The sequence below is a fragment of the Rana temporaria genome, chromosome 3 (assembly GCF_905171775.1).
Source record: "Rana temporaria chromosome 3, aRanTem1.1, whole genome shotgun sequence".
NCBI lineage: Eukaryota > Metazoa > Chordata > Amphibia > Anura > Ranidae > Rana > Rana temporaria.
Window position 1 is genome coordinate 387,513,977 of NC_053491.1, and position 60,948 is coordinate 387,574,924.

General features: G+C 43.1%; 1 protein-coding gene across 1 annotated transcript; it reads left to right on the forward strand.

Moving 5' to 3' along the window:
* The first annotated feature begins 11,461 nt into the window (after positions 1-11,461).
* ETFBKMT (electron transfer flavoprotein subunit beta lysine methyltransferase) lies at positions 11,462-40,660 on the forward strand. The gene is made up of 3 exons (XM_040345752.1): positions 11,462-11,765; positions 34,298-34,428; positions 40,129-40,660. Exons 1-3 carry the CDS (start codon positions 11,509-11,511, stop codon positions 40,470-40,472), a joined length of 732 nt encoding a protein of 243 aa, XP_040201686.1. The 5' UTR covers positions 11,462-11,508; the 3' UTR covers positions 40,473-40,660.
* Positions 40,661-60,948: the final 20,288 nt, after the last annotated feature.

Sequence of the window (60,948 nt, forward strand, 5' to 3'; positions counted from 1 at the left end):
AAACTGTTTTTTTTAGGGGGGGGGGGGTTTACATAGAGAAATGTAAGCATCCCTACCAGTATTGAAAGGTTTGTCTCACTCCTGTAAACTGATACTTCTGGAAGAGAGCTTGTTCTTCTAAAAAAAAAAAGAAGACTGACTGGCTAAATCACCAAATAAAAAAAAAAAAGAAGAAAGCCTTAAAAAAAGAAAACGAATGCAGCTATTACATCTACTATAATGCCGCGTACAGACGGTCGTTTTTTGTGATAAAAAAAAAACGACGTTTTGAATCATGAAATAAAACGACGATTTTGAAACTCCATTTTCAAAAACGACGTTGCCTACACACCATCGTTTTTTAAAATGCTCTAGAAAAGCGCGGTTACGTTCAGCACGTACGACGGCACTCTTTTCCATTGAAGCTAGCTTCATAACTTGCTTCTGAGCATGCGCGGGTTTAAAAACGTCGTTTTGAAACGTCGTTTTGCCCACACACTATAATTTTCATTGACACAAAAAACGACGTTTTGAAAAACGACACAAAAAATTTGAGCATGTTCGAATTTTTTTTTTGTCGTTTTTCAGAAGACATAAAACAACGTTTTCCCCACACACGGTCATTTTAAATGACGTTTTCTAAAACTTCGTTTTTTTTCATCACAAAAAACGACCGTCTGTACGCAGCATAAGAATTGGTAAGCTGAAATAAAATAAATGTTTGTTTTTGGGTTTATTACCACTTTGAGCTTTTCTTGCACTTTAAATGATATAAAAACATGTCGCCTGAGCCTGGGATCTTTTATCTTACCAGCTTTCCCTATGTAATTATGATATCATTTTATGGAAATAGCGCTCCGTTCCCACTAGCTGTTCCAGACAGAAGATCTTCTTGTACCTTGATGCTATCCTGTGATTACACTGTAGGCTGTCTAGTCTGTGTGTATTGTTTGTATTCACGCTTTTTGTACACCTCGAATAAATGTCTCTTTACATCTTGCATTGTTCTCTCTATAAACCAAATAACCCCCCAGATCTTCCCAATCGAATTTACAGCGAGCTGGACAAAGAGTAATCTATTTAGTGATAGTTCTAAGGTCAGAGATTAATCATTGCTAGGGTATGTAAATAGGTTTGCTCACTGCTTGGATTGGGAATCTGGAAGCAATCTGACAAACAGGATTGTTAAAGCGGAGGTCCACCCTAAAATTTTTTTTGAGAAAATGGCTAAAAAAAAAAAGTATACTTACCAGAAATGGCTGTTGCTAGGCAGATCGTCCTAATCTGCCACTTCCTATTCTGCGGCAGTCTTCTTTCTTCTCCTCCTCGCGTTGTCTTCTGCGACATTTGTGGTGTGATGTCTTCTGGGATCTGTGTGTTTCCCAGAAGACAGCCAGCCATTCACAAAGCGTCGTGCGACTTGCGCATCCGCAGTAGGAAATGGGCAGTGAAGCCGCAAGGCTCCACTGCCTGTTTCCCTTACTTTAAATGGCGGTGCTGGGACCCGATCCGATTTACGGATCGGCCTTGGGCGGCCGACATCGCGGGCACCCTGGACAGGTAAGTGTGCTTTTAAAAAAAGTTTTAGCTGCTGACTTTTGAAAAAAAATGTTTACAGCTGGACCTCCACTTTAAAGTGATATTCTGGGAAAGACTCTTGCAGTGGTATGTTAATGGACTGTAATGTGTTTCTGCCAAAAGCCCCAAAACGGGGGCTATACTTATTATTATATAACAAATACTGTATGTATATATATATATATATATATATATATATATATATATATATATATATATATATGTATATATATATATATATATATATATATATGTATATATATATATATATATATATATAGATACTGTAGACAGTGTGTTGTCACTGTGTTGGGCAACACTGCCAAACGCAGCCCAACAGGACTGCTATGAATGATGGAAGAGGAATGTTTTTACGCCATCTGCTGGCAGCATGTACACCTTCACAGGCCAGCTACTAGATCCCTATATACTGTATATTGCCTTATACTGAATAACCACAGAAATCCTTTTTTGTTAGACGTACCAGTCTCCTGACCAGTTCCTTTGATCTAAACAAAGGGCTAATTTACTGTCCTTTCCGCCTCATGCACAATGGATGTTATAATAACGTTATAAAAACACCAGTAGCTTTGCAGTGAGTTTTTCAATGTTTTTTTAATGTTTTTGCAATGGGGTTTTTTTTTGCTGAAAAGCTCCTCTCAGAACACACTCGTTTTTTGTTTGTTTTTTACAGCCAAAAAACAGCCCGGCCAAAAACTGCTGATAACAGCCTATGTGTGCATGAACACATATAGCTAGATTCAGGTAGGGGCGCGCAACTTTAAGGCGGCGCAGCGTATCGTATTTACGCTACGTCGCCTTAAGTCAGAGAGGCAAGTACTGTATTCACAAAGTACTTGCCTTCTAACTTACGGCGGCGTAGCGTAAATGTGGGCGGCGTAAGCGCGCCTAATTCAAATTAGGATAAGGGGGCGTGTTTTATGTTAATGGGGGGTGACCTGACGTGATTGACGTTTTTTACGAACGGCGCATGCGCCGTCCATGTACATATCCCAGTGTGCATTGTGCCAAAGTACGCCGCAAGGATGTATTGGTTTTGGCGTGAACGTAAATTACGTCCAGCCCTATTCACGGACGACTTACGCAAACGACGTAAAATTTTGACGCGGGAACGACGGCCATACTTAACATTGACTAGTCCAGCTATTTGATGGAATAACTTTACACCTGAAAACGCCTTACGTAAACGGCGTATCTTTACTGCGACGGGCGCACGTACGTTCGTGAATAGGCGTATCTAGTCATTTACATATTCTAAGCCAAACTCAACGGAAGCGCCACCTAGCGGCCAGCCTAAATATTGCACCCTAAGATACGACGGCGCAGGCTGTCGTATCTTAGCTAGGTTTAAGTGTATCTCAGTTTGAGAATACACTTAAACTTACAACGGCGCAGATTCCGAGTTAGGTCGGCGTATCTACTGATACGCCGACCTAACTCTCTCTGAATCCACCTAATAGGATAACTTGCTGGAGAGTTCATTGACTGTAGAAAAAAACGTCTGTAGCCAAAAACCGCCTCTGTACACAAATTTCAAAAATGTCCAGTGTGCATGAGGACTTTAGGGGGACTTGAATGTGGTTGGTGGGACTGGAGAATGCATCAATGGGGGTAAAACAAATATGACATAGCTCCTGTGGTTAAAAGTGGTAATAATAGTACTCCATTGTTGGTGTCAGTGGAAGGAATGATGCCTCATTGTTGATGTCAGTGGAAGGAATGATGGCTCATTGTTGGTGTCAGTGGAAGGAATGATGCCTCATTGTTGGTGTCAGTGGAAGGAATGATGCCTCATTGTTGGTGTCAGTGGGAGGAATGATGCCTCATTGTTGGTGTCAGTGGAAGGAATGATGCCTCATTGTTGGTGTCAGTGGAAGGAATGATGCCTCATTGTTGATGTCAGTGGAAGGAATGATGCCTCATTGTTGATGTCAGTGGAAGGAATGATGCCTCATTGTTGATGTCAGTGGAAGGAATGATGCCTCATTGTTGGTGTCAATGGAAGGAATGATGGCTCATTGTTAATGTCAGTGGAAGGAATGATGGCTCATTGTTGGTGTCAGTGGAAGGAATGATGCCTCATTGTTGGTGTCAATGGAAGGAATGATGCCTCATTGTTGGTGTCAGTGGAAGGAATTATGCCTCATTGTTGGTGTCAGTGGAAGGAATGATGCCTCATTGTTGATGTCAGTGGAAGGAATGATGCCTCATTGTTGGTGTCAGTGGAAGGAATGATGCCTCATTGTTGGTGTCAGTGGAAGGAATGATGCCTCATTGTTGGTGTCAGTGGAAGGAATGATGCCTCATTGTTGGTGTCAGTGGAAGGAATGATGCCTCATTGTTGATGTCAGTGGAAGGAATGATGCCTCATTGTTGGTGTCAGTGGAAGGAATGATGCCTCATTGTTGATGTCAGTGGAAGGAATGATGCCTCATTGTTGATGTCAGTGGAAGGAATGATACCTCATTGTTGGTGTCAATGGAGGGAATGATGGCTCATTGTTAATGTCAGTGGAAGGAATGATGGCTCATTGTTGGTGTCAGTGGAAGGAATGATGCCTCATTGTTGGTGTCAATGGAAGGAATGATGCCTCATTGTTGGTGTCAGTGGAAGGAATGATGCCTCATTGTTGGTGTCAGTGGAAGGAATGATGCCTCATTGTTGATGTCAGTGGAAGGAATGATGCCTCATTGTTGATGTCAGTGGAAGGAATGATGCCTCATTGTTGATGTCAGTGGAAGGAATGATGCCTCATTGTTGGTGTCAATGGAGGGAATTATGGCTCATTGTTAATGTCAGTGGAAGGAATGATGGCTCATTGTTGATGTCAGTGGAAGGAATGATGCCTCATTGTTGATGTCAGTGGAAGGAATGATGCCTCATTGTTGGTGTCAATGGAGGGAATGATGGCTCATTGTTAATGTCAGTGGAAGGAATGATGGCTCATTGTTGGTGTCAGTGGAAGGAATGATGCCTCATTGTTGGTGTCAATGGAAGGAATGATGCCTCATTGTTGGTGTCAGTGGAAGGAATGGTGCCTCATTGTTGGTATCAGTAGGAGCAATAGTCCTCCAAGGGACGGGTAAAGACAAGCAATAGCCGGCAGGGTGGAGACCACTGCTTTACATTATTTATCTATAAAAGACCAGATTACAATTTTGATGATATGACAACATTATTTCTTGTTGTGTACTTTCACATCCATAAACAAATATATAAGTGCAAGGAAACAAACCCAAATGGAAAAGGTGGACTCTGAAATTCAAGGTGAATTATATATTTTTCATACAGTATGAAAGCAGAACTCACTTGAGATCGCTCTGATGATGGGAAACATGAAGGAAAATGAGAGGGATACAGAGGTGGAAAATGTTAGCAGGAACACCAAAGCAAAGCCTGTTTAGCTGGCGACACATCATACAATCTGATTGTACAATCTCTGTTTAATCTAATTTATTTTTATCAGCAGCTTGTGTCCCCACCTTTTGAAAAGCAGCTCACCACATATTTTTAAGGTTTAATCTTGTTTTTATGTCTAAAATGCGATCAAATGTATCCACATAGAGATCCAAGATATGCGACTTCACCCCCGGTAAGATGGTAGAAGTTCATATACACTGCTCCTAAAAACAAACATCCACTTTACATACCCAGAAAGAACAAAAGAAGTCCCACAATGGTGAAAGATGCCAATAATCATTTATTCAGTGTTAAAAACAATAGGAACTCAAATGTGTACAGTACAAGATTACACTATTATTCACAGTCCATTTGGTATTAATTCCTAGCATGCAGCTGAAAATGAGTGGCTCCATATACCAGCAAACCACCAAGAACGTAGTAACAACGCGATGATGTCATCACGTTCCATCAAAATCCCTAATGAACATTTTCTTCTTTCCTTTGCAGGAAGCAATTTTTAAAAGTTGTTACGTCTAACGACAGAGTCACTTTAACGTTCTTAATACATTTGCATTAATTTGCTCCATCCTAAAATGCAGAGTAAAATGTGCGACTTCACCTCTATTTTTATCTTTGTGCTAAAACTTTAATGACCCCGATTTACACAATGCTAACAAACATGCTGAGACAGACAGACTCATCCCTAATTACTGGTTAACTTCCTAAGCCCAAAAAAAACTTGAACTGCTCTGCAAACTGTGACTTGTAGATTTGAATATTGCAGCAAGGTCAGAGATCGGATACAAAGCAGTAACAAAGGTACAGACTTTCTAAACTTGTGATAAATGCTGAAAGCATCAATGGGGGAGATTTAGACCCCTTTCCCTTAATGGGAAGGGGGCCGTATTCAATGCTCCTAAAGCCCTGCAAAGAAGCTGCTTGCAGGACTTTTTTTTTGACGCCCTGCCAGCGCAGCACCTCAGTGTGAAAGAACTCTGGCTTTCACATTGGGATTGCACATGCAGCTTCTTTCAGGCGCTTTTTTTTTTAATGCCAAGACCCCTTTCACACTGTGGTGTTTTTCAGGCGCTTTAGTGTGAAAGCACTCTGGCCTTTAAATTGGGATTGTAGATGCAGCTTCTTTCAGGCTCTTTACATGCGCTTTTTTTAACGCTGAAGCGCCTGAAAAACGCCCCAGTGTGAAAGGGATCTTACTAAAACCAGAGCACTCAGAATCTGGTGCAGCTCTGCATAGAAACCAATCAGCTTCCAGGTTTTAGCCCTGGTTCACACTGGGCTGCGGGAGTGAAGCCGTGCGAGTTCAGCTGAACTCGCACGATTTCACTCCCGCTGGCTGTCCCGATTTCGGCCGCGATTTAAGAGACATCTGTGCAGGTTTCTGCACAGATGTCAATGTAAATCGCGGGCCGAAATCGCAAAAAGTAGTAGAGGAACTACTTTTTGAAATCGGTGCAGCGCCGCACCGATTAGGACGGTGTCATTGCCGACAATTGCAGATTGGAGACAGGTGTAAACGGACACAAGTCTGTTTACATCTGCTGCTCCATAAAGGTGAATGCAGGGTCCGATTGGGTCAGACCGATCATGTGAAAGGGGCCCAAGGCTGCTTTTACAATGATGGTATGTGGTTTCCCCACGCCGCAGGTGCAGTGCAGTGCACCCGTGGCTTTTCTGTACGTGTGGTGCACTTTCTGAAAGCAGGCCAACCCACAGGTAAAACCAGAAGTCTATGGCTCAGTGCAAGTAACCCACAGGTGCACCTGCAGATCAGTTTGAAAGCAGCCCAGTGACCACTGCAGAACAGATATGCCCATATGTACACTGTGATTTTAGTAATAAACTTACCATTGATAACAGTTTTCCATTCAGGTATAGCCAGCTGTTGCTGTCTCAGGCAGAGCTCATGTAGTATCACTCCGCCTATTACAGGAGCTGGTGCTATAAAGGAAGCATTGGGTCTGCAGCCGCTTGCTACCTTTACGGTCGGCTTCATTCACAACACCGAGTCGGCAACGTGCATTCTGGGCTTACCAACCCGCCATACCAGGGCAGGAGGTCGCGGGCCACATCAGAGGGCTCCGCGGGCCACATGTGCCCCCCGGGCCCCTGGTTGGGCACCCCTGCACTAGAGGTTGGGTGGGAGGTAAAAATGTACTGCCTACCCAACCACTCCCCCTTTAGCTGCAAAAACAGCGGAGGGGTGTGTACATGTGCCACTGCTGCAATGCTTTGCATTGCGATGCGCCAAACAATTACCCCTGCTGAGCTAGTGCAGGGTTCAAAGGGTTTAAGCAGGCAGTGATAAGGTTATCAACATCCTCTAACTACCTGTCGACTGATCTCTGAAGTGTGATCCGAGAGTGGATCACCCTTCAGAGAGAAACACAAAAGTAAACTAGCCCTAATGCCGAGTACACATGGTCGGAATTTCCGATGGAAAAAGTCAGCTGGCTAAAAAGAGGTACTGCGTTTCCCCGAAAATAAGCCGGGGTCTTATATTAATTTTGACAACAAAAGACACAGTAGGGCTTATTTTCAGGGTAGGTCTTATGATGCCATGTGCTATGTCTCTCCCTACCTGCCTGTCACGAATCCCCTATGTAAAAGTGCTTGTAGAATGTTGGTATCACACAATGCAAAACTGCTGCATGCTAAGATGTAGTGCCACATACCTTCTTATATCGCCTGTGACACGCCGGAGGTCTGCAGAGGAAGGGGGGCCTGAGATCCCCAGCTCATCACTTGCTTTGCCTGCCAGAGCTCTGCACGGGGAGGGGGGCCGAGATCCCCCGCTGACATCTTGGAGAGGGGAAGATCAACTGAGTGCAGTTTGCCACTTCCTTAGCCTGCCGAACCTCTCCTCCCTGCTCCAAGCACTGTGGGGGGGGGGGGGGGGGGTGAAATCCCCCGCTGACAGTGGGGAGGAGAGGAGGAAAGAAGCAGGAGATCAGCTGATCGCAGAGCGGCTGTATTCTGAAGGTACTTGGCACAATTGACACACACAGTCTACACTATACACTACTGCAACGGAGTGGTGTATACACTATACACACAAGCACTCTACACTAGGGCTTATTTTCAGGGTAGGGCTTATATTTTAGCCCTTCCCAAAAATCGGGGTAGGTCTTATTTTTGGGGTAGGTCTTACTTACGGGGAAACATGGTAAGTATACAGATCTTTCTTATACAGGTTACTCAGCATAGGTGTGGGGTGGGAGGGGCATTTTTAGGATGAAGTGGGTATAGCCTGAAATTCTTTTTTAAAGTAGGACTAAAGGAGAAACTTTTTTTTTCCATTTTGTTTAGAGCAGGGGTCAGCAAACTGTAGATCGCGGACAGGTGACTGGTAGATCACGGTCTGGGCTTGCTAACCCGCCATCCCAGAGCATCAGACAGCAGCATGCAATGCAAAGGGGCTGCTTGTAAAGTTGTAGCTGTAGTAGGGAGCAAGAGCTTTCCTGCATGTTTGCTGTGCTTAGCCATAGGCTTCTAACATATCCTTCAGGTTTGGTGCACTTTCTTAAAGCACACCAAAAATCGCTTTCAGTAAGTGCACCACACCAAATGGGCTCTGAGGAAGAGGGTTCTCCTTCGAAACGTGCCATACAAGCTAACACGGACGCCACCAGGTCTCCTGGCATCATTGGTGCAGTCTTGGAGGCGATTTGTTCCACTTTTTTTTGATATGCGTGTATACATCATGTATTTGTGAGTATAATGTATGCTGTTCTTTCATATTTCAATAAATAATTTTAGTGGTAATGCACTAAGTTGGTGTGCCCTTCTCTTGTTGTTTTTTGTTTTGTTTGGATGTCCACGTTCCTGAGGAGGCAGCAAGACCATAGGTTGTGATATCAAGGATCTCACACACCACTCACCTTTATGCATACCACTTAAGCGCAGGAGAATTACTGTTCTGGATGATATAAAAGAAATCTATGACAGAGCACAGGCAACCCAGGAAAGTAGCAGACGCACTGCATCTGCAAGTGCCCTGCAACCTTGTGTAATACAGCAAATAAGGTGTTAAAGTAGACAGTGTTGTAATGCTTTCTCCCCACCTGCTTTAACCCCTTGGATCCCGCAGAAGCATGCAGTTGCAGTGGCACCATTTACTTGAATGAGTCACAATTAGCAGGCAGTAGCATACAACATTGGCAACAGAAGGCTTAATTCCTGCTGCGGCATGTATACACCTTTGGGCTGCTGGGGGTAGGGGTTCGGGGCGGTATATCTGCAACTCTATTGCATGGTTTTACAACCCCCTACATTACATGAGAACGAGCCCTAGTGGTGCCGCTGCCGAATGCAACTAAGGGCTCATTTACAAGTGCAGCAGGCACTGCCGCTCCTCTGAGAAGTGATTAAAATGTGTGTTGACAGGTTCCGAGGTGGTGATTTGTTGCCTCTTAACCACCTGATTTAAACCCATGATTGTTGTGAAATGCACACGATTGTGATACGGTAGTACAGCAATTAGAGGTTTAACTGCTTGCCGACCAGCCGCCGTCATTCTACGGCGGCAGGTCGGCTCTCCTGCGCGAGAGCCCGCCAATCTACGTCGGCTCTCTCGCAGGCTACCAGGGGTGCGCGCGTGCGCCCCCTGCTTGCCCCCGACTCCCGTGCCCAGCGGGCGCGATCGCCGCCGGGCACACGCGATCGCTCGTTACAGAGCAGGGACCGGGAGCTGTGTGTGTAAACACACAGCTCCCGGTCCTGTCAGGGGGAGAGTATAAACAGCGTATAAACAATGTATAAACCCAGGGACATACTTAACCCCTTCCCCGCCCCCTAGTGTTAACCCCTTCACTGCCAGTTGCATTTTTATAGTAATCCAATGCATTTTTATAGCACTGATCGCTATAAAAATGCCAATGGTCCCAAAAATGTGTCAAAAGTGTCCGCCATAATGTCGCAGTACCGAAAAAAATTGCTGATCGCTGCCATTACTAGTAAAAAATAAATATTAATAAAAATGCCATAAAAATACCCCCTATTTTGTAAACGCTATAACTTTTGCGCAAACCAATCAATAAACGCTTATTGCGATATTTTTTTACGAAAAATATGTAGAAGAATACGTATCGGCCTAAACTGAGGAAAACATTTTTTTTTATATATTTTTGGGGGATATTTATTACAGCAAAAAGTAAAAAAATATTCATTTTTTTCAAAATTGTCACTCTATTTTTGTTTATAGCGCAAAAACTAAAAACCGCAGAAGGTGATCAAATACCACCAAAAGAAAGCTCTATTTGTGGGAAAAAAAGGACGCCAATTTTGTTTGGGAGCCACGTCGTACAACCGTGCAATTGTCAGTGCCGAATCGCAAAAAGTACTCTTTGACCAGCAATATGGTCCGGGGGTTAAGTGGTTAAAGGGGTTGTAAAGGTAAAAAAAAAAAAATCCTAAATAGCTTCCTTTACCTTAGTGCAGTCCTCCGTCACTTACCTCATCCTTCGATTTTGCTTTTAAATGTCCTTATATCTTCTGAGAAATCCTCACTTCCTGTTCTTCTGTCTGTATCTACACACAGTAATGTGAGGCTTTCTCCCTGGTGTGGAGAAAGCCTCTTGAGGGGGGAGGGGGCGAGCAGGAGTGTCAGGACGCCCACTAACACACAGCTCCTTTCTCTATCTGCAAAGTAGAGAGCGTCCTGACCCTCCTGCTCACCCCCTCAAGAGGCTTTTTCCACACCAGGGAGAGAGCGTTGCATTACTGTGTGCAGAAGAACAGGAAGTGAGGATTTCTCAGAAGAAATAAGGACATTTAAAAGCAAAATGGAAGGATGAGGTAAGTGAAGGAGGACTGCACTAAGGTAAAGGAGGCTGTTTAGGGGGAAAAAAATACCTTTACACAGAGCTTTTTTTCTCAGAAAATAGGTGCAGGAACTCAACCACGACCTGTTCAGATTTCACAAACAGTAGAAGGGTCTTAAAGGGGCATTAAATACCAGAATTGCATTACATACAGAGTGCAGAGTTCAGGGGGTTAAAAAGCTGTCACTTGTAAACACAGAAACCAGACTTCTGTGTTTACAAGTGATTGTGGTAAGAAGGCACCAAAGGGTCTGAGCCAAAGGTGGTGGAACTGAGTTCCACCAAGTTCCCCCTGAAAAAAAGCCCTGCCTTTACAACCCCTTTAGGTGTGAATAGGCAACACTGTGCAAACTGTCAGCCCAGTCCGCCCCTGCTCCACACTCGCCCTGCGCTTATTTCCACTGGCCAAATGCGAGCAGGCGAATTGAGGACTGCTTACTCCTCCATGCGGATGCCCACAGATGCACGATCGCAGAGTAATGGACAACCCCACAGTTCTTTTTTTTTTTATATAATTTTTAGTTGGCTAGAACTTTTTTTTTTTTATAATCGTAGTTGGACTCTAAGTTAAAACATTTTTATGCAGTCAGCCCCGGACTAGATTTCAAGCATCCGGAAGAAAGATTTATAACTGCACAGCGGAGGGATATAGCACAGCGGCGGAGGGATATGAGAACCCAGTCACATCATGCAGACAGCATGTCGGTCTATGCTGCGCTCTCTCACTGCGCGAATTACACCCTCTGCCAGGCGGCAGACCAGCGCCACCTATCTGCACAGCTTCATACTGCAGCACACAGAGGTGGTCACTGATCACCTCACTCCGGAGCTTAGACTTCTCCTGCTCACCCCGCACTGCAAGTACTGGCACCTCCGCCCCGAGCACTGGCCCTACGGCGACCCCTACTGGGCGATCTACTGGCCTGGAGGACAAGCGCTAGCCCGGTGAGTGAAGGAACAATATAGAACTCTTGATTAGTGGGAGCAGAGCACCATCTAATGGCTGCAGATTGGTATTACAGCAATTGTGTTTTCCTATGGGAAATTGTAATAGTTTTGTTTCGTTTTGTATCATAGTGTGGAATAGAAAATGGGAATTTTCATGTACTTTATTGAATTGAAAATTCTCTTTGCAAAGCACACACCCGTTCCATTCTATTTTTTTTCTAAGGTTAGGGGTTAACTATTATTTATTTATGTATTATTACATGTTATTATTTTATTTATTTGTGTATTTAGTTTACATTTATTTATTCATATATTATTACTATTTTATAAAAAAAAATCTAAATCATTTGGACAGAAAATTGTGCAAAAAACGCTAAAATCTGCCCGATTCAAGCTTCTGGTGTTTGAATAATCATTTTTTCCTCCTGCAGCATTTTGGATCTTCGAGCTGCAAAACTCAGATGTCAGCGGACATGTCACCACTGACATCCGTGGCTCCATAGACCTGCATGGAGCGTCCGTTCAGGTCCGCCTAAAAAACTGACAGGCGGACCTGAACAGTCCGCCGTGTGAAAGGGGCCTTACAGTTTTATTCCTTTTGGGATAAACGTTTAACACAAATAAATAAAAACTGAACGTTGTAAACAGCCCTGTCAGTGTTTATGGTTTGTCTCAGCCCTCGAACTCAGGGGCCAGGAACCTTTTTGGCTGAGAGAGCCATGAACGCCACATATTTTAAAATGCAATTCCGTGAGAGCCATACATTGGCCCAGATTCACATACAAACGCCTATCTTTAGGCGGGCGTAGCGCATCTCAGATACACTACGCTGCCGTAACTTAGTGAGGCAGGTCCCGTATTCACAAAGAACTTGCGCCCAAAGTTACGGCGGCGTAGTGTAACTTTGCCAGCGTAAGCCCGCGTAATTCAAAGTAGGCTGGTGTGGGCGTGTTTTATGGTAATGAATAGTGACCCGACGTGATTGGCATGCGCCGTCCGTTAATGTATCCCAGTGCACATGCTCAAAATTACGCCGCAAATAGTCAATGCTTTTGACGTGAGCGTAAATTACGTCCAGCCCCATTCACGGACGACTTACGCAAACGACGTAAAATACGATGCTGTTCGTACGTTTCCGACGTCCATACCTAACATGACTTACACCTGCTTTATGAGGGGTAACTCCACCTAGGGGCCAGCGTAAATATGCAAATAAGATACGCCGCTCGTATCTAAGCCGAATTTATGCGTAACTGATTCTAAGAATCAGACGCATAGATACGACGGCTCTTATTCGGACTTACGACGGCGTACGTATATGCCATTGTAAGTCCTTTGAGAATCTGGGCCAATATGTTTAAAATGAAGTAAATGTGTGCATTTTATGTATGACCAACACTTTTAAAGTACAATAAGTCTCTGAATTATTTTTAATAACGCTGTTATGCTGTTGCTAACAAATGATGAATAAAGTACTTCTTACCATTAATGCGACTTCTGGTGCTGCATGGTTTTGCTGATGGCTGTGTAGTCTGGTTGATACGTGGTGAGGTTAAGCTTCATGCAGGCGTTATACTGTAATATCCACATCTCTCCCCCACTGTAATATCCACATCTCCCCCCCCACTGTAATATCCACATCTCTCCCCCACTGTAATATCCACATCTCTCCCCCACTGTAATATCCACATCTCCCCCACTGTAATATCCACAATCATCCCCACTGTAATATCTACATCTCCCCCCACTGTAATATATCCACAGACATCTCCCCCACTGTAATATCCACATCTCTCCCACTGTAATATCTACATCTCCCCCCACTGTAATATATCCAAAGACATCACCCCCACTGTAATATATCCACAGACATCACCCCCACTGTAATATCCACATCTCCCCCACTGTAATATCCACAATATTCCCCACTGTAATATCCACATCTCTCCCCCACTGTAATTTTCCACATCTCTCCCCCACTGTAATATCCACAATCACCCCCACTGTAATATCCACATCTCCCCCCACTGTAATATATCCACAGACATCTCCCCCCACTGTAATATCCACATCCCCCCCCCCACTGTAATATCCACAATCACCCCCACTGTAATATCCACATCTCCCCCCGCTGTAATATCCACAATCACCCCCACTGTAATATCCACATCTCCCCCCACTGTAATATCCACATCTCCCCCACTGTAATATCCACACTCATCCCCACTGTAATATCTACATCTCCCCCCACTGTAATATATCCACAGACATCTCCCCCACTGTAATATCCACATCTCTCCCACTGTAATATCTACATCTCCCCCCACTGTAATATATCCACAGACATCTCCCCCACTGTAATATCCACATCTCCCCCACTGTAATATCCACATCTCTCCCACTGTAATATCTACATCTCCCCCCACTGTAATATATCCACAGACATCTCCCCCACTGTAATATCCACATCTCCCCCACTGTAATATACACATCTCCCCCACTGTAATATCCACAATCTTCCCCACTGTAATATCCACATCTCTCCCCCACTGTAATTTTCCACATCTCTCCCCCACTGTAATATCCACAATCACCCCCACTGTAATATCCACATCTCCCCCCACTGTAATATATCCACAGACATCTCCCCCCACTGTAATATCCACATCTCCCCCCCCCCACTGTAATATCCACAATCACCCCCACTGTAATATCCACATCTCCCCCCGCTGTAATATCCACAATCACCCCCACTGTAATATCCACATCTCCCCCCACTGTAATATCCACATCTCCCCCACTGTAATATCCACAATCATCCCCACTGTAATATCTACATCTCCCCCCACTGTAATATATCCACAGACATCTCCCCCACTGTAATATCCACATCTCTCCCACTGTAATATCTACATCTCCCCCCACTGTAATATATCCACAGACATCTCCCCCACTGTAATATCCACATCTCCCCCACTGTAATATACACATCTCCCCCACTGTAATATCCACAATCTTCCCCACTGTAATATCCACATCTCTCCCCCACTGTAATTTTCCACATCTCTCCCCCACTGTAATTTTCCACATCTCTCCCCCACTGTAATATCCACAATCACCCCCACTGTAATATCCACATCTCCCCCCACTGTAATATATCCACAGACATCTCCCCCCACTGTAATATCCACATCTCCCCCCCACTGTAATATCCACATCTCCCCCCACTGTAATATCCACAATCACCCCCACTGTAATATCCACATCTCCCCCCGCTGTAATATCCACAATCACCCCCACTGTAATATCCACATCTCCCCCCCCCCACTGTAATATCCACAATCACCCCCACTGTAATATCCACATCTCCCCCACTGTAATATCCACAATCATCCCCACTGTAATATCTACATCTCCCCCCACTGTAATATATCCACAGACATCTCCCCCACTGTAATATCCACATCTCTCCCACTGTAATATCTACATCTCCCCCCACTGTAATATATCCACAGACATCTCCCCCACTGTAATATCCACATCTCCCCCACTGTAATATCCACATCTCTCCCACTGTAATATCTACATCTCCCCCCACTGTAATATATCCACAGACATCTCCCCCACTGTAATATCCACATCTCCCCCACTGTAATATCCACATCTCTCCCCCACTGTAATATCCACATCTCTCCCCCACTGTAATTTTCCACATCTCTCCCCCACTGTAATTTTCCACATCTCTCCCCCACTGTAATTTTCCACATCTCTCCCCCACTGTAATATCCACAATCACCCCCACTGTAATATCCACATCTCCCCCCACTGTAATATATCCACAGACATCTCCCCCCACTGTAATATCCACATCTCCCCCCCACTGTAATATCCACATCTCCCCCCCACTGTAATATCCACAATCACCCCCACTGTAATATCCACATCTCCCCCCGCTGTAATATCCACAATCACCCCCACTGTAATATCCACATCTCCCCCCGCTGTAATATCCACATCTCCCCCCCCCCCCCCACTGTAATATCCACAATCACCCCCACTGTAATATCCACATCTCCCCCCACTGTAATATCCACATCTCCCCCCGCTGTAATATCCACATCTCCCCCCGCTGTAATATCCACATCTCCCCCCCACTGTAATATCCACATCCCCCCCCACTGTAATATCCACATCTCCCCCCACTGTAATATCCACATCTCCCCCCACTGTAATATCCACGTCATCTCCCCCACTATAATGTCCACATCTCCCCACTGTAATGTGCACATCTCCAGCAACTGTAATATCCACATCACCCCTAACGTTGGCTGCTTGTAGTTGAGGCGGGTGATGATGACGTCAGCGCGCTGCTCCCCTAGGCCGCGGCCGGGTGTACCAAGATGGCCGCTGCTCCGGAGCTAGGCCGAAGCCGCGGCCTTTCCTATGGGCTCAATCCACGGATCGGCACACCACGCGATCCGCGGATTGAGAGGCGAGCCAGATGCAGCCATCAAAAGAGCCACATCTGGCTCGCAAGCCATAGATTCCCGACCCCTGCTCTAACTGCTGCATCACCAGGACAGTTTTTTCTGTTGAAAAACAGACTTACTGGCCAGATCACTAGGTGAAAACAAGGGAAGGAAAGCCAAAAAAAAAAAAAAAAATAATACAGCCATCACATCTACAAATTGGTAAGCTGCAAAATAATAAATGTTTGCTTTTGGAATTAATGCTGCTTTAATGCATAGCATAAAGCATGCAAGCATACGCGCATGAACGTAGTGCACAAATATTCGAGTAAAAGAAGCAGCAACTCCATTACATCAAGTGTATTTATTTTGAAGCCTTTACAGTGAGTATAGGCAGCAGCAGATTAGTTTTGGCGATAAGCCTTGTTCACTGCACAAATATTAATGGAACCTCACTGTTAATGTGTTTAAATATGAACTTTTTGGAATCCCCCCCCCCCCCTCTGGTGTCACATTTGGCACCTTTCAGGGGGGAGGAGGGAGCAGATACCTGTCTAATACAGGTATTTGCTCCCACTTCCTGGCATAGATCACCCGGGTGCCTACTCTGTCCCCGTCCCCCCCTCGCTGTCTTCTGGGAAACACACAGGTCGCAGAAGACAGCAGGGACCAGTGAGGACACGCAGTAATTCTCTAGCAAAAATACTAATTTAACCAAAGTTTCAGAAAGGGTCTGGTTAAGTGATTGTAAACCTCTGACATGAAAAATAAATAATGCACAGGCATACCTCCCAACTTTCTGAGATGGGAATGAGGGACACCTATTAGCAAAAGTATGCAGACATAGAACACACCCCCTGCCACGCCCCCTGAAAGGAGACTTAAAAAATAATTAGTTAACCCTGCAATTCCTTTTTTATACCACTACTATTCCTTTATACTGACAATTTGCAAATGCAGCAATTTATAAATTGAATGAAAGGTTTAGCACTGGGAAACACTTTTTAAAAGATAAATAGTGCATCTTATATAGAAGTATATAGATCAGACCAAAATGAGGGACAAATGAGGAGGGACAGAGGGACACTGCTATCTGCATGAGTCACTTCAGACAGGCTGTGCCTACTTCAAGGGACTGAAGGGAATGATAGAGAGGAACTCCAGCACACAGCCTGTGATTGACAGCCTGGGCTGTGCATGTTTCCCTTTGAGAGTGTGTACAGGGGGCATGTCCCTCATATCCACTGAGGTCTCAGACTACTCCAGCTCTCATCTCTGAGCTGTGCAGTGTGTGACATTGGACCCCACCCCCTGCTTTGTGGAACTGAGTAATAACCTTTGATCTGTGTGTTTTAGAAGGCTGTGGAGAAGAGAAGGCTGTAGATTAATGGGTACAAGTTATGTAGGAGGCTTTTCTTCATCTCTGTGTACCACCCAAGGTTTGTCACTTCAGTTGGTATACAGTATCTCACAAAAAGTGAGTACACCCCTCACATTTTTGTAAATATTTTATTATATCTTTTTATGTGACAACACCAAAGAAATTATACTTTGCTACAATGTGAAGTAGTGAGTGTACAGCTTGTATAACAGTGTAAATTTACCATCCCCTCAAAATAACTCAACACACAGCCATTAATGTCTAAACTGCTGGCAACAAAAGTGAGTACACCTCTAAGTGAAAATGTCCAAATTGGGCCCAAAGTGTTAATACTCTGTGTGGCCACCCTTATTTTCCAGCACTGCCTTAACTATCTTGGGCATGAGCTCACCAGAGCTTCACAGGTTGCCACTGGAGTCCTCTTCCACTCCTCCATGATGACATTACAGAGTTGGTGGATGTTAGAGGCCTTGCGCCCCTCCACCTTCCGTTTGAGGATGCCCCACAGATGCTCAATAGGGTTTAGGTCTGGAGACATGCTTGGCCAGTCCATCACCTTTACCCTCAACTTCTTTGGCAAGGCAGTGGTCGTCTTGGAGGTGTGTTTGGGGTCGTTATCATGTTGGAATACTGCCCTGCGGCCCAGTCTCCAAAGGGAGAGGATCATGCTCTTCTTTAGTATGTCACAGTACATGTTGGCATTCATGGTTCCCCCAATGAACTGTAGGCCCCCAGTGCCAGCAGCACTCATGCAGCCCCAGACCATGACACTCCCACCACCATGCATGACTGTAGGCAAGACACACTTGTCTTTGTACTCACATTTAATGTGAAGGATGTGCCTGCTTTTGAGGGCAAATCGGACTGAAGCGAGGCTCCAAAGTCGACAAACAAGCGTGCATTTCATCGTCAATATAATTCATTACGCGAGCAAGGTCTCGCGTTACGAAAGGAACCAATGAATGACAGACTGACAGAGATTGGGTTTTTTATATGTTACTTTTTAGCTATTGCGACATTGATTTGCCATTTCATTTTTCGATATGCTCAAGGTTTCAAAGCGCTAGCAATTTTAAATATTTAAAAAAATTCCCACGGAACACATTTTGAGAATTACTGGTCCAGACAGAGGGTCAGGGGTCCTGCAGCCTCATAGGACAGTCAGAGTAGAATTAAAACTCATCCTACAAGCTTTAACCAGACACCGATAGAAGTCATAAGACTGCTATATACCGCTGATGAGAAAAGATAATTGGCAGTTTATATTTACTAAAATAATTGCATTTCCATGTTCTGTGTACTGTGGGAGACCAGATATAGTGACTGCAGGTTCTGGGTTTAGTAACACTTTAATGCAAAGTACATTAATGAACAACATTTATTTATTTATTATGCACTGCAACAGTCTGAATTGGCCCTACGTTATGAATTGATTAGCGAAAAAAAAAAAAAAATCCTTGTGTGTCCCTCCTAGGGTAATCCAAAAGGTGATATTTTGTTTTTGCCACTGGAAAAGGATTTGGAGGGAAATCTTTCACAGGGAATTCATGTCCAAGGAATTTTGGAAAGATGTTCTCTGAAATGTTGTCGATCCTGAACAAAAGTAAAAGGAAGTCTTGACAGGGACTTCAGCAGCTGTACTACTGCAATTTCATCTTTGGCCACTAGATGTCACTGCAAGACCACAATCATAACAACAATTTCCACTATTTTGTGAGCTTTTTTACTACAAGTCTTTACTTTGTATTGGCCCACAAGTTGGAGTCACCAATGTTAAGTAGAGTTTAAAGATGATCCACTCCAATAATATCTTTTTGTTTGTGTATGGTTTACCGAGTATGAGATCACAAAGCTGGATAATGGCAGTGTGACATCATATATCAGAAGCAGTGGGTTTATACAGAATCTTCAGCAATAAAGTGATATAAACCGCTTAAAGTGGAGGTTCACCCGAAAACTTAATTTTTACATTAGATTGATGCTCATTTTGTCAAGGGGAATCGGGTAGTTTTTTTTTAATCGAAGCAGTACTTACCAGCGGCCGCGATTTTCACCAGCCATCCGCGATCGCTCCATAGAGAGCCAGAACAGGGATCTGTCAATGTAAACAGAGAGATTCCTGTTCTGACAGGGGAGGAGAGACAGATCTGCTGTTCCTAGTGATTAGGAACAGCGTTCTATATCCTCCTCCAGTCAGTCCCATCCCCCCCACAGTTAGAAACACCTCCTAGGGAACACATTTAACCCCTTGATCGACCCCTAGTGTTAACCTGTTCCCTGCCAGTGACATTTACCCAGTAATCAGTGCATTTTTATAGCACTGATCACCGTGTAAATGTCAATGGCCCCAAAAATGTGTTAAAAGTGTCCAATCTGTCCGCTGCAATGTCGATGCCCCGCTAAAAATCACAGATCGCCACCATTACTTGTAAAAAATGTAATAAATAAAAATGTCATAAATCTATCCCCTATTTTGTAGACTTTTGCGCAAACCAATAAATATAAGCTTATTGCGATTTTGTTTAAAAAAAAAATATGTAGAAGAATACATATTGGCCTAAACTGACAATTTTTTGGGGGGGGGATATATATTACAGCAAAAAAGTTTGTGTATGTGTAATTAATATATATATATATATATATATATATATATATATATAATTTTTTTTTCAAAATGTTTTCACATTTTTTTGGTTTCTAGCGCAAAAAATAAAAACCACAGAGGTGATCAAATACCACCAAAAGAAGGCTATATTGCCTTTGCTAGCAACAGGCCAAAGACGTCAGAAAAGATGAAAGGTGTGTACCAGTGGAGGATTTCGAAGAAACACCTCTTATTATTGTCCCCAGTGTCCTTCCCAACCTGGCCTCTGCATAAGTGACTGATTCCGCCATTACCATACTTCAGTAAATGATTAGTGAAGTATGGTGAACGTAATTCTCTGTTCCTTCCATTCACCTTCACACCCCTTAAGGCACTGCTTGCTCTTGAAATGACCCTGGCTTGTTATTTGACCACGCTTCTGTCTGCAGATTCTGTATATACCTCTGCCTGATCTGGAACTGACCCTGGACTGTTTGACCATGTTTTTTGCCTGCCTCTAGGACTGATCTTGTTTCCTGCTACTGGACTAGTGGGATTCATAACACAGGGGTCTCACATATGTGAGGGGCTCCAGAGTTATTTTTTGTTCTCTCATTCCTAGATCAGGGTCTGGAGACGTCAAAGAGATTTGGGTGGGAAAAGCCTCTACCCCGTCCCCATTCTGTCCTTATTGAGGCCCTACTTCTGCCTGCTGCCTGTAAGGCCCTGTACACACGGTCGATCCTTTCGATGAGAATGGTCCGACGGACCGTTTTCATCGGTTCACCGCTGAAGCAGACTGATGGTCTGATGTGCGTACACACCATCTTTCCAAAAACCGATCGGGTCGGAACGCGGTGACGTAAAACACACGACGTGCTGAAAAAAACGAAGTTCAATGCTTCCAAGCATGCGTCCACTTGAGTCTGAGCATGCGCGGGTTTTGAACCAATGCTTTTGTGTACTAACCATCGGTTTTGACCGACAGTCAGGAGGAGTCCATCAGTCCGATTTTAAAGCAAGTTCTAAAACTTTGATCTGAAGGACAAAAGTCCCATGGGCCGTACACACGGTCGGTTTGGACAGATAAAACTGAACCTCAGTCCGTTTTCATCGGTTTGGTCCTACCGTGTGTACGCGGCCTAAGACTTAAGCCTCGTACACACGACTCGATTTGACCGTACACTTGTTCTGCATACAGACGGCAGAACTTTTTCAGCCAACATACACGAAACTATGTGGTTTTTCAGCTCTTTAGCGCCACTCTTTGGGCAACTTCTGCTAATATTGTGCTATAGATAGCATTGGTTCGGAGCATACGTGTTTGCACTTTGGATTTTTTTCCGACTGACTTGTGTACACATGATCGGATAATCCGACAAGACACATTTGTTGTTGGGAAAATTTGAAAGCATGCTATAAAACATTTGTTGTCGGAAGTTCTGACAACAATTGTCCGATGAAGCGTACAAAGGGCCGGATTATCCGAAACCCTGCCATCACACATTTGTTGTCGGAAAATCCGATCTTGTGTACAAGGCTTTACTGCCATCATGCCTCTGTCTATTGCATGAACTAACCACACCACATGGACCATGTTCTTGCCTACTACCAGGTCCAATATTTTGGCACTGCTGAAAATCCCTGCCTGCACTGACCCTGGGCTGTATATAGACAGTATCCCTGTCTTCTGCCTGTACGGACTATGGACTGCCTGTTGCCTGGACAATTGCGTTCACTGTTGCTGACCAAGTCCCTGCCTGCTGCCTGGACCAGTGGTGTCCTCCTGTGGACAACTTCGCTACTAAAACCACAGGTAAACTTTTGTTTACCCTTTGCTCAGCAGAATTTATTTTGTGATGTAATTCTTGGTATGTGCATGCTATGTGTCCCTAGAACACCTCACGGTGTTCCTTGCATGTTGGGCCTCTGTATGTGGCCAGGCTGGGTAAAAGTCTCACACATGTGGTATCGCCATGCTCAGGAGGAGTAGCAGAATGTATTTTGGGGTGTATTTTTTGCTATGTACATGCTATGTGTTGGAAATATCTTATAAATGGACAACTTTGTGTTAAAAAAAAAGTTTTCCTTTTTTTACACAAAGGGAGACTTTTTTTTTTTTTTTTACACAACGTTTTCCTTTTTTTTCCCACATTTTCAAAAAACTGAACCGTTCAAAAGACTCATTATGCCTCATAGATTAGACGTTGGGGTGTTAGCTTTCCAAAATATACACATACTGTATAGTGTGTTTTACCGATGGAATCATTAAAGAACAACTTGACATTGGTGAATGTTTATAGGTTAATTCTCCCTTCTGATGAGTCAGTACAGGGCACAGATAACACAAGTATGACCATTCGTCATCCACTTGACAAAACAACAGTTAATCTTTGCAAGGGGAGGGAGACTGCTGCAAGAATAAATCTTTTTGTGTGGATTTTAACTGTCTGTTGCTCATCGCCTCTGAGTTAATTAGTTGCAAAGGATGGATGTTCCCCGTTTTCTGTCCGGACAAAGTTGGAGGAACAGGAGAGCCGAAGAACCACCCGAAGCAGCAGTAAAGCACTTCCTCATTCACCTTCTCAATACCCCAAATGTGATCTGTAGGGCCATTGGATCAATTTTACTGAAAAGTCAGGAGTCCCCTAAAGAGAACCATACAAAGTTTATGACTGATCTGAGTTTGTTTTAGGCCCCATGCACACAAGACGCTGGTAAACGCGTGTTCAGAGGCAGTTGGACAGCTTTTTCAACTGCCCCTGAACACATTCAATGTTATCCTATGTGTCCATGCACACAGCCTCGTTTATTGCCGTTTTTAGGCAGTTGCGTTTAACCTTGTTTTTCCAGAAGTAAAAAAATGGGTTCAGACGCAAACGTTTTCCACGTTTCAGACGCAAAACGCGGCAAAGCGCCGGTATCACGTTTTTGTGGCAGGTGGCGTGGCCAGGTGACAAGGCAAGGGGACAATCTGCAGCTTGTGGCAGGTGATGTGGCAAATACAAGTACACTGCTGCTCTCTCAGCTGCTACTCACTCAGGTCTCACAAAATGGCTTAAATGGTTAAATAATACTGTTTTTTGAGCTTAGGGAGGGTCCGCTGACATCCGATCCGCTAAAAACAGACGTAAGGGGACACGTCCCCATCCGACAATGGTGGATCGGATCGGGTAAGATCTCATGAAAAACAGACATGCTGTCTGTTTTCATCAGATCGCTTCATAGAAGACAGCGGCGCCCGACAAGCCCCTCCCCGCTAAGTGAGCAGAGAGGAGCTTGTCATCCGTCGGCTCAGCGGAGATCTGTGGACAGATCTCCTGCTGAGCTGGTGGGAGCAGGCGGACTCCGTAGTAACTGAGTCCGCCTGTGTGAAAGGAGCCTTAGTCAGGATCTGTTTACATTCCAGAAGTGCTATCTGTCCCTATTCTTTGGGTGTGAGAGTGGTCTGATTCTTACCTAAACCCAAAAACAAAAATGTATTATAATGCACCTTAAAAGAGATGTAATGGCTGCATTTTTTTTCTTTTTACCCCTATTTTCACCTGGTGATCCTGCTAGTAGAACTCTTTCTGTTCTAGGGTGACAACGATTACTCACTGTACTGTATCTATGGAGGAGCAGCGTAGTCATCTTAGGTCAGAATGTGTTGGAACACAGAACAAATCCTCTCGCTCCTCTCCATCTCCATAACATTATGAAAGGGGGAATTGGGACTTTAAATGAAGCCATGACTGGGTAGGGTCATGTGCCTCCATCCCTGTCATTAGAAAAAAGGGGAGCAAAAATGCAGCAAAATAGCAGCAGAGATGCAAAAGAAGAAGTGGGACTTTGAATGAGGCTCATGATGGCAAATTGAATAGAATGGTGGAAAATAAAATTATTAATAATGAATAAATACATGTGTACATACATTGAAATACATATACAAATACAAAGAAATGCACCCATATAAAGGTGCCCGTTTCTGAGCTGGTAGTAACAGGTAAAAACATGTTTGTAAACATAGATCACATGATAAATTGTCCACTAATATTCATAATTCGATATATACAGTAAAAGAATAGCATCTGCACGGTCTACAGTATTTGTGATCCCTGACAGGGTAAAGATAGTATAACGGCACATATTTTGGTAGGCGTGTGATTGGAATACACAACTAGTAGCTTGACGCGTTTCGCAGCTTAGAGCCGCCCATCAGGAGCAGACATGTGAAGTATCTGCATATGTCTGCACATTTTGATGGTGTAGTAGGATTTCATATAAACCCATGTATTTCATATTATTCATATTCATTTGCATGTGTTATTACCCATTTGGCGCCAGCCTAAAATGCTGGGAGGGCGTACATGGACATCCTCCCGTTCTCAAGCTGCCCGCGCTTTGTGATTGCAGAGTGCTTGGGACTCGGATGATCACTGATTGGGGTAAAGGGCCAATCACAGCAGGCCCTTTACTACGTGGTTAGCTGTCAGACAATAACAGCTGATCGCGGAAGTAAACAGAAGCTTTTTTTTCCCCCTCATGCGGTCAGCGTGATGAAAATAAGAAAGCCGTTAACCTGCTTCTGTTAGAGTGATATCGGTCCCCTTAGTGCCCATTATTTACAACAATGTGAGGGGTGTGCTCACGTTTATGAGAGTGTGTGTGTGTATATATATATATATATATATTATTATTATTATTATTATTATTATTATTATTATTTTTTTTTTTTAAATAAGAAAACAAAACAGTTAACTTTGCATAAATATGTACAATATACATTATATTGTCAAAAGTATTGAGACACATATGAACTTTAATGGCATCCCAGTCTTAGTCCGTAGGGTTCCATATTGAGTTGGCCCACCCTTTGCAGCTATGACAGCTTCAACTCTTCTGGGAAGGCTGTGCACAAGGTTTAGGAGTGTGTCTATGGGAATGTTTGACCATTCTTCCAGAAGGGCGATTGTAAGGTCGGGCACTGATGTTGGACATGAAGGCCTGGCTCGCAGTCTCCGCTCTAATTCATCCCAAAGGGATCTATCAGATTGAGGTCAGGACCAATCAAGTTTCACCACCCCAAACTCGCTCATCCATGTGTTTTATGGACCTTGCTTTGTGCACTTTCCAGATCATTTGGTGGGGTGGGGGATTATGGTGTGGCGTTGTTTCTCAGGGGTTGGACTTGGCCCCTTAGTTCCAGTGAAGGGAACTCTTAAGGCGTCAGCATACCAAGACATTTTGGAGAATTTCATGCTCCCAACTATGTGGGAATAGTTTACGGATGGCCCCAACATGACTGTGCACCAGTGCATAAAGCAAGATCCATAAAGGCATGGATGAACGAGTTTGAGATGGAGGAACTTGACTTGCCTGCACAGAGTCCTGGCCTCAACCTGATAGAACACCTTTGGGATGAATTAGAACGGAGACTGCGAGCCAGGCCTTCCCATCCACATCAGTGCCTGACCTCACAAATGCAATTCTGGAAGATTAGTCAAACATTCCCATAGGCACACTCCTAAACCTTGTGCACAGCCTTCCCAGAAGAGTTGAAGCTGTTATAGCTGGAAAGGGTGGACCAACTCAATATTGAACCCTACGGACTAAGACTGGGATGCCATTAAAGTTCATGCGCATGTAAAGGCAGGTGTCCCAATATATATATATATATATATATATATATATATATATATATATATATATTTTAAATAAAACATATAACCAATATATGAACTGATACATATATACACCTATTAGACATTTAACACAGTTGGCTGAACTACATTTAATTTTCTCGAAGTTGTAAATATGTTATTGTCCTTGGTATGGAGAAGTCTTTTCAAGACACGAAGAGTTTGATTTATTATCAAACACGTTGGGAGTCATACTGTCTGTAGATAAGGATTTTAATTGGGTGAAAGTATAAACAATGCAAAGCATGGAAAAGAAACAAATCAGTCTGTAGTTAAAAGCAGCACGTATTACACACATTACACATTGTTAAGCCCACAATTAACCCCTTGATTGTCTCTAGATGGTAACACCTTCCCAGCCAGTGTCATTAGTACAATGACAGTATTATTAGCACTGATATTGGTATTCGTGTCACTGGAGATGGTAGTGGCAGTTAGTCAGTTCCCACAAAGTTAGTGTCAGATTATCCGCTGCACTAGCACAGTCCCACTATAAGTTGCTGATCAGTGATTAGTAGTAAAACAATAAAAATGTCAGTAAGTGAGGAAAGTTGTTTGATCCTCTACTAATTTTATAGATTTGCCCACTTACAAAGAAATTAAGGGTCTATAATTTTTTATCATAGGTGTATTTTAAATGATAGAGACAGAATATCAACCAAAAATCCAGAAAAAACACATGATACAAATGTTATAAATTGCGTTGCAGTTCAGTGACTAAAATAAATATTTGATCCCCAAGCAAAACATGATTTAGTACTTGGTGGAGAAACCCTTGTTGGCAAGCACAGAGGTGAGAAGTTTCCTGTAGTTGGTTACCAGCTTTGCACACATCTCAGAAGGGATTTTGGTCCACTCTTCTTTACAGATCTTCTCTAAATCCTTAAAGTGGAGGTCCACCCTAAAAAAACAAAAACAAAAAAAAAAAACACTCAAATCCTGTAAAAAAAAAAAAAAAAATGTGATTTTTTTTTTTTTTACTTACCAGAAATGGTGGTTGCTATGCAGAACTTCCTAATCTGCATCTTCCCATACCGCGGCAGGTGTTCTTCCTCGTCCTCCCTGCGTTGTCTTCTAGGGAATGGGGCGTGCTGCCTTCTGGGAACTGTGTGTATCCCAGAAAGCAGCCGCCCATTCACAAAGCGCCGCGAGATTCGCGCATGCGCAGTAGGAAACGGGCAGTGAAGCCGCAAGGCTCCACTGCCTGTATCCCTTAGTGAGGATGGCGGCAACGGGAGCTGCCAGGATCGAGGGATCGACCTCGGGGGGGGGCCTCGACATCGGGTTTCCCCGCTGAAAGCTGAATGTAAAAAATTTATAAAATTTGCCAACAAAAAAATCGCATTAATGTAAAAAACGTTTTTAGGTTTAGTAACACTTTAATGTGCTTCTTCTTGATCCACTCCTTTGTTGCCTTGACAGTATGTTTTGGGTCATTGTCATGCTGGAAGACCCCCCATCTTCAGTATTCTGGCTGAGGGAAGAAAATTATCATCCAAGATTTTATAATTCATGGCCCTGTCCATTGGCCCCTCAATGTGGTAAAGTCAGCCAGTACCTTTAGCAGAGAAACAGTCCCAAAGCATAATGTTTCTACCTCCGTGCTTACAGTTCATCTGGAAAGTATTCACAGCACTTCACTTTCTTCACATATTGTTTTGTTACAGCCATGGGCGTCTGCTGAAATTTTTGCGATTCGGCAGCGGCAATACACAGTCGCATTTTACACTTTCTTCGACCGCTAGCGGGGGTTAAAAGCGACCCCCCCACGTTAAAATGTAAAAACACCCCACTGTGCCCCCTGCATCTTTCAATATCTCTTTGTCACTACTGTGTACCCCCTCTCCACAACTGCACCCTTTACATTACACAGCACCCCACAGCTCTATTACCTAGAGATACAAGAGATGGCTAGAGACTGAGAACATGATACAAGAGATGGTCAGAGGCTCAGGCTGCAGACATGATACAAGAGATGGTCAGAGGCTGCAGGCATGATACAGTAGATGTCAGAGGCTGCAGGCATGATACAGGAGGTGTCAGAGGCTGCGGGCATGGTACAGAAGATGGTTAGACTGAGGACATTATTAGGGTTTTTTTACCAAACACATTGGCTTAAAATTAGGAAGAAATTTTTGTTCTTTTATTTTTTTCATAATAATAATAATAAGCGCATGTACAAGGGACACAGCATCGGACTCCTCTCTCCCTGACAGGATGTGTAGCTCTGTGTTTACACACAGAGCTCAACGTCCCTGCTGTCACCGACGATCGCGGGTACCTGGCGGAGATCGCGGCCGCCAGGCAACGCATCGCTCGGGCACCGCCGGGCACGTTGTTTCCTCGCTGCGCGCCCCCAGCGGCGCGCACGGGGAATGACAACAGCAGGACGTCCACTTGGCACTTCAGAGCCGCGCTGTGGACGTCTTTCGTCCATAGCGCGGATCCCAAGTGGTTAAAGTAGCACAGTGCTTACTGTTAAAAAAAGTAGCACAGTGCTGAATAGCAAAAAATGGGCTGGTCATGAAGGGGGTAAAATCTTCTGAAGCTGAAGTGGTTAATAAACCTGCATCATTGAAGGTCCTGCATGATTCAATACATCATTATTCTAGTTCAATGGACTCTATTCTGATTGACTGAAATTCCCTCAGGCTACTTTCTTTAGCTTGCTTCTTAAGTGCCAAGGTAATGAACACACATGGAGCCAATTAGCCTTTCAGAAGCCCCAGTTTTACCTTTAACCCCTTAATGCCTGAACATATTTTTGCATGCACTAGTTAAACTGAACATATGAACTACTTAGTGTATTCAGGTAAACCTTGTTTTGGACAAATTGGGCCACCATTTGATGGTAAATCTTAATGTTATCCTCTAATTTTCAGTTTATTATCAAAGGTAAACTGGGCCAAAATGGTAAAATATGTATAAATTCAAAGATTTAGACCAAATATTTTTCTTTGAATAGTAATGAAATATTCTTCAGCCTTTCACCCATGAGGTGGCAGATAACATGTATGTTTCACGAACAAGATGTCTGCATTACAAGAATTTAATCTGCACAATCTGTTTTTTTCCTTTGAATGCAGACCTGGCTTTCTGGACTTTAATGATTTACTGAAACTCATGATTTATGTTTGGAGAACCTGCGGCAAGAAGTTCCTGAAAAATGGTCTTTGGACGTTATTTTTAATAGGCAGCATAAAGTCGCAGGAATAAACATCCTCTTTTTTTAAATTGTGATAAACTTATGATCACAATATGTTTTAACGCAGTAATTTTGGTAGCTATATTACCTTCTATTAGGTAAATTTTACAACTCAAATTCCAAAAAATTTGGGATGCTTTGTAAAATCTACATAAAAACAGAATGTAATGCAAAACACATATTTTATTCACAATAGAAAACATATTCAATGTTTAAATTAAGAAAATGTACTATTTTAAGAAAACAAAAAGGTTTGAAATTGAATGGCGGCAACATGTCTCAAAGACGTTGGGACAGAGAAACAAAAAGCTTGAAAATTAAGTGGTACTAACAAGGAAAACAAATAATTTAATTGGCAACAGGTTAGTATCATTGGATATTAAGGCTGCATTCACACCTTCGCATATTTACGCCTGACGCCCGACGCTCGTGCCGCTGGAGGGGTGATTTTACATTCTTGTCTATGGAGATGGTTCACATCTCACGCCGAACGCCGAAACGCCGTACGCCTGCTGCCTGAAAACAAGTCCCGGACCCTTTTTTTCAGGCGGCTTTCGGCGTTCGGCATAGACATCAATGTAAAACGTTTTGTAAAAAAAAAAAAAAAAGGTTAAAACGTCTCGTTTTGTCACGGCAAATCACGGTACAATACGCCGCTATTTGTCGCGGCAAAATACGCCGCGTTATAGTGTGAATGCAGCCTAAAAGAACATCTTAAAAAGTCAGAGTGTATCAGAAAATGGGAAAATGGGTGAAAAATTTCATCCAAAAATGTTGAACAATTTCAGAATAATATTCCTTAACATAAAATTGCGAAGACTTTAAAGTGGTTGTAAACAATTTAACACCTGCAAGACAAAGGCATAATGAGCTAATAAGCATAGCCAGCAACAGCACGTACATGCCATTGCTTCAGTGCGATTACATCGGCACATGCAAATACAGGGGATATCTCCTAAACCGTTCATCTACATCTACAGTTCAAAAAATCAAAAGATTCCAAGAATTTGGAGAAATCTTGGATGCCTGTGGTCTTTGGACCCTCAGAAGGCACTGCATTAAAATCAGGCATGATTCTGTGATGGACATCGCTGCATGGGATCAGGAATACTTCCAGAAATCACTGTCTGTGAACACAGTTCATCAAACCATCCAACAATGCTAGTTAAAGTTCTATCATGCAAAGAAGATACCATATATGAACATGATCCAAAAACCATCTTCTCTGGGCCAAAGCACATTCAAATTCAAATGATCGTGTGTGGGCTCCAGAGCATTTTTCACGATGTAAAAAATGGGCATTAAAAATTTCGAACATGCTCTAATTTTTCACAACGTTTTTAATGTTGTCGGTTTTAACGTCGTAAAAAATGGTCATGTGTGGGCTTTAACGACGTGAAAAAAATGCGCATGCTCAGAAGCAAGTTATGAGATGGGAGCGCTCATTCTGGTAAAACGAGCGTTCGTAATGGAGTAAGCACATTCATCAACCTGTAACAGACTGAAAAGCACAAATCGTCTTTTTCTAACACGAAATCGGCAAAAACAGCCCTAAGGGTGGCGCCATCCGAATGGAACTTCTGATTTATAGTGCCGTCGTACGTGTTGTACGTCACCGCGTTTTGCTAGTGCATTTTTTTTCACGATCGTGTGTAGGCAAGGCCGTTTTAACGATCGGGTTGAAAAAAACTTCATTTTTTCTAGACCATTAAAAATGTCATTTTTTACAACCCGAAAAACGGTCGTGTGTACGCGGCATTAATTTAACATTCTTTTTGGCAACTGTGGGTGTCGCGCCCTAAGGACTAAAGAGGGGAGGGACCTCCTGGCTTCTTATCAGTGCTCAGTTCAAAAGCCTGCATCTCTGATGGTATGGGGGTACATTACTGCGTATGATATGGGCAGCTTGCACATCTGGAAAGGCATCATCAATGCTGTAAGCTATATCCAGGTTTTAGCCTAGCACACTGATGGTGAACCTTGGCACCCCAGATGTTTTGGAACTACATTTCCCATGATGCTCAACTACACTGCAGAGTGCATGAGCATCATGGGAAATGTAGTTCCAAAACATCTGGGGTGCCAAGGTTCAACATCACTGGCCTAGCATATGCTCCCATCCAGATGCCGTTTTTTCAACTAATGTCACACGCACAAAAATACATCATCATCGTACATAGGGCATGTGTAGCACGTCTAGTCTGTCTGTCCTGCTACAAAAGCCCCCCGGGCCCCTCTTCCAGTCCCCTAGCAGTTCACAGCTTTGATTTATCAAAGTCAGGACTGCTCTGTACACAGGGCAGCTTTCAGCAGCTGAACTGTCAAAAAGAAAAGGAGTCTGACGGTGTTTATCAAAACACTTCCCAGACAGGAACAGAAAAGATACAAAGTAACATAATGCCATATTTGTATGTACTCTGTTCATTCATCTGCAGATCAAAGTGAACCTCGATCTGCAGATAATGTCAGTTAAAGCAACCAAACAAGTAAAAAAATCGTTTTTTTCGTTTATCATTACATTCTGTTTTTATATAGATTTTACACAACATCCCAACTTTTTTGGAATCGGGGTTGTATACCCTGACATATCCTACACAACATACTTCAGTCTTTATACTTAATCTGAGGGTGAGCTAAAATACATTGAATGGCTAATTTTTAAGTCTGTCTGGTCTCTATGTAGCTACATAATATACTGTGAATTGAGTATCTCTGGTTAACTGAAGTCAGGTATCTATACCTCCGTTAAAAAATCCCACACGCTATTACTTATGAGGCTTCAAGTTACAAAAAGCAAAACCTTTTTCAAAAACAAAAAAAAATTATTTAAGCCAAGTTAAAGAGTAAGTTCACTCTGGGAAAAAAAACACATCCTGTAGCTGCTGACTTTTAATAAAAGGACACTTACCTGTCCAGGCATCCTGCACAGTCCTCACCCTGGCTAAATCTTCACTAGCCTTTGGGTTCCCAGTGCCGGAATCCTAACTGTTGGCAGACAGCTATGCTACTTTCAACTTCACAGCCGGCTGCCCACTGTGCATGCACAAGGTGCACTACGCTTTGTAAATGGTCCCCCCCCCAGTCTTTTGGGACCTGTGACATGTTCCAGAAGGCTGTGGGGGGGGGGTAGATCTGAGTTGGAATGGGTATCTGTCAAAACCAGGTACCAGCTCCCCCCCCCCCAAAAAAAATTACATTTCAAATGTGGCGGGGGAGGAGGACTTAAAGCACAACTTCCTCTTTTGAGTGGAGTTCTACTTTAAGTTGTTTTGTAGGACACAGCATTTTAATGATGTATAATGGTCTGTATCCCATTACCTGCAGGCTGCTTCTTTCCCTTAGTGCCTCCTTCATAGGTGCCAGAAATAGGCTTGAGCAGCTAGCTTCAGGGACTGCAAGGTTTTAAAAGCAGTCGCTGCTTGTCTGAAAAGTTGCACCGCTTGCCCGCTGCTTCTGCCCTCTTTGCAATGCAAAAAGATCATATTACTGTGAATGGGAATTGGAGGTCTTGTCATTAAACTGTTCCTCCTCCAGTCACAGAATGCAGTGCATTTTGTGATAATAGTAAATTGAGTTTTGTGAATGGCGATGGGGGCAGATGGGGGCAGGTGAGCAGCAAAACTTTTCATACTAGCAGCTATGGCTGTTAACTTTCAGAGTGACAGAAGATAGTCATTCAGAGAAATATCTAAAGGCAATGGAAGAAACACCAAGGACAAAATTACAGCCTACACACCATTACACAAAACTAACACCAACTAGTTTGGTGTTGTATAGTACATTTCAGCTTTACAAACCTTTCAACAACGTGTCGAATTTTCACACAAAAAATGATAACTACCCCACACATAATGGGTATCGCCATGCATGCTGGAGTGAGAGCAATAACTCTATTGCCACCCTACTCTAAATTGATGAGCTAAGCATTGCTCAAGGATCATCTTGGGTATCAACATTTTTTGCAGTTTCACAGGCGCATGCAATTTTTCGACTTGACGTATTTGCTATCTAGTTACTTGATGCAACATTATATTTTATATTTCACAAAAAAATGGGTATTACATTATATTCTGTTTGTGTGAACTTAAAATGAATTTCAGTTTATGTATAGTGCACTAAAACTATCGATTTGATAAACAGTATCGCAATTATTGTGACATTAAAAAAATGCAACTACCACCATTTTATTCTACAGGATCTCTGCTATCAGAAAATATATAGGCCCGGATTCACAGAGAGCGGGCGCACATTACGCCGCCATAGCGCATCTCAATGTACGCTACGCCGACGCAGCACAGAGAGGCAAGCATGGAATTCAGGAAGTCGGTGCTCCCATAGCTGCGTTGGCGTGGCGTAGATTTCGAAGGCGCAGGCCGGCGTAACTGGAAGTGGGCTTGCCCCATGCAAATGAGGCGTGACCCCATGCAAATGATGGTTGGAGAGCCAGAAAAGTACGTTGAACGAACTGCTCATGCATCGTGTCGTGGACGCATCCCCGTGCGCATGCTCATAACCACGTCGGAACAACTACCTAAGATACGCCGGATCACTGCCTACGCCATTAACGTAATCTACGTCCATCCAGACAAACGTCCAACGTAAACTACGTAAAATACGCCGGCTTGTGTTCCCTGATGCAGACCTTTACATGTCTGCTGCCGAGTTACACCTCCTTTATGGGGCTTAACTTTACACCGGACGTACAACTTACGCGCACCAGTCGTAGCCTGCGTCGGACGCACTTACGTTCGTGAATCGCTGTATTTTCCTCATTTGCATATTTGAATGCCTGATCAATGGGAGCGCCACCATGCGTCCAGCCTAAATATACGCCCGCGCTACGCCGGCGTAGGCAAGTTACGTTCAGCGGGATGAAGCCTATTTTTAGGCGTATCTTAGTTTGTGGGTCTGGCGCACAGATACGACGGCCCATATTTGCACTTACGCGGCGTATCTTGAGATACGTCAGCGCAAGTGCTTTGTGAATCCGGGCCTCAATGTTTTGGGGGCCTTAGGTAATCTTCAGGCCTAAAACATGCATATTAGCATGTGTAAAAAATGGATTGGGCAGCAAAAGGGCTAAGCACCTTATAAATGGATAAAAAACAGAAAATACTTGGCCATCTGGAGAGATGGCACCTGTGATAATAATATTTCTTCAACATGACACTTCCAGTTATTACATTTTTATTCCATTATTACTTTACAGATACCTGCTGGATAACCCAGAAGTTGTGCGACACAAACAGATTTTAGATCTTGGCAGTGGTTGCGGTGCAGTGGCCATTGCTGCAGAAATGGGAGGGGCTTCTTATGTACTAGCTAATGACATCGATCCAGGTGAGATGTGGCGAAAAACTGTGATAGGGCCAAATACCCATGTGAGAAACCCTAGGTGAAAACTGCCTTTAGTTTTAATGCTGACCATTGGTGTCAGTGCTTTCTTATATTCTGACTTGATACAGAGGTTTGGCTTCACTTGCTGAATGCTTGTTTCCGGTCTGTGACTCAGAATTTTATGAATTTTATGAATCCATAGAATCAAATTTCTCTCATATCAATATAGTTTATTTCAACATGGAAAGTACTGAATTCCATAATACGAGGGGAGACCAATAAGTTCTTACCCTCACCATGATCTAGATGTGCTTGGAATCTGAAATTTTGCAGGTTTATAGGTGGATATCTTAGTCATATGCATGCCAATTGTTTTCGTAGGTCATGGTGAATTATAGTTAGAGTCAAGAGAAATGGCATAGGTATCATGCCGGACAAAGTTGAATACCGAGCCACGATTCCAAAAACAGCAAGTGGAATGTACACAAAGCATTTTGGATCTGTACCACAAAGATGAGGAGGAATTTATAAACAGGTTAGTGACCATGGATGAAAATTGGGTATATCGATATGATCCCAAAACTAAATAAATGAGTAAAACATGCTTCATCACCCAACCCCAAAAAGACTAAGGTGCAACATTCATCCATTAATCACGGCTCGGTATTCAACTTTGTATGTACAACATGACACCTACTCCATTTTTCCCAAGCACACCTAGATCATGATGAGGGTAAGAACTTATTGGCCTCCCCTCGTATGTTGGTATTAATTTGGAAAAGCAAAAGAGACTGTTCAGTTTGCCCATTTGCAGTGGCGTATCATCCATGGGTGCAGGTGTTCACTGCACATAGCCCTTGATGGGAGGGGGGCCCACTGTGCCCTGACCCACCCTACATTCATGGATGATATGTACAGGGTTGTCCGGGATGATCTGTGCAGCGGTGGGGGCCCATCATTTCCTCCAGAGGGCCTGGGAGCCACATCGAAGGGGGAGTGCCGCCGCTGACAGGAGAAGTGACAGCGGTATTATTTTTCCTTTCGTCGGGCTGGCATGCCTTGAGCGATGCTGGGGATGCCCAAGCAGTGACTTCTTAGACCAGTAAACAGAAAGCGACAGCAAAGAAAGATTTCCATCACTGGCTCCCTCTGCCAGGCTCTGCAATAGATGAGTCATCAGTCAGAGCCCAGTGTTCCGTCAGAATTAGTAACGGAAGTGACGTTTCATCGCCGCCATCTTGCTACACCCCACACTCCTCCGTAGTAATGATACACAGAGAAGGGGCCAATCGAACATCTTGTTACACCCACCGGAGTTTTGCATTTCACAGTTATTTTTAACAGTAAACTGAGCTTATAAGGTCAAATACAGTATTTAGAAATCGGACAGACTGTTTAGATGTTGAATTTTAAAAGCAGTGGCACACCTGCTGATCTCACAGGTTTGCTAGTGTGACAGAACACCGCTGCTTTTATAATTCAACATGTAAACAGTCCGATGGATTTCCAAATCCTGTATGTCACCTTATATGCTCTGTTTCCTGTTAAAAATAACTGCAAAATGCAAAACTACAGTGGGTTTTACAAGATGTCCGCTTGCCCCCTTCTCGGTTTATCGTTACTATGGAGGAATGCAGGGTGTAGCAAGATGGCGGCGATGGAACGTCACTTCCGTTACCAATTCTGACGGGTTGCCATATCTGACGGAACACCGGCACAGAAGTGCGCTATCACTGCACTGGCACACCCGGCATCCCTTCATATGAGAGAAATCGGCCTAGAAGAAAAGTGAGAGGGGGATTATTCTTTTACACAGGATTCCATATGGATCAAACAGCCAGGTAAGAAGCACCAGTGCCCTCTACCCCATTGACTGGCAGTGCCCCCCCATCTCCCCCCACTAAGCACCAAGACCCCATCTCCCCCCTCTAAGCACTAAGACCCCCCCCCATATCCCCACCAAGCACCTGGACCCCCCACTAAGTACCAGGACCCCCAAGAAATTGAGCTGCACGTTTGAAAATGACTTGCTAAGCTATTGCTAGACTTGCCAGACTTCACAAGTTTGTTGCACATTTACAGCAAGGCCGCCTTGCATGACTCCAGATCAACTTCTTTGTAAACATCCTGCAAGTCTGCTGCTTGTCCTGGTTCAGTTATGTTGTGCAATATTCCTCCCACCACAGGGGTCACTGTGGCTGAATTTTCATACTGTAGACTTGCAGAACTCTTGCTGTAGACTCACCACTGCAACTTTGCTCTTGGTGGAGACTTGCCATGCAAGTTTGTAGAACTTGTGCTTCAAGTGCTCTGCGAATGTACAACTTGTAAGGGAAAATGTGCAGCAAGTTAATAGACTTACAATTCAACACGACCACAAATTTGTGGTAAGTTATCCTTGTCCTCTGGGGGGAGAGAAGAGTGAGAGAAAGATATTTTCATCAGCTTGTTCCCCTTATATTGTCCAGTAACAGGGTGAGGGTGGGAAGGGGACCAGTAAGTGAAAGTCACACTGCAGAATTCAAAGATCAAGTCTCCTGCCGGGTAGGACTGTGATGTTTAGCAGAGCTGTGTAAATGTCAGAACAGGGCTGACAGAAATGAAAGCAGATCCCTATGTATTTTATCAGTATATTTACCTGATTTTCTGAAGTCCAGCTTTAATTTTCCAAGTCTAGTTAGCTTGCAACAAGTGTCACCCAGGAAATTAATCGATCCAACATTTTTCTCACACAAGTATAAATGAAAAAATAAAGTCATAGTATAAATGCTGAATATAAAATTGTTTTTATTCCTAAATTTGTATCTAAAAGTATGTGGGGATTTGCATATAGTGTGTGCAGCTTGTGTGGCTAATGTGCATTTCTTGTTTGTAGGAAACTTTCTCCGCCTATTGAAGTTTTAAAGGGTAATTCCACTCTCATGGGGGGAAAAAAAGGCAAATTAAAAAAAAATGTATATAGCATATATAATTGCCACACAAGTCATATTGTAAATAGTAAAAATTACCTCTCCTTTTCTATCTGCAGCGCTGTCATTTTCTGTAAAATGCAATATGGCAGACTGGAGACGTTCTGTACACAGAGGGTGTACAGCATACCCCTTCCAGATATGTAATTTCCTGCTTGTGTAATTGGCTTACTGATTTTCCCAGGAGTGCACTAAAATACATGTGAGATTTTGGGCATCCCCTGCAACAAAAAATTATTTTTTGGTGAGATACTCACAAAGGGAAATCACATATAGGGGGACGCAGACCCTGCTATTTTCCTCATTAGGATTCTGCAGGTGCAGCTGATTGATAATTAAAAAAACACTCCAATTAGATTCATTTTTCACATGGACACAGACAAACAAACAGCTATTTCTTCAGAATAACAAAAGGTAGGAATCTGCAACAAAGTTTGTTAAAATCCTTGCAATGTACATAGATCACCCTGGGGGGATATTTTTCCGCAAAATTGAAGTTACTCTGAACACAAAGAAACACAGATAAAGAGAAGCCCATCCTCCAATGGGATGGTGGTCATGAGTTAGGGGACGATGCCCAAGGGATCCAATGATGAATAGCCCTTTGTGTAAAGCAACATATGGCCCAAAGCTTCTGAAATGGATTACATTACAGCTTTCCAGATGTGAACAAAATACAAAAGTATTACTTTACACAACTTTAAAGTGCATTTCCACATCTGCAGTGGAATTAGAGGATCCTCCACTATACAGTATCTTCGTTATGTGTTCTTAGTCACACAAAATATCTAAAAATAATTTGTACAAATATTGCTTACCTTTCTAGTTGCCCGTATTAATGCCAATGCTTCCCATAGGCTCTGCCGGTGTTGCTCTCCCTTCACTAGCATAGAGGAATGAGAGGCAAAGCCATGCTGGATGGAGAGCAGGACTGAGAGCTGCTTTAGTTAACTTTGCAAGTTAACTAGCAGATGATTGGTTGCTAGGCAGTCCTAGCAACCAAGCATCAACTTGTTAACATAAAAAGTTAACTAAAGCAGCTCCTGGTCATGCCATCCATTCAGCACCGTGCAGCCCCTCAACTCCTCTGTGATATACAGATGCTGTAAAGTAGGAGAGAACTACCTACAGCTGTGTGTTGGGAGCGACAGGGAAACAGCTGTAGAGGAGCAGAGGACACTACAGGGGAAGAAGAAACAGAGGATAGTGCAGGGGGGCAGAGGACAGAGGAGAAGACACTACTGGAGGGGGGGGGGGGTTGCAGAGGAAACTGCCATGGGGGAGGGTACTACAGAGGGGGGCAGAGAACACTACTGGGGGGCAGAAGGTACTACAATGCCGGGAGGGGGGCAGAGGATACTGCTTTGGGGGGGAACAAGACAATCCTGTTGGGGGGATCAGACACTACCATGTGTGTGTGGGGAGGGGGGGGGCAGAGGACAATACAGTGGGGGGGCATAGTATATTACTAGGGGGGGATGATGTGAAAGAAGACAAAGGACACCGCTGTGGGGGAGGGGATGAAAGAGAATACTACTGTGGTGGGGGGGAGTGATTTGAAGTGGGGCAGAAGACACTATTGTGACCCCCCCTCCCGCCAGGAATCTTTGATTTCCTACATGATGCCCAGGTAAATCTTTTTTTAGTTTCCTCCCCCTTCCTTAAAGCGGTGGTTCCCCTAAAAATAAACTTTTAACATTGCTTTTCCCACATTAATTACGATTAGAATCGGCTGGTTTTATTAAAAAAAAAACGTCCGTACATACCGTTTGCTATATTCGTTCCCACCGGCACTTCTGGGTACGATGCTGGCGGTGGGCGTTCCTAATTGATGGACAGGCATCCGACCGACACATACATCGCGTCACGAAATGCCGAAAGAAGCCGAACGTCGGTGCGCATGCGCCGTATAGAGCCGCACCGACGTTCGGCTTCTTTCGGCATTTCGTGACGCAATGTATGCGTCGGTCGGATGCCTGTCCATCAATTAGGAACGGCCACCACCAGCATCGTACCCGGAAGTGGCGGTGGGAACGAATATAGCAAACGGTATGTACGGACGTTTTTTTTTTAATAAAACCAGCCGATTCTAATCGTAATTAATTTGGGAAAAGCAATGTTAAAAGTTTATTTTTAGGGGAACCACCGCTTTAAAGTGTATTTGAAGCTAAAACTTTTGTTTGTGGCCCCCCTCTGTGACTAGCATCCCTCAAGTCTATAGCTCTCCCTCTGTCTTATCTCACTAACTCTGCTGCTATCTTTATTACCATTGATTTGTATGTGTTTGTTTTTCTTTCTTTCTTTTGTTTATTCCTTTCCCTGAGATTTTTTTTTTCTTGTTTTGTTTTAACATTCTGCCAACAAATTTGTGAATCAGTACTGCTTGGACCTTGAAGAAGGGCAAACACCCTGAAAGCTTGTCCTGAAAAATTGTATGTTAGTGCAAATAAAAAAAAGTATCACGGACAGTACTCAATTTTCTCTGTCATAATTGCACCAATACGGCTACAATCACGTCAAGTATGATGGAACAGAAAGCAAATGTAAACCTCCCCAGTGTGAAGCAAAAAATATGACAGGGAGCTTAACCCATTTCTGCTATCCCCCCAAAAAAGTTGGCTTTATATACTGTACGTATATTGCTAGATCGTCATCTGAACTTCAAATGTTAAATTGGGCCAGATAATTGGCTGTTTAGTGCGTTTCTTATTGGGATTTTCTCTGCTTTCTCCAGTCGCAAGTGCTGCGCTTACACTTAACTGCCAACTGAACGGCCTGCAGCCTCTACCCTTCCTCTCAGAGAATATGATCGGCGTGGACACACGTCTGTGGAATCTGATCGTCCTCGGTGACATGTTTTATGATGAGCAGTTGGCTGATGACCTTCACCAGTGGCTCAGACGTTGTATGGACCAGCATGGGACTACCGTTCTCATTGGGGACCCTGGAAGGGGACATTTTATTGATCACCCAATACAGAAACAGCTGCAGAAATTGGCAGAATATCCCTTACCAGAATCTAGCAAGCAAGAAAATTATGGACTGACTTGCACTGCCGTTTGGAAGTATCAACCCTGATCGTCTTCATTTACAAAATAGGACGGAGCAGGTCTACAGACACTTTTGGAGAAGGAAAGGCAGGACAGCCATTCCTCGTACTGCAGAAGTGACTTAGGTGCCTTAATGCCCTATTTTTTTCCATCTAAGCGACTCTGGATCACAGCAGGATTTTCTTCCTCTTGTAATAAAAGAAGTATGCAAGCTAACGTTTCTAATTTTTTGATACGATTAGTGTTGAACTATTTTCCTTTTGTGAAATCTTTTTGTTTTTTAAACCTCACCATGCCACAGTTTTGGTCTTTCTGCGTTTATTATGTCTGTAGACTGTAGTGTAGTCTGTAAGAAAAAAGTTGTGTGTGTGTTTGGTCTTTTTACAGCTTTTTTTTTTAAGTTTGTGCAAAAACTTATTTTAGAAATTAATAATCCACGATCAGAAAATTTGCAACAAAGGCACAAGCTACAAATGTCTAACCTCCAGTAGCTGAGGAACAATAGTGTGAAGCATGGTCATGGAAAATTGCTTATTGCTGCAAGAAAGAAAACGTTTCCTGTCCTGCTAAAGCATGTAATAGCTGACTACAGATTGGAAGTGAAAGGTCATGTTTCATAACATCAAATGGCATGTGTAGTAAAGCTGTAGGCTACATCATTTTTAAAATGTCAGACAGGCAACCTGTGTTATTATTAAAGTGTTACTAAACCCAGGACACTTCATTCACCATATCTGGTCTCCCACAGTACACAGAACTGATTTTAATAAATATAAACTGCTAAATACCCTTTCTCATTAGCAGTATATAGCTTGTGACTTCCATCAGTGGCCGGTTAATGCTTGTAGGAAGAGTTTTCATTCTACTCCAACTTTCCTATGAGGCTGCAGGACCCCTGAATTTCTGTCTGGACAATGCGGATTGGCCCTGTGCCAATCACATGCACCCACCCAAGAAAAAAAAACTCCCTCGCAATACGCACCAAACTGAGCATGTGCAGAGTGACTCCATCGGCTCTGTCTTATCAGGAGATGGATTGGGGACAGTGGAAGAAGGAGAGGCTCAGAGAACACAGGATCGAACAGTCTTTTTACACAATGCAGAGGATTAACCCCTTCCACAGTGAGTATAACAAGCATGCTTTACTGTGTATACAGAGTGATTTTACTGTTGTGGGTTTAGTAACACTTTAATGTTTATTTTCCCAAATTTTTGTTCCATACTATAAAACACTGCCAACACACAAGCACTGATAAAGGGGGATTTGTGACCCCCCCAAATGTGTTTGGTTATATATATATATATATATATATATATATATATATATATATATATATATATATATATATATATATATATATATATATATATATATATATATATATATATATATATATATATATAATTTTTTCTTCTTGCTGTGGGAAATAAACTATTTATGGATTTATATTTGATTTTTTTGGCACTCTTCTCCTTCTGTCAGAATTCCCCATTTAACAGAGCAGCCCTCAAAATGAAACAGGAAATGTAGGTCCATTGCCCTACCCACAATTTATTTAGCAATCATTTTTTTTTATAAAAGTGAAGTTTTCCTTTAGGTTTTATCCCACCCAAAGCGTAGGGTCTGACAATGGGTCCAAAGATTTCAACCCGTCTAAAGACAGTTAGGTTGCAGTTGAATAGCCTGTAGAGGTCTGTGCATCCCTCAATGGATATGCCTCCCCAGACCATCACTGACCCACCGCCAAATCGGTCATGCTGAACGATGTTACAGGCAGCTTAACATTCTCCACGGCTTCTTCAGACCCTTTCATGTTTGTCACATGTGCTCAGGGTGAACCTTCTGTGAAAAACACAAGGTGCCAGTGGCGGATCTGCCAATTCTGATGTTCAATGGCAAATGCCAATCGAGTTCCGTGGTACTGGGCAGTGAGCACAGGGCCCAGTAGAGGACATCAGGCCCTCGGGCCACCCTCATGATGTCTGTTTCTGATTGTTTGGTCAAAGAGATGAACACCAGGCCACTGGATGACATTTTGTAGGGCTCTGGCAGTACTTATCCTGTTCCTCCTTGCATAAAGGAGCAGATACTGGTCCTGCTGATGGGTTATGGATGGGTTAATCTCCTCCGTTCTCTTGAGACTGTGCTGGGAGATAAAGCAAACCTTCTGGCAATGACACATATTGATGTGCCATCCTAGAGGAGTTGGACTGCCTGTGCAACCTCTATAAGGTCCAGGTATCGCCTCGTGGTACCAGTAGTGACACTGACCCTTGCCAAATGCAAAACACGTGAAAAACAATCAGAAAAGGCCTCCACCTGTAAAACCATTTCTGTTTTGGAAGTTTTCTTAATGTTGCCCATCTAGTGCACCTGTTGTTAATTTCATTAACGCAAAAGCAGCTGAAACCGATTAACAAACCCCTCTTCTACTTAAAGAGGATGTCCGCTGAAAAAATAAATATTAAAAGTCAGCAGCTACAAATACTGCAGCTGCTGACTTTTAATATCGGCACACTTACCTGTCCTGGAGTCCAGCGCCGTCCGCAGCAGAGGACGAGCGATCGCTCGTCACTCTGCTGCCCCCCTGCCATCCTCGGTGAGGGAACCAGGAAGTGAAGCGCTCCGGCTTCACTGCCCGGTTCCCTACGGCGCATGCGCGAGTTGCGCTGCGCCTGATTGGCTCCCGCTGTGTACTGGGAGCCGAGTGTTCCCAGAGCACAACGGGGGGAGGACGGGAGGTAACGTCCTGCCCGCAGTCTTCCCGCAGACTGTGGCCGGAAGTGGGTGAAAATACCTGTCTTTAGACAGGTATCTGCACCCCCCTCCCCCTGAAAGGTGTCAAATGTGACACCGGAGGGGGGAGGGTTGCGATCAGCGGGAGTTCCACTTTAGGGTGGAGCTCCGCTTTAACTGAAAAGACAAAACTCCTGCGCACAAGTGGATTGTCCAACAGTTATTCAATATTCCACATGGAACACACCAACAGTGACAAAAATGTCAAAAACAGTAACAATGGCCTTGCTGCCCTTCATGGACGGGGAATGTCCTAGTAGAAAACAACAAAAGAAAGAAAGGTGCACCAGCCTAGTGTGTTACCGTTGACAGTTTTAATGAAATAAAATGGTAATTGAAAACTACTCACAAGCGAAATGACATGACAGGCTTGTCAACAAAGATGTGGTAGATACCCCTCGAATCACACTCCAGAATAGGGGGGATAGAGGTGTGTCACTGCCGGCTGACGCATTTCGAGGTGACAAGGACCTCTTTATCAGAGCACAGCAGTCAACTGACCAGATCAATATCCCAGGAGTTTAATTGACTTGATGCCATACTCTGACTGAAAAGTGTTCCTTTAGTAGTGGAAGGGGGTGTACTCTGGGTATTGGTGGGGAATCTTTCTTTTCCCAGGCATCCTTTATTTATTTTTTGACAGCAGAGGGATGGGCTTGGTGTGGGCGAGGATACTCAGTGCGGGACTCAAGGTATGTTCTTATATCTCCTTTTTCTTTATCTCCTTTCTTTTCTTGTTCTCCTTGCTATTCTTGGAACAATATCTTAATTTTTATGGTTACTAAAATTGGGGCTCAAGCCCTATCTGTCAATAACCTGACCTGACTTGCAGTTCTAGTGTTTTTGCCACTGTTGGGGAGGCCACCTCTCCGGAGGTTGGCACTGTTATTCCCCACTGGTGACAATATTCTGCCTCAGGGTGGCCTCGGTGTGGGTGATTACTAGGGGTGTTTGTTGGAAGTTGTTTACACCCCCCTTCGATGTCTGTGCCACTGGGCTATTCTGTAGTTACCTCAGCATCTTGATCAGTATTGACTTTCCTAGTTCTAGCTTTTGGGTTCTTTATGTTATGTTATGTTAGGATACATTTTTTTACTTGTTTCTTCATGGGGCAGGCCCTATGGTTTCTCCGGTTTACAACTCTTGTTCCTTAATGTATTGCTATGTCTATCACTCTGTTTTATCCATTATACATGTCTTTTTGTGCTCTTTCACACGGAGCGGATCCGTATTGATCCGCCCCGTGTGTGTCCGTCTGCTCAGCGGGGATCATCTGTAAATCCCCGCTGAGCTGTTGGCGGACAGGGCGGTCCCCGCACACTGTGCAGAGACTGCCCTGTCTTTCCTCTACTCTCCCCTATGGGGAATCGGATGAATACGGACCGTGTGTCCGTATTCATCCGATCCGTTCCGCCAGACGGAAGAAAAATAGGGTTTTCTTCCGTCTGAAAAAGCGGATCTTTGCGGAGGCGGATCTTTACGGACGTTAGCGGATGCTCATCCGCTAACATCCACAATCCCATAGGGATGCATTGTGAGTCCGTAAACGGACTTGTAAAAAACGGACCGTTCTTCCGCCCGTGTGAAAGGGCCCTTTATGTTTATAGCACCTGCTACACTAGAATGTTTGATACAATATGTTATTTGTTCTATATAAATAAAAGATTATACAAAAAAAAGTGTTCCTTTAATTTTTAGATCAGTGTATATTATCTCTCGATTGTTTTTTTTTTTTTTTTTTAAATATCAATATACCATCAACTTTATCTTATAACGAAAACACCACCAAATATTAACTTAATAACCAAATCTTCAACCCAGCCACTTAGACTCGAGCTGAAACAGCATTAGAACTTAACTTTACCTTAAATCTCCCAGACGACAGGAGGGGCTCAAATCAACCCTCCTGTCCCCTACCCCAAGCCGCGGCCGCCTCTATGCATGTTTGCAGGTTTGCATTAAATATATCTAAATGTCTGATAAGTGTATACCGTTGTGCCTATATAAACCCTGCACCCCACCTTCTAGTTCCATATGGTGAAATGACATGCCCACACCTGGGGCAAGAAATTTCTCCAAAGCCCTGTTCAGCCGCTTACGAACCTTCTCAAGCGGTTTGTAAATCATAGATTCAAACCACCGTAAGTGTGGAATCACTTCAGAAAAAAACAACACTGTATCTGGCGAGGTACTCTTCAAAAATCTGAATGTGTCTTTAATTTTAGAGATTAAATCCAATGTTTTCATTTTCCCAATATCGTTGCCCCCAATGTGCAAAATCAAAATATCTGGAGCAATATGTATAGCATATAATCTACCCAACTCAAAAATTAAATCCTTCCACACCATACCCCTTCGACCATACCAATACACACGAAAGGCTGAAGGGTCCAGGCCCAAATTCTCCGAATAGATTCGATTTCTTGCTCGCTTTTTTGCCTAAAAAACAAGAGTGGCCTATAATCCACACAGTGCAGTGAGAACCTGAAAATAAAACAACAATTAATAGGGGCGAATGTATAGTTTATACGAATTTGACTTCCATCTTCCAATCTTTTTAATAGTACTCTCTTCCAGCCCAATCCTAGTGGCTTCAGTAGCCGCTCCAATTCGAAAATAATGTGTTGTTAATTTTAAGTGTCTCAAATGAAGCTGCCTGAGGCACTTCTTTGAATAAACAATAACTGAGATGCATCAGAACGAATATTAAGGTAACATCTGAGCGCCGTAACAGGGCAAACAGATGAATCTTTACAGCTACTTAAGCTAATCCATGTCCCCAAACCTAATGGGTCTTGGCATGGACCTTGGAATACAGAAGTGTTCCTCCCTGAAAGCTGTTACACAGTGGGGGGTCTTCTTCCCTGTCTTAAAGCTCCAGACGGCTCTGATGTTCTGCTTCTGGCTATTGTGTACATTGATTGCCCCCTGGGGCTTCTGTCTCATTACACATAACAGTCCCTCCATTCAAGCTACCGGACCAATCCCTGCTGACTCATTTTCAAGTCCTCATTTGCATGGCTAAGGAGGACCTGAAGGAGGACTACATGTACTTTACAACTGACCAATAGGAAAGCGATTGTTGGGGGCGGGATGTTCCAAATTCTGTTTAAAAGTGTGTTGTGTACTTCCAATAAAGGTCTTCCTGTTTGAACTTACATACAGCCTGCCTGGTGTTTGTTCTAATGGATCCCGAACGGCACATAGCTGTAGTTCGGATCCCGGAGCCTTGGATGACCGAACCATCAGACGTTGCGATCTGCAAACTGACTCAATAGTAGCAGAGGAGTGACGGGAGAGCGGAAGCGAGCGAGCGAGCAAGGGTCTCGTTAGAGGTCTGTTTTACTAACTCTCAGAAAAAGACGAAGTCCCTCTTTGAGCACTTTCACATTGGACAATAACCCCCCCCCCCCCGCCAGACTTTGAAACGGAGAAGTTCTGAAATTCTGAATGCTCCAAAAAATGCCAAGGAAAATACTGATCTGAAAACAATAGACTCATAATCAGAAGAGCATACCAATAAAGTTGACCTACAAATGTCTGACAATTAGAGATGAGCTTCGTATTCGAGTCGAACTCATGTTCGACTCAAACATCGTATGCTCGATCGTTCGCCGAATTACGAACGTTTTGGGCCGTTCGCACCAAATTCGAGTTACGTTTCACAGCCCATAATTCACTGCGGCATCGCAGTGCATTGCTGGCTGATGATTGGCCAAGCATGCACTATGACCCGCATGCTTGGCCAATCACAGCTTGCAAAAAATGGAGAGCCATAATTGTCCAAAGCCAGGGTGGCTTTGGCCAATTATGGCTCAGGGGGTTTAGTACACGCCCCACACTATAAAAGGCTGCCTGCAGGTCGGCCTTGTGTAGTGTGTTTCGGTGGTTAAGAGAGAACAGAGAGAGACAGAGAGAGTGTCATTTTTTGCAGGTAGATAGAGCAGGCAGGCAGGCAGGCTAGTCAGTTAAAGTTACAGTGTGTAGAGGATATATATGCATCCCAGGTGTTGTATATATATTTATACACTGTAGTGTGTGTACTGCCCTTTGTCCTCTGCAGTTTGCACCTAAAGCTACGTAGTGTGTGTACTGCCCGTGTCCTCTGCAGATTGCACCTAAAGCTACGTAGTGTGTACTTCCCGTGTCCTCTGCAGTGTGCACCTAAAGCTACGTGGTGTGTGTACTGTCTGTGCTATTTTTCTCAATGATTTTCATCCATATTGCAGGGACCAGACATTACATTAAAGCCGCAAGCAGTTTTAAGTTACTTTTTTCTTATAGTAATCTCATTTTGTGCAGGGACAGTTCTAAACACGTGCCACTTCACAGGCATACTATAGACACCCAGCAGGTACAATATTTAAAGGAATTTTTCATTTTTTTTTTTTATTTAAGTATCATTAAAATCACTGCTCCAGAAAAAACAACCCTTTTAAAAACCTTTTTTCCATTGATACATGTTCCCTGGGGCAAGTCCCGGGTTCTCAAAGACGTTTTCACAGGCATACTATAGACACCCAGCAGGTACAATATTTAAAGTATTTTTTTTTCTTAATTTAAAGGGTCACTAAAGGATTTTTTTTTTAGCTAAATAGCTTCCTTTACCTTACTGCAGTCCTGGTTTCATGTCCTCATTGTTCGTTTTTGCTTTGATGTTGCTGTAAATCCTCTCTGTTCTGGACACTTCCTGGTTGTCTGTTTCCTGATCACCACAGTACTGGGAGATTTCTCACTGTGGTGACTAATCAAGGAGGTGTGATTACTATGTGTAAAACGAAACTGGATTGGTGCTAAGGAGTTTTAGACAAAGTATCACTGCCCTCTATTGGCTCACTGCCCTCTATTGGCTCTCTGTACATCAGAGAACCAGGAAACAACAGCAAAAACGAAACTAAACTGCAGGCACATTATATTATTGATTTTTATCTATTTTTAATTATTTTTAAAAGGAATCAGTTAACTATTATGTCTCTATACCCTGTAAACAGTCATTTCAGCTAAAAAAATGTTTTTCTTTAGTGACCCTTTAAGCATCATTAAAATCACCAGAAAAAAATACAGTTTTTAAAACTTTTTTCCATTGATACATGTTCCCTGGGGCAAGACCCGGATTCTCAAAGACGTTTTACGACAATAACTTGCATATTAGGCTTTACAATGAGCACTTTTGAATTCAAAAAGTTTGAGTCCCATAGACGTCAATGGGGTTCAAAATGTTCGTGCGAACGGTCGGTCCGTTCGAAGGTTCTGGTGCGAACCGAGCAGGGTGGTGTTCGGCTTATCCCTACTGACAATATGGCAGGGGTAATGACCGACCTATTGTCCTTCTGTACGATACCTTTCTCGTACCTCTTCAAAACTTGACGTACCGTGAAAAAAACTGTGGCACGCAGGAAGGCCATAAAGGCGTTAGAAAAAAGAAACTCCTGACAAAATTTTACTCACTGAGGACCAAAAGTAGTCTTTCTGAAGCAAGGACTGGAGAAACAGAAGCACCAAATGCTCTGAATGATCCGCCACCGACATCCTTAGTGACCCTAAGAAAACTGACCATAAAAGCCACGAAGACGTGTAATTCTTCCATGTCGCTGGGGCCACTGAATTCTGAATGTTCCTTTAAATCAAATCAGATCCCATAAATGGGAAGGGCATAGCTTGAAAAATTGGTCCATCTGTAGGCGAGAGAGAGCATCAGCAATCACATTACTCCTCCCAGGAATGTACTTTGCCTTTACCCAAACATTCCATTTTAGACAGAGAAAAACCAAATGTCCTAAGAATGCAACCACCGCAGGGGATTTAGAAGAGAGGCAATTGACAGCAAAAGCCACCCCTTTGTTGTCTGTACTTACCAATAATCTTCTGTTGGCAAAGAAATGGTCCCAAATTTCTGAAGAAACTATTACAGGGAATAGTTCCAGTAGAACAATATTCTTGCAGAAACCATTGTTGATCCACCTGAGAGGCCAAGACGCTGCACACCAACGATTACCCCAGACAGTGCCAAACCCAACCGAACCTGCTGCATCGGTGAATAATTCAAAATCACTGTCAAGAATAAAATCCTCCTGCCACAGTGTCCTGCCATTAAAGTGTTCCAAAAATTTTAACCAGACCATCAAATCTTGTTTGACATCTGATGACACTCTTATGTGTGCATAGGGATTTTTTAAACCAGCAATGGAGGAATACAATCGCCTGGAAAAAACCCTGCCCATTGGTAATACTGTTGACGCAAAAGCCAATTGGCCCAATAGCAATTGCATTTCTTTTAAAGTCACTTTACTTGTAAGTAAGTTTTAACCTGTAGAGCTTTTCATCAGGCAATCTGAATTCCATAGCGAGTAGCGACTGAATCCACAGAAATTCCCCAAAAATCAATGCATGTACTAGTGAACAAAAAGAATGTAAGATGATGAAACTCTCTAAGGAGTGTCAACAAATTAAAACAGCGCTATCAAATAACTGTGCATATTTGACTATATAAAATACATTACTACAACCCATATGTAATGATATACAGTGATAATAAACAAAATATATCCAGTTTAAGAAATAAACACTAAACTGTGACTGTAATAATAAACACCCGTGATTGACTTAAACGTGAAGTGAACGCACTGAAAGTGCAAGAGACAGTCTTTAAAAATAATTTAGAACGTGGCCAAACAAAGCAAAGTTCATGTGTATAAGGATCCTGCGATCTTCAAATTTTTCCAAAAACTTCCACCACACCCGACAGTGCTCAGTGACTCCTCCCCCATCAAATGGACACTCACCGGATAGGTATGCCTCACACTCTCGTGTTTTGGCACAAAAAACCTTATCAGATGTAGTTGTTCCCGTCAATAAAAATGTAATCCAAATATGACATCCAATCAGTTCCACATATATGTCAGAGAGAGAAAAAAGAAGTGCAAATAGTGTGATACCATCAAAGGTTTAATAGCACACCAAAATAAAACTTCAAACAGTGCACTCACAAACAAAATCTTGTAAAACAGCAGAATATCACATCAAGAAACTCCTTCAAACGTCAAAATGGTGAGAAGCGGTGACGGCGGACCCCCGATCAGCGAGAAAAAGTGAAACCAATTCTCCTACTCACGGTGCCATGGACTTCTGTCAGATGCAGCTGCACATCCACTTAAATAAAAAACTTCAAACGCACTCTGCATCCAAAAACGCAGCACTCACTAGTAAAATTAGACTGTATGGCAATACCCCGACATGTTTCGTTATAAAAACTTATTCATGGGACTAACCACACAGTCATAAATGGTTACCTTATATCTGATGTAGTCAGATCAATCAGCCTATCAGTCCTGGGCGTTTTCCCACTTCCTCCACAACTGTGGGCGGAAGTAAACGATAATCCCAAACTACTGTGGGCAGACAGCATCATCCATCACCACTGGCTGGTGTATGAATCAATCAGCCAGTGCGATAGGCGTGGCGCCAGTCCCCAGATTCCAATAGGTGAGAGAGGATGTTAATCACATCCCCCAACAGCAGCAGTCTGAGCCAATCACGTGCTGCACAGCGCATCCCGCTCCGCCTACAACGATGGGCGGGCCTAGAGCGCTTATGCAGCCAAAGCTAGGAGGAAGTCAGCGCCTCCTCCATTGGCTGGCTGTCTTACCCAGCAGCCACAGCGGTAAGCCGACCTGATAGGTCGAGCAGACGCTGCTCATGATAGGCTCGCCGCGGGGAATGGCTTCTAACAACACAACAGGGGCAAATCAGCTGTTGTATAGGCAGACGTGGGCGGCGGAAATGAGAGGAAAAAAAGCCGATTTCCGGGTGTCCCCGTGACCACGAATCACATCTACAGCACAATCATTATACTGTGTTTATATTGAATAGCCATACAACAGTTCCTAATTAAGTCATCAGCTGATATATATCAATCATGCGCTGGAGTATATCAACAAATACATATAAAAACATTTGTCACTGGATGAAGGCAATAGTCAGTTAAAATAAATTAATAACATTTTGCATTAGTGCATATTAGTATCAAACGCTAATTGCAAATTCATATAAATGATTAAATATATATAATTAAAATATATCTAAAATATGTAAGAAATGCATTAAAAATGAAACTCGATAAAATCAATCTAAAACTGGAACTAAATACAAGTGGTGAATTAGTGATCGCTGAGCTGATCGCAAATGGTCACCGATAACACCACCACTGGAGAAGGGATTAATTAATAGCAAAATATCAGATAAATGAATAAAAGAGTACATATACTGAAAAGATGCCAGAAAGGGTAATACTAAACCCACGGAGGGAAAGGTGTGGGTATGATAAATGTCTAAGAATTATTGATGAAGCAATTCAAGTCTACCTCTATATTCAACCCCCGCGGAAAAAGACATTTTAGCAAGAATATCCAGTGAGTTTCGCGCTGTGAAAGGTCACGTACTCTGTGTGACCCCCTCCAAGATGGGTAAACCACATCTATGCCACAAAATTGAGCAAGCGTGGGGTCCTGGTTATGTACCTTTTTAAAATGCATGGAAACGCTATGTTCCTCAAAGCCTTTTTTAATATTTGCTAGGTGTTCTGATATGCGGATTCTTAGAAGTCTTTTAGTCCTCCCAACATATAATAACCCGCATGGGCACCATAGCAAATATACAACATATGCCGAGTTGCATGTACTGAATTCTTTCTTCTAAAACAATCTTCTCTCGGCTTCTCTGCGATCTCTTGAATCATTGACACCAGGTTGATCTCATCATATCCCTTTTGGGCAAATCTCTTCTTCAGTACATTCGCCTGCTCAAAATAATCTGAGTCATCAGTGCAGTTTCGGCGCACTCGGAGAAATTGCCCTTTAGGGATATTCTTTATCCAAGCAGGGTGGTGTCCACTTCTGATCGATAGATAACTGTTTCGATCAGTGCTTTTAAAGTACACCTTTGTTTTCAACCTGTCATTACATCTTTCTATAGTTACATCCAAGAAGTTAACTGAACACGCACTGATCACATATTCCAGTTTAATGTTGTTCACATTGTTGTTCAATACTTCAAGGAAAACTTTGAGATCTGTTTCCGATCCCTGCCAGATCAAAAAGATGTCGTCAATGTATCTCCCAAAAGAAGATAAGTTGAGATCTTTGATCTCTGAAGGTACTTTTGTCCTCCCACTCCGCCATAAACAGGTTGGCGAGGCTAGGGGCATATTTAGCTCCCATAGCATTGTATTTAGTTCCAGTTTTAGATTGATTTTATCGAGTTTCATTTTTAATGCATTTCTTACATATTTTAGATATATTTTAATTATATATATTTAATCATTTATATGAATTTGCAATTAGCGTTTGATACTAATATGCACTAATGCAAAATGTTATTAATTTATTTTAACTGACTATTGCCTTCATCCAGTGACAAATGTTTTTATATGTATTTGTTGATATACTCCAGCGCATGATTGATATATATCAGCTGATGACTTAATTAGGAACTGTTGTATGGCTATTCAATATAAACACAGTATAATGATTGTGCTGTAGATGTGATTCGTGGTCACGGGGACACCCGGAAATCGGCTTTTTTTCCTCTCATTTCCGCCGCCCACGTCTGCCTATACAACAGCTGATTTGCCCCTGTTGTGTTGTTAGAAGCCATTCCCCGCGGCGAGCCTATCATGAGCAGCGTCTGCTCGACCTATCAGGTCGGCTTACCGCTGTGGCTGCTGGGTAAGACAGCCAGCCAATGGAGGAGGCGCTGACTTCCTCCTAGCTTTGGCTGCATAAGCGCTCTAGGCCCGCCCATCGTTGTAGGCGGAGCGGGATGCGCTGTGCAGCACGTGATTGGCTCAGACTGCTGCTGTTGGGGGATGTGCTTAACATCCTCTCTCACCTATTGGAATCTGGGGACTGGCGCCACGCCTATCGCACTGGCTGATTGATTCATACACCAGCCAGTGGTGATGGATGATGCTGTCTGCCCACAGTAGTTTGGGATTATCGTTTACTTCCGCCCACAGTTGTGGAGGAAGTGGGAAAACGCCCAGGACTGATAGGCTGATTGATCTGACTACATCAGATATAAGGTAACCATTTATGACTGTGTGGTTAGTCCCATGAATAAGTTTTTATAACGAAACATGTCGGGGTATTGCCATACAGTCTAATTTTACTAGTGAGTGCTGCGTTTTTGGATGCAGAGTGCGTTTGAAGTTTTTTATTTAAGTGGATGTGCAGCTGCATCTGACAGAAGTCCATGGCACCGTGAGTAGGAGAATTGGTTTCACTTTTTCTCGCTGATCGGGGGGTCCGCCGTGACCGCTTCTCACCATTTTGACGTTTGAAGGAGTTTCTTGATGTGATATTCTGCTGTTTTACAAGATTTTGTTTGTGAGTGCACTGTTTGAAGTTTTATTTTGGTGTGCTATTAAACCTTTGATGGTATCACACTATTTGCACTTCTTTTTTCTCTCTCTGACATATATGTGGAACTGATTGGATGTCATATTTGGATTACATCTTTATTGACGGGAACAACTACATCTGATAAGGTTTTTTGTGCCAAAACACGAGAGTGTGAGGCATACCTATCCGGTGAGTGTCCATTTGATGGGGGAGGAGTCACTGAGCACTGTCGGGTGTGGTGGAAGTTTTTGGAAAAATTTGAAGATCGCAGGATCCTTATACACATGAACTTTGCTTTGTTTGGCCACGTTCTAAATTATTTTTAAAGACTGTCTCTTGCACTTTCAGTGCGTTCACTTCACGTTTAAGTCAATCACGGGTGTTTATTATTACAGTCACAGTTTAGTGTTTATTTCTTAAACTGGATATATTTTGTTTATTATCACTGTATATCATTACATATGGGTTGTAGTAATGTATTTTATATAGTCAAATATGCACAGTTATTTGATAGCGCTGTTTTAATTTGTTGACACTCCTTAGAGAGTTTCATCATCTTACATTCTTTTTGTTCACTTATTATCTTCTAAACAGCAGCTAGGCATCATCCACTCCTCCATAGGCGCAACGGTGGGCGACTTTTCAGGGCGTATTCTATAGATCACCCATTGTTACTATCATCTTTATTTTTTAACCGTGTGCAGCCATGGACGCTATCGACTTTTTGTCCAACAGACAAATAAGTGCTGACTCTATTTTTTCCTCCAGTCAAGAAATGACAGACTGTGAGGAAGATTATCCCAGCATCCTGAAGGCATTAGATAACCTGTTAGAGAAACAGGTAAAGGCCTGGTGGGATGTCTTCACATTCGAACACTACAACAAAGAGGGTCTAATTTTTAGGAGTCTGAGGTGGGAAGTCACCCCTCAAGACGGTCTTACTGATGTAAAGTATATGGATGAATGGCTTAATTTTTTTAATAAAGTCGGGAAAGAACTACAGGTTCTGGTTCTGAAGAGGAAACAAATTAAACTAAGTCTAATTAATGAAAAAATTAAAATCATACAAAAACAATTAGAGCCAATCAAGGAACCAGAAATGATCAAAGAGTTCAACAATAGTATGAAAAAGAAACTGGAGAAGGTAGATAGGGACACTCAGAAAAGGAAAGTAAAAAAGTACAACCGAGATTCTGAGGATTTTAAAAACAGCTAAATCTACGCATGGCAGAGTAATACAGGCTCTGAAGGAGATCCAGTGAATGACACAACAGAACAACAGCAGTCTAAAACGAGTGTTGCTGCTCTAAAGAAGGATTCAGGAAAACCTAAGGGTCCTTTGAAAAAAGCTGACCATACGGGAGGAAACCACCCACGTAATAACTTACCGCAAGGTGCTAAGGGTGGGCATCCCGAATCATATTATGAATCACCCGGACCACCACGCCATAATAGGGAGAATGGTCAGTATAGTGGCTATTACCAGTCCCCTCGGCCACAACAACATTATGGTGTTCCAGATCAATCCCACTACTATCCCCAGCAGGATTACCATCAATGGTATCAATACCCTCCATCTGATCAATATCATCACCAACCCCAGTCTGCTTCTTTTTTAGGACAGAGAGGGAGGGGGGGAAGAGGGGGGACTCCGAAGAGGAATTTACAACCAATGAACAGAGGGGGGGAGAAGACTGGTCCACCTTATCTGATGAACAGAGCTGGGGAATACCTGCAAAGAGAAGAAGGGGGTGCAGGGCTGGAAGACGCAAGCAATCCGAAAAAAAGAGCAAGGAGAACATAGGAGCTGGTATCTACAATTTAAGTCGGGTTACTTTGAGTGCAAAAGAACTCAACGTATTAGATACAGGCCTAAAATGTGCCCCTAGAAAGGCCATGAATAAGTTTAACATCTATATTGATACCCACAAATTTATCAGAACATTAAATTTGAAAAAATATTTTCTGAGCCACCCAGTCGAAGCATCAATGAGGAGCACTACAGCCAATAGGAACATAGACAGTGGGTTGAAGAATAAATCGCTCTTCAACCCCCAAAATTCCAACAATCACTACATTGAAGTCTTTAAACAGCTTGTGCTAAAAGATATAGAAGATCTGCCACAGAAAAAAGATATCAATCCTGAGTATATCAGGGAAGGTATCAAGCTACTGGAAGACAAAAAGAACATCATTATCCGCCCTGCTGATAAGGGGGGCGGAGTAGTAGTGATGGACAAAGACTATTATCATCAGCAACTGTCCACACTGTTGGAAGATCGAACCACCTATAAGAGGTTGAATTCTGACCCTACAGAAGCATACAAAACACAACTGGATTCCTTAATACAATGGGGTTTCCAGATCAATGCCCTGAATATTAAAGAGAAAGCATATTTGGCTCCTTCTGTGTGTAGAGTTCCGGTTATCTACACCTTACCGAAGATACACAAACATGCAACCATGCCACCGGCCCGTCCAATAGTGAACGGCATTGGGTCCGTCACGGCAAGGTTGGGTGAATACTTGGACAAATTCCTCCAGCCAAGTGTGCGGGAAACCAAAGCATACTTAAAGGATACAGCTGATCTGCTCATATCCCTGGAGGATATAAGAATAAATCCAGGTACTGAAACCTTCCTTGTGACGGCGGATGTCGCCTCACTATATACTATAATACAGCATGAGGACGCTGCCCTGGCACTCAATTGGGCATTGAGTAAGAGGGAGGAGATCCCGTTTACACAAAAAAGATTTTTGGGTCAAGCCCTCGATTTCTGTATGTCGCATAATTATTTTTGGTTCGATGGTTTCTTTTTTTCACAACAGGTTGGCGTGGCTATGGGAGCTAAATATGCCCCTAGCCTCGCCAACCTGTTTATGGCGGAGTGGGAGGACAAAAGTATCTTCAGAGATCAAAGATCTCAACTTATCTTCTATCGGAGATACATTGACGACATCTTTTTGATCTGGCAGGGATCGGAAACAGATCTCAAAGTTTTCCTTGAAGTATTGAACAACAATGTGAACAACATTAAACTGGAATATGTGATCAGTGCGTGTTCAGTTAACTTCTTGGATGTAACTATAGAAAGATGTAATGACAGGTTGAAAACAAAGGTGTACTTTAAAAGCACTGATCGAAACAGTTATCTATCGATCAGAAGTGGACACCACCCTGCTTGGATAAAGAATATCCCTAAAGGGCAATTTCTCCGAGTGCGCCGAAACTGCACTGATGACTCAGATTATTTTGAGCAGGCGAATGTACTGAAGAAGAGATTTGCCCAAAAGGGATATGATGAGATCAACCTGGTGTCAATGATTCAAGAGATCGCAGAGAAGCCGAGAGAAGATTGTTTTAAGAAGAAAATAGAAGAACCATCCACAAATGAACACCAGTGGAGCTTCCTGACGGGCTTCCACATCCAATATAAGGAAATTGAAACCATATATAAGAAACACTGGCACATCCTCAGCAGAGATAGACATCTGGGTGGAGTGATTCCTCAGCAGCCACGTTTTATATATAGACGTGCGCCCAATTTTGGCGATAGAGTGGTCCGCAAAATATTGGATCCACCTGATCGCCAATTGAAAATAGATCTGAAAGGATTCTTTCCTTGCAGAAGGTGTATTTGCTGCCGCACGGTGAAAGAACACAACAAAGGAATTAACAAAGTTACCAGCTCTGATGGCACAATGTTTGACATTAAAGAATTCAGTACATGCAACTCGGCATATGTTGTATATTTGCTATGGTGCCCATGCGGGTTATTATATGTTGGGAGGACTAAAAGACTTCTAAGAATCCGCATATCAGAACACCTAGCAAATATTAAAAAAGGCTTTGAGGAACATAGCGTTTCCATGCATTTTAAAAAGGTACATAACCAGGACCCCACGCTTGCTCAATTTTGTGGCATAGATGTGGTTTACCCATCTTGGAGGGGGTCACACAGAGTCCGTGACCTTTCACAGCGCGAAACTCACTGGATATTCTTGCTAAAATGTCTTTTTCCGCGGGGGTTGAATATAGAGGTAGACTTGAATTGCTTCATCAATAATTCTTAGACATTTATCATACCCACACCTTTCCCTCCGTGGGTTTAGTATTACCCTTTCTGGCATCTTTTCAGTATATGTACTCTTTTATTCATTTATCTGATATTTTGCTATTAATTAATCCCTTCTCCAGTGGTGGTGTTATCGGTGACCATTTGCGATCAGCTCAGCGATCACTAATTCACCACTTGTATTTAGTTCCAGTTTTAGATTGATTTTATCGAGTTTCATTTTTAATGCATTTCTTACATATTTTAGATATATTTTAATTATATATATTTAATCATTTATATGAATTTGCAATTAGCGTTTGATACTAATATGCACTAATGCAAAATGTTATTAATTTATTTTAACTGACTATTGCCTTCATCCAGTGACAAATGTTTTTATATGTATTTGTTGATATACTCCAGCGCATGATTGATATATATCAGCTGATGACTTAAGTAGGAACTGTTGTATGGCTATTCAATATAAACACAGTATAATGATTGTGCTGTAGATGTGATTCGTGGTCACGGGGACACCCGGAAATCGGCTTTTTTTCCTCTCATTTCCGCCGCCCACGTCTGCCTATACAACAGCTGATTTGCCCCTGTTGTGTTGTTAGAAGCCATTCCCCGCGGCGAGCCTATCATGAGCAGCGTCTGCTCGACCTATCAGGTCGGCTTACCGCTGTGGCTGCTGGGTAAGACAGCCAGCCAATGGAGGAGGCGCTGACTTCCTCCTAGCTTTGGCTGCATAAGCGCTCTAGGCCCGCCCATCGTTGTAGGCGGAGCGGGATGCGCTGTGCAGCACGTGATTGGCTCAGACTGCTGCTGTTGGGGGATGTGATTAACATCCTCTCTCACCTATTGGAATCTGGGGACTGACGCCACGCCTATCGCACTGGCTGATTGATTCATACACCAGCCAGTGGTGATGGATGATGCTGTCTGCCCACAGTAGTTTGGGATTATCGTTTACTTCCGCCCACAGTTGTGGAGGAAGTGGGAAAACGCCCAGGACTGATAGGCTGATTGATCTGACTACATCAGATATAAGGTAACCATTTATGACTGTGTGGTTAGTCCCATGAATAAGTTTTTATAACGAAACATGTCGGGGTATTGCCATACAGTCTAATTTTACTAGTGAGTGCTGCGTTTTTGGATGCAGAGTGCGTTTGAAGTTTTTTATTTAAGTGGATGTGCAGCTGCATCTGACAGAAGTCCATGGCACCGTGAGTAGGAGAATTGGTTTCACTTTTTCTCGCTGATCGGGGGTCCGCCGTGACCGCTTCTCACCATTTTGACGTTTGAAGGAGTTTCTTGATGTGATATTCTGCTGTTTTACAAGATTTTGTTTGTGAGTGCACTGTTTGAAGTTTTATTTTGGTGTGCTATTAAACCTTTGATGGTATCACACTATTTGCACTTCTTTTTTCTCTCTCTGACATATATGTGGAACTGATTGGATGTCATATTTGGATTACATCTTTATTGACGGGAACAACTACATCTGATAAGGTTTTTTGTGCCAAAACACGAGAGTGTGAGGCATACCTATCCGGTGAGTGTCCATTTGATGGGGGAGGAGTCACTGAGCACTGTCGGGTGTGGTGGAAGTTTTTGGAAAAATTTGAAGATCGCAGGATCCTTATACACATGAACTTTGCTTTGTTTGGCCACGTTCTAAATTATTTTTAAAGACTGTCTCTTGCACTTTCAGTGCGTTCACTTCACGTTTAAGTCAATCACGGGTGTTTATTATTACAGTCACAGTTTAGTGTTTATTTCTTAAACTGGATATATTTTGTTTATTATCACTGTATATCATTACATATGGGTTGTAGTAATGTATTTTATATAGTCAAATATGCACAGTTATTTGATAGCGCTGTTTTAATTTGTTGACACTCCTTAGAGAGTTTCATCATCTTACATTCTTTTTGTTCACTTATTATCTTCTAAACAGCAGCTAGGCATCATCCACTCCTCCATAGGCGCAACGGTGGGCGACTTTTTAGGGCGTATTCTATAGATCACCCATTGTTACTAATGCATGTACTAGGAAGAATTGTTTTCTCCTCAGCCAATGGAATACCAAAATATTTACAAACCAGTTAGAATGAGGACAAAAGCTGGAAACAATCGCTAGAGCCTTCAGAACCCATAAACAAAACATTGTCTAAATAATGAATCAGATGCTGGGAACCAGCTACCATACTTAAATGAGAGATGATGTATGAGGCGATATTCATTTTGGTTCCTTTTTGGGAACTAGACCCAAAGGTAAAATCCTAAAAAATTTAAACGGTGGATGATCAAATGGACCCTCCATCCTACCCACCTGAATCTCTTTGAGTAGCTTCAGCCTTACCAAATGAGGAGCGTCTCTAACAGACTTTAAATTATCAACTATGTAACAACCATAGGCGTGCGCACAGGGTGTGCCAGGTGTGCCCAGGCACACCCTAATCACCATGAGCAGCACAGATTCCCCCTACTGCCCTGGGTGCCATCTTTCCCCCTGCAGCGCTGCCAGCTTCCCTCCTCTCCTATTGGCTGTTGCTGCTGGGATGTTTAAGGAGTGGGGAAGGGGCCAGTAAATATGTAATTTACTGGCCCCTTCCCTTTCTGAATGAACATCGTGAGTGATCGGTAGTGTGTGTTTGGGCTTTGGGGTGCACACCCTAATGCAATAGGCTGCGCACACCTATGGTAACAACCTTTTAAAACCTTGAAAACCTGGGAGCGGGAAACCTACCTCAAAACCATCAGTTAGAAGAGAGGCCATCTGCTGGTTTGGATAAATGTGCAACCATGTCAGCATTCTTTACAGTATCACTGGCGTGGTTGCTTTTTTGAAAATTTTCCCGAGAATGCGCTTGGAGCTTTCGAAAACATTTTTTTATGGGGTGGTTTCCTGATCAAAAAGCGTATTCATGCTTATACTTGCAGGCTGACATCCATCTACATCTACAAAGCAAAGGCCTTTTTTATAACTAGAAAGCGGAGCATTCTGGCTGGGTGCCACCGCCACCGCCGGGCGCCCAAAAGGCTGTCTTTGGGGCAAAAATAAATTTAGCCAAAGGCTGACATCCTTGGAACCCCATTGGAGTGATGGCTGCACAGCCATTTTTTGACGGAAAGCCTTGTCATAGGACAACCATGACAAGCCACTAAAACTCCTGTACGCCTCTAGTATAATGTCAATATGCTGGAATAATAACGGGCTTAACCCTGTACATTTCTCACATA

What these genes read in the sequence shown, in the direction of transcription:
- ETFBKMT (XM_040345752.1), top strand. Translation starts at nt 11,509, where the DNA reads ATGCAGACAGCATGTCGGTCTATGCTGCGCTCTCTCACTGCGCGAATT. An exon ending in GGAGGACAAGCGCTAGCCCG is followed by an intron (nt 11,766 to 34,297) that starts GTGAGTGAAGGA and finishes ATTACTTTACAG; the next exon opens with ATACCTGCTGGATAACCCAG. An exon ending in AGCTAATGACATCGATCCAG is followed by an intron (nt 34,429 to 40,128) that starts GTGAGATGTGGC and finishes TGCTTTCTCCAG; the next exon opens with TCGCAAGTGCTGCGCTTACA.